Source organism: Salvia hispanica, chromosome 3, assembly GCF_023119035.1.
Source record: "Salvia hispanica cultivar TCC Black 2014 chromosome 3, UniMelb_Shisp_WGS_1.0, whole genome shotgun sequence".
In the NCBI taxonomy this organism is placed as follows: domain Eukaryota; kingdom Viridiplantae; phylum Streptophyta; class Magnoliopsida; order Lamiales; family Lamiaceae; genus Salvia; species Salvia hispanica.
This window is the reverse complement of record NC_062967.1, coordinates 46,500,814-46,572,586: the sequence shown is the minus strand read 5'-3', so window position 1 is coordinate 46,572,586 and position 71,773 is coordinate 46,500,814. Positions and strand designations below refer to the sequence as shown.

Below are 71,773 nucleotides of genomic sequence, written 5' to 3'. Positions count from 1 at the left end.
CACTCGGGATTCGCTAATTACCGGGACCTCTTTATTGCAATTGATCTGAGATGGCTAATCTCAGAGTTACAAGCCAAGATACAAAGTATACAGTCGAACTATACAATCTACTTGAAGCTAACAAGATACAAGGAACCCTAGCACTAATCAGAAACCTTGACCGGTTCTGATTCCATAGCTATCTCTTTGAATCTTGACCTGCACACTAAGTAGAACAGTTAGTATAGAAAGAACTCAGATCCTTTAGGATCTGACACAAGAGTAATCAGAAAAACACAAGTAATAAACCGAGGGACTTTGGCTCAGGTTGCACACGCAACTTCACAAGGGCCAGAGACCTCCACCGTCTACACCACGAGTCACAAAGGAGCACCGTGAGACTGAACAACCCAGAAACCCTAGGGATTAACCGATTACTACTTCACAGAAGCGATTCACCACAGAAATCACAAGGTCTCGTCTCAATCACCAAGAACACAGCCAGAACATCACCAACTGCCTCTCACACACCAAGATCTTCTCAATACTTCACCGAATGCAAAAGATCAGAACTCAACCATTCGATCACCAACAGATCCACCTCATCAACACAACGTTGAAAGGATCTCACTCTTCCTCACACAACAAGAGAAGGAATGATCGGAGAAGATGACCGGAGAAGAATGAGAGAGAGAGCAGTTGCTAGAGAGAAGGCAGAGCAAAGAGAGAGAGGGATATCTAAGAATGAGAAACGGCGGATAGGGATAGAGTGAGTTTAACCACTCACAAAAAACACACCCTAGATCCAACGGCCAACATTCACAATCCGGGTGATAATGCCACGTGGCAGCCATCGGTTAATCCCAGGTAAGTTACGGGCCACAACACATTGGGCCACAAATAATAGAATCTGGACTTCGAATTAATTAAGCCCACAATTAATTCATCCAGCCCAATTCACAATTGGTCCATATATCTCACATTTACCTTTTCTTGTTGGAGATGCTCTTATGTTGGAGATGCTCAAGAGCATCTCCAATGGGACGGACTTCCCATCGCCCTTCCCAAAAACACCTTCTGCCACGTCATAAGGACTCCCCACTGCACAATCCGCTCTTCCCGCGTGGACTTCCCGCAATTAAAAAAATTCACAAATTCACAAATACTCAATTTACGTTACGGAATTAAAATTTCGATATGGAATCGGACGGGGAAAATGCAACGATTTTATTTTATTTTTTTAAAAAGCATACGTATTTAAACTAAAAAAAGTACATGTTATACCTTGAATCTCTATAGTTTGCAACGAGCCGTATATATAGAGTTTCTAAAAAAAATTAAAAATCGCGTCGGGACGTCCATTGGTCTGCCACAATGGCGGACGTCCGCCCGCCGTCACGACGGACATCCCGGGAATGCCGCGGATCTCCGTTGTCCGCTAAGGACGTCCGCGTCCGTCTCCTTCGCGCCTAATGGAGGACGTCCCCGACGGACGTCCGACACGCCCGATCCGACTCCCGCCGGGATGTCTGGCGTTGGAGATGTTCTAATCTAAAAATTTACCTTCTTTTTTGGGATTTACTTTTGTTATCTTTTTTTAGTTTACCCTTTTTTTCATAAATTACTACTCATTAAAGAGATGAATATGAGATTCGCAATGTTTAAAGACTTTAAAATGAAGCTGAAAATCAACTTAGTCGAGTTAACTGTGGTTGATTTGAAGTGGTGGAGATTATGAGTCATGTGTGCAGAATTACGTCTTACAAGTCCGTCGTCTTAGTTTTTTTTGAAACCTTTCCCTATTTTATTTTAAGTGCGAAAAACATACACTATCATATTTGAAATATCTAGACCATTGATAATGCATCGACATGTTGCTGACGTTGATGGTTTTCCTTTATTATTACGGAGTATTATACTATAATAATAATGTTTTGACTAATAAGCAGTAATTTACTAAGCTGACTTGCCACTTGAGATGTGATTTTGTCTTATTTAATTATTTCAAGGCCAACCATCTTATGGCACCAAACCTTAATCATAGCAAATGTGGAATCCTATAATGTTTTGGTCAACAACAATAAATTTATGCCTAGCTCAATTTATACAACTTTGGCAAAAGAATGTCAATTTGGATAAGTGGGGAGATTTATCCCCAGTTTCTAGCCAAGTGCTACATTGGTTTCTCCCTTATTTCTCCCTTATTTCTCCCTAACTCAACATTTCATTTTTACATCATTATTTTTTATATTATTTAATTTTCCCTACAAATGTATTTAATAAATAGACTAATAATGAACAATTCATCGTTGTATTAATCATTGGAAAATATAATACAACGAGAAAAAAAAAACTACAAATAAAAAACGCAAATAAACAAAGATTTAAAAAAAAAAATCTAAGACGGAGGGGCCGGAGGGGCGTCGGGATCGAGCCCCAGCGTACTCTGCGGAGTGTTGGATGCATTTCCAGAGGGCCGCCTTTTCTTCAGTGGGGTCCCGCCGCCGGTGAAGTACAGCGTGTACATCTGGGTCAGATTGGCGACATTGCTCGAATAAGTGGCTTTTTCTAAGTCGATGACGGATTCCGACGCGACTTCCGACGTTGCGCCCTTCCCCTTCCGCCTCCCCTTCGCCTTCTTCACTCCCTCCGGGCGCTCGTGCGGACCATCCCCACTCAAGTCGATGTGGGCCGCGCTCCCCTCGCTCTCCGAAACGCTAAGTCGCGAGCGCACCGATTTCCCGTGCAGCGCGTCGTGCATTCCCGTCCGGAATTTGGGGAGATCCTTCAGCTTATCGTAGATGTTCCAATACTTGAAGCCCCGTCGACAAGTACTGGCTACTATACATCCGGATGGCCTCATCTCGGACCATATGCTCGTTCTGGCCACTCGTCATGTGAGTCATCAAGTTAGAATAAATACCGTTGCGAATTGCCATGATCGTCATGGCGCTCCAGTCACCGACGGATCGCCTGTTGCCGTGATCTTCATTGAAGCGGATCTTGTAGCTCACATGCCAGCGCATGCGGCGATCCGCTCGGGGAGACATTTTATGCCTAGCTCAATTTATACAACTTTGGCAAAAGAATGTCAATTTGGATAAGTGGGGAGATTTTATCTACATTTACTTTTAGAAAATAGTAGTATTATCTGATAATCATTTGTGCTTTAAGTAGATAATGCTATGCATGCAATATCCGTATTTGGTAGTATCATATGCTGTGCTCATACTTTTCAAATTTCTATATAAAAGCATAATATTCTTAGTATTGCTTTATCATTTTATTTCGTCAAAATAAACACGCATTTAACCTTACTTTTTGTGGAACTAGTCATTAATATAGAAATAAAGGTAGGAGTACTAAGAACAGTGGCGGAGCTACGGTGGGGAAGGGGGGTTTGCGTCCCTCACCCATTCGACTTTTTCCTATGTATAATATATGTATAAAAGAATTAACAATTGAGGTAGTAGTTGAGTTGGTTTGATTTTCAGGTGCTGAGGTCCACCAATTCAGAAGCTCCAAGTTCGAATCCCCTTTCTAGTATTTGCGCTGAATTAATTTTTATGCATTTTTGGTAATTTTTCTAATAATTTTTAATGTTATACGTAGCTATTAATTTTGTTCCTTTTTTTTATTGTAATTACAGTTAAATGATTTTCATTATTTAACAATATAAATTACTCTTTATTTCTTTAATTCTATGAATATATAAATATGTCACATAAATTTAGAAATTAGTTTTAATCATATCATTTTTATTTTAAAAATCTAGAATAGAAGAAAATTATTCATTAATTCCATAGATACATAGATATATTATTAGTAATATCAATTTGAATAGCACTCTTTATTATAAAAATCCGTTCTTTAATTTTTTTTATTGTTTTTCGATGTTGTTACTAACTTACTATATTTCTAAATTTTATTACTCGTTCTCTAATTCTCTATCTCATTATCCATTTCTCGTACATACTACCATTTATGCTGGAGCTATTTCTACGTCGTTAGCACAGAAAACACTCAACAAATTTTAGCAGTAATTTGGACCCCTAGGATTAGAATCCTGGCTCCGCCACTGACTTAGAATGATAAAATAAATCCAGCATAGTTTTCTGTAAATCATATAGGGCCATTTGAAGCCCATAATATTGGACCGTACAGGCCCAAATATCTGTTGTGGGTTCACTTAGTTTTGCTCAAGCCCTAAAATTCTTCTGATTAGGTAAGGAATTAGATAATTAATGGAGCAGCTGTGAATGTAAAATATACTTTTCGATTGTTAAAAAATATTTTACTCACAATCAATGATAAATACGAGTTTCTTATAAAACTAGATTTTTTTCTGGTGATATAAATCATTTTAAATTTAAAATAAATAAGTCTGTAAACAACGGTTTAGCACATAAATTGATAAATATGTACTAAATTCAAATTAGTTTCAAATAGTCACAAAAAATACAGCACATGAAAAAGGAAAATGGATAGCAATCGAGACTAGTATGGGCTAGAAAAAATGGACCTGATTAGGTCAAGTTTAGTCCACACCTTGATTATGATTTTTTGAGATCTTAAAATAGATGAAAGTTATTATTCTCCATTCACAAGTGGTAGGTTATAAATGTCTCATCCATATAAATATCCACACTTTATTTTACTCGAATACCATCGCCACATATTTCTTTCATTCGATTTCTCTTATTTTTAATGAAAAATTAACTCGATTTTAGTATCATAGTATGGGAGTACGTACAAATAATCGTATAATAATATGGTATAGTACAATATTAAAATAGTGTACTCCATAAATTAATTACGACAACTCATGAAGTTTAGAAAGGTCTAAACAGTACAACACCAATTTAAAATTAAGGTTAGGGGCTCGATGGGAATCAACATTCCTTCCACTATCTAATAATTTATGGTTACGAGATTACTTGGTGATTAAATTAATGCATTGGAACAAATAATTAGGAATAAAGAACGAAGGAGATTATAAATGAGGCGATCTTTTTCAAATCTAGATATGGTTGAGATAATGTTTATTTAATACGCAATTTGTGGACTTTAGCTATTGGGTTTAGTGCTCCAATTACTTGTATTTTAAAAGTTCACGAAAGTCTTATGTGGGGATGAGGGAACAACATTTTTGGCTTGGAAATTTTCAAAAACATCATTTGATCAATATAAATTTACTAATTTTCATAAACATAAAATTTGATTATAAATATTCGAGCTTTGACTTTATAGTCAATTTCGCATGATATGGGATTTTGAGAATATCACGTGACAAAATTAAAGATGAAGTGGCAAGTTAATCCATCAAAATAACTTAATTTAAATCACAAACTTTGATAAATTACGACATTTCCCACAAGCTTTAAGTTTGCCAAACTAATCACGAACTTTAACCTTGTATCAAAATTTTGAATTTTAAGTATCCCTAAAATTAAAATTGGCATAGCAAGTCCGATTATGAGGTGGCAGACCGAGTCAAAAACGTTGAAAAATAATACTCCATATTAGTACTACTTAAAAAATAAAAACATGAGTCATCTTCTTTTCTCCACTACATCTAAGCTACAGCCTTCGTGCTTCAATCACTTCCCTCTAATAATTTCTTTATTTATACTCTAATTTCATTTGAGCATCTGTGTCTATCTCTGCACCACCAAAATCTTCCATTAGACCATAGCACAGTCACCGAATTCTTAATTGACGACCACCTGCAACGCCGATGCGGATAGCCTCAGCCTCTTTTCCAATTTCTTAAACACATTAATGTCGTTTTGATATATAAATTTGTCACTCTAGCGTCCATCGATTTCAGCACATCAGTTTTGATTTGGCAGGAATACTAACTCAAAATTATGAGGTCAAAGTTCGGTTAACTTTTAAGTTCATGACAAACACTAAAGATTTTGGCCAAAATTTGTGTTTTTAGAGACAATTTTCATTAATCTAAAACGATGTCGTTTTGATACATTTATTTGCCACTTCAGCTTTCCTAGTTTCCATCTCAGTTTCGTTTAAGAAAATAAATCAGAAATTGCCTTTGAGGTCAGTGTTACGATTTTTGCGATCACTTCAAAATTTGTGATTTTGGAGACCAATTGCTTTTATTTTAACTATTTTTATTTTTTGTTAAAATTACATAGGAGTATAATTGCTTTTATTTTAACTATTTTTATTTTTTGTTAAAATTACATAGGAGCATTATATGATAGAGTAAAATATTACTACAATCATTTACGCACGGTGAGAAACATACTACACCACCATATAATGTGGAAAATATGGTAAGAACTAAAAGAACCATAACACCACTCACAAACTAGGCCACTCACTAACACATATATATGGAGACAAAACACATACTACTACATCGTATTAAGACGAGATCGACGTATACCTCTTTCACATAAGAGATTTTGAACTGTTTGATTAGTTGGTTGAACTACTCACTGCAGAGAGTAAGAGTTCAGACGAGTAAATATAGGTGATAAAATTTTGATTTCATTGGCATACTATAAGATTTGTTGGAGAGAATGATGCAACTTTAACTTTATATAAGTGGGAATGGTCCACATGTTATGTGATGTATGAAAGGAAATGAACATGTGTTGTGTCGACTGCACAATCATTTTTATTATTTCACTCACAGAGGCATGGCATGGGATGTAGGAATACCAAAGTTATGGCTCCCCATTCCATTTTGTGGCTCTTCCTTTTTTCATTTTCTTTTTTTACTCTTATCTCTACTTATAGTGTTGTTTACATATGGTACTAAATTACTAAGATAAATTAACATGCATATTTTGGACTTCTGCAGCGTTTGGTATATAGCTAATTATATTTACAAATAAGATAAATTTTTACCACAGCTGAGCACTGCAGTAAACACAATACCATTATGTCTTAATTCTTAAATTGTGGAAACGTGTGGGATAATCATAGAAAGACACTTAAGTTGAAGCGATATACTAAGATATCAACCTCGTATTCAAGACCCAGAAAACGATTCCACAATTTTGATCCTTTAATTATTAGTAGTACTACTATTAAACATATGTTGACCGTTGACGTCGACTTAGTTCATTGTGGAAAGTTGAGAGATCATAAAACGACATACTAGTAGTAGTGTTTTTAAAATTAAATTCATGTATATTGCCACTGGAAGATATTTAATACTACTACAATAATGCATTTTGAATTGACTCTAATTGACTCCATCCAACTAACGCCACATCATATGTTCAAGTTTTCAACTGTTCAAACTTCAAGGAATAAAAATGTCCACATTTTTTTCATTTTAACAATTGCCTTTATTCCGATTATTAAATCTTTTGTACTTAATTAGTAAAAGTAGCATATGATAGTGAAGTGATAATCTCTTAATTATAATTATGCTTATTACTCCCTCCGTCTCAAAGAGTATGAACTCGTCCCCAAAGAGTATGAACTTTCTAATGTTGAAAAATTCAAAAAACATATTACCCCTAAACATCATTTTATTGACAACGTATACCATTGCCATTTACACTTATACCATTATAATAATGTGGACTTCAATCTCCACTAACATTATTTCCACTATCCTTTATCTCTCCCTCTCTCTTACTTTTTTCCTTATTTATTAAAACCGTGCCAAACCCAAAGTTCATACTCTTTGGGGACGGAGGGAGTATTTAATAGAGCATCTTCGCGTAAATCTGTATCCTGATTGTATAATTTAGTAGAGCATTATCGCTGAAATATATACTTCGTGGATAATAATTTATCTTTTAATATAATTTATTTATTTTATTTTTGATATAATAAATTTTATTTCACATACATTAAACTTTGTGCCATACTAATAAATTTTATTGACTAAACCATTTTATATAATTAATTAAGCAATATATATAAGAAATAATTGTTTATATAATCAAGTGTCTTTCTCTCTTTACATAGTATATTATTTCGTTGCAATTTATTAAAGTATATACTCCTAAGTCACAATATATTTAATAATCATAATCAAAATTAATTTCGTATAGTCACTATTTTTGAAGTCTATATTGAGTTGTTATACTTCCTTGAGAATATAGTCATAGGAGTAATATTTAAATTTCTTAAACACTAATAATGGGGGCAGATCTATGGAACCAAAATCATACTAGTGTTGACTACATTTTTAAGAGACTTAATAGACATTGATAAAAATATAATCCAATACATTAAAGTATATCTATATTAATTACACGATGAATTCTTAATTGGAAACTCAATAATGAACACAAAATACAAAGATTACCCATATTCGATTAAATCAATAGTTAGTACGAGGCTCTTTATATTCCACACGATAATTAATAAGAAGAGACTAAAATTTAAAATCTGAATATACTTATCCAACACCGAAAGGAGTACAAGTTGATTCTCAGAGTAAAAATATCACCAATCAAAGTTGTTGTCTTTATATTCTTATTTTTGTTTCTACTTTGAAAGACCAGTACCTATTCGTCTGAACGCCCAATAAAAGCTAAACTCTAATGATGCTTGTTTTAACTTTCAAAAAAGTTTTTTCTATAAAGTATTGTCCACTTCATGCAACCGATCGTTTTATTAGTATAACTTTATTAGCTTTTTTATTGGCGTGCTTAACTTAGTGTTTTATCTTATTTAGTTCACACACACATATAGATTTTGGTGCCAATAATGTAGTAGTACAAGATTGTAAATAATGCAATAATTGATTGTATATGGTTATCAAATTCACGAGTCTGGACAGATTTCCATTTACGAAACAAAATTATTAAATGAGTAGATAATATGTACATGATGTGGACAATGTTATAAACCATGCATCCATTTGGCGAGAATCCAATAGAAATTGAAGTCCCACATGTGACTTTCTTTGTTTTTTATTAAAAAACTAAATAAACATATACTACCATTATCTATGTTATTATGTAGGTGCATATCATCCTGCCCCTTAGCCACCCTATTTCTTTAATATAAGTAGCAGACAATGATTGGATATTACTATGATTTATTAGAATGGGCAATGTCTTTTTCCTATCTCAAAATAATTTATCCCATTTCACATATGAATTTATTAAAAATGGGAATTTATTTAACTTGGTAAGTACAGTAGAAAAATGAGAAGCAGATTGTGAGAATGGTTAATCGTTGGTGGGCGGTGTAAGTGATTGAAAGGATCCTTACAGTATAGAATAGACACTAGTTTCTATGGTGAGTGGGACTCTCTCTCCTGTGTGTGCCTGTCTTTATAGTTATGTACATGAATATGTAATGTCATAATGCAAATGCTTTTTTCATTTGATAGTAGAGGCCAACAAAAAACAGTCCCCCCCTCCCCTGTCTCTGTGTTTAATCTGCTTTTCTCTCTGACTTATCTGACGTCCCACTACCCCTCTCTCTCTCTCCAATGATCTTATCTCCCCATCCAAATTCTTGTGTTCCTCTCCTCAACCTAAACCATTTTTGGTAAAAACTAGAATCTGCACCAAATTCTGTCTTTTCACTTCTGCAAGCTGAGGCCCCCTCTTCTGCTGCTTCAAGGTACCTTCTTCTCTTCTTCTAACTTCAAACAAACCCTCCCTTTTTCCTTTTTCTACCTACTTCTTTTCCATGTTTAACTGTTTTTGTGCTTTTTTTTTATTCCATATATCTCTTCTTCTTATTCTTTGTTGATGAATCTGATTTTGGGCTTTGTTGAGGATGTGTCTAGTTTTGCTTTTTTCTACTTCTATAAGGGAATTCTGATGATGTTGTATGACTTGTGATCTGGGAATTTCTTGTTGATAGCTTCCTTTTTCCCTCTGTGGAACTTCGCATAAATTTGTCATTTAATTCTTGTGTTGATTCCTTTAAAGATGTTTTTTTTTTGTGTGTGAGATGCAGCCTTTGTTTCCAACTAATCCTTTATTGAGTATGAATCTAGTGACTTTGGATTATTTTATCTCTGCACCAAGTAATTTTGGACACTGAATTATGAATCCTTATTTAGAGCAAGAGAAATAAATAGGGTTCTGTTCGAATAAGGAAATCGGATATTATGGTACATAGGCTCAAATTTGTCATGTTTTAAGAATGTTGTACTTGTAAACTATGTTACCTTGTATAACAACATTACCATTTGAAATTCTATTCCAATTTTGGGTCTGTCAGTTACAAGTTCGAATACTATATATCTGCAGATTCTTACTCATTAGATGGTCTCCATTGTTTACTTTCTTGAATGGTCTTCAAAATGCATTATCATTTACTCTTTACTGATTTATCTCTTCCTTGTTCAATTATATTGTAGTCCCAGATTAGTATATATGGTTCCTCATATCCAGCTTCTCTCCTCGAAATGTTTGCAACGGGTACTAAATTCAATTTGCAATATATCAAGTATATTTGCAATATATCATGTAATCCATAAGGTTGTTCGATTTGTTGGATTAGAAATTCATTCTCCTTGTTTAATTGGATGAACTTGAACTTAATCTCGGAAATTTAGTACTCCTAGTATATCAAGTATATATCAGTGTTTGAAGGATTACATGACCAAATGAACTCAAATTGATCAATCCATATATGCTAATATAGGGTGTTAAATGTTAATGATAGAGAACTAACTCTCTTCTCTAACACCTCAACTGATTAGCTTAAGCATTCTTAATTTCAGGTGAGTGAGTAAACAAGGGGTTGGTGGAATCGACTATGATGCCTCCCAATATGAACATGGAATCCGAGGACGAATCCGAGGTGAGCAGCCAGGTCGCCTCCAACGCCTCCGTCTACTCCAAGGAAGAGAGCCGAAACACCTCATCCTGCCTCGACGACAGTTTCATCAAGCCCGTCACACTAGACCTCACCCTCGGCTTCAACGGCTCCCCTGAACCCGACCTCACACACCCCAGTGATGCCATCGCCAACAACCCCCCTCCGCCCTCCTCGCGAGTCTTCTCGTGCAACTACTGCCGCCGCAAGTTCTACAGCTCCCAGGCACTTGGAGGCCACCAGAACGCCCACAAGCGCGAGCGGACGCTCGCCAAGAGGGCCATGCGTATGGAGATGTTCTCCGACAGATACGCCAGCCTCGCCTCGCTCCCCCTCCACGGATCCGCCTTCCGGTCTCTAGGCATCCAGGCTCATGCTTCAATGCACCCGGAGCAGGGGATGATACGAGGCGGTGGTGGTGCGAGGTTTATCGATCAAGGCTACTTCGGATTGCCACTCTGTATGGAGTACGAAGAAGGGGAGCTATCGTGGCCGGGAAGCTTCCGACAAATGGAGGGTCTCCGGGGACATCCGGCCTTCGAAACGGGGCAGGGATCGGATATAGCAGGCGGGGCTGCTCTGCCTCCGAGGACAGAACATTCATCTCTTCCTGACCTAAACCTCAAACTTTGACAATTTTTTTGGCACTGGAGTTTTACATGTGATGCATAAATAATTGTACAAAGATTTGAGTGGTGGAGATGGAGATGGAGATTTAGAGGTTGCAGCTTCAAACAGAGATTCTTGGTAGATGAATTTGGTGTGGAGATGCTATAATTTGCTAGTTGGGATAAGAACACTAATATTGTACCATCACTCTAATGTCGACTATAATACTGCTAAAATTTCCATTTCTATCTTCTGTAATTCACTCAATTTGTACTCTTATTGAAGCATATCAAGATCAGGTTAATGTACTTTCTTGTGGGAATAAGGAAATAATTTATATATTTTGGAGTGAATCTTTTGAGCGGGATCGCGTGGTGTGGGCGTGTGTCCGGTCTGATTGTGTTTGCGGGAGAGAGGTTGCGGTGCCGGGCTCAGAATAGCATCTGTGTATGTAGGGAGAGGCCGAGTGTGGGGTCCGGTCCGGTCCGGTCCGGTCCGACCACAACAACAACTGTGTTAACCAAACACATACTACACATGAAATTCTATTTCATGCTTTATTCTATATACACTTAACTTATTTAACATAATTTTCATCAATCTCGCTCTAAAAAAGGAAATACTTATACAAGAAATAGGAAGTACTACTACTACTGTTTCGCACTATTATCATTACTCCAAACAATTGGAATAATCAGTTGGGCCCAGCGGTAAGTTTAGGGCCTGCTCATTTAAGCCTCATTTATGCATTTTATAGAACTTACCTAGGCCGAATATCCTACGACTTATGCTTATGATATCAAATTTAATATATTTGGTCAACTTGTTCAATCAAGTCATTGACATTATTCACATAAATAATTTTATCTTTGTTATTTATATTTTTATTATCAAGCTATTAATTAATTATAGAGTGAACAGCATCCATTAATTGTCAATGAAGCTTCAAAATGAAGCGCGACATGGATGGAAATAATTTTAAATTTTTAGTATTGTTAAATCTATAATAACATGGCATCAAATTTGTGCATGGTGAATTTAAAGCGAATGCAACCATTCTCAAATAGAATAATAAAAGAATCAATAAAATATAACCAAACTTATCCTAAACCACTCTGTATTAAAATCCATGATGATGAGTTGGAATAAATACTAATTTCACTCTATTGAAAGAAGGCAATTTCATTTAATGAAGAATATAAAAAAGTCGTGAGACACACTCTGGTGAAAGAAAAAAGAAAAGGAGGAGAGAGAGAGTATTATTTAATGAGACATTACATTAATATTATATATAGATGAATAAGTGAGAGTATTTGGCACTCAAGCAAAAGGTCATAAAAGTCATCCAGACAATGAGATATTAGGACCACTCGAAGCGTTAATTTGACTTACTCAAGGGGTACTTTAGGGTTTTCATACCTCCAACAAAGCAAATCATCCGCGTTGAAGACTTGAAAGTGTGAAAAAAGAATTCAGCCGTTGCAACTTGCCAAATATATACAGCGAGGAAGAGAGAGAGCGGTAGAGTCAATGCTCTAAAATTTCAACCAAGCCCTAAGATTCTTTTGAATTTTACGGAAATTTGCTCTGTCTCTGTAAGTTTTCAGCTCTTTCTCTCTTCCAATCATTTTGCTTTTTTTGTTTCTGGTGTTTGAGTTGGAAATGGAGAGAGAGCGAGATCATTCTGATGAGCTGTCAGGGGAGAAAAATAGGGATGGCCCGCATGAAAAAGCTCAGTTTTTTGATAAGGGTATTGATTTTCTTGGAGAAAAATCGGCAGATAAAATCAATTCGATCGGTGGTTTTGATGAAAAGGCTAAACGGGCTGGGAATTTAGGGAGTCAGGAGCTTACTCTTAGCTATCTCTGCGAGAATTCGAAACCGTTATTTGAAAAAGATGCTTCGTTGCTGAATTCTTTTGATAAATTTAGCGGTAGGTATAAGGGGAAAGAGATAGCGGTAGCTGAGGATCAAAATGAAGGGGAAAATAATGTTTGGGTGGAAAGGGATTTTCTTAGGTTGAACGAGAGCAGAGGGAATTCATCTAAGAGGGAGGCTGAGAATGCTGATAATGATGCTGAGAATAGGGAGAAGAAGCCAAAGGTTGAGTCTTTGAACCTATCTTTGGCTCTTCCTGATGTTTCCCTGTCCTTGGCCGGGTCGAATCGTGTTCAGAATGGGGGGGATCTTCCCTCTAGATTGCGGCCTAGTAGGAGTGTTCAGTCATTGGGGCCGTCGTATAACAATAATACGCAGACGACTTACTCAAATGACTTTACAGCAGCCTCGCTTTCCTACTCGTATTCTCATCCCCATTCGCATAATCCTAGCTGCTCGCTCACTAGGAACTCGACTGAGAATTATGAATACTCGGGTGGAAGTCATAGGAGGGACTGTGATCAGATCTGGAATTGTGGGGAGGGAACTAATGGTTCTGTCCACAGCCGTTTTAGGCCGATTGGAGATGGCACTGTTGCATTTTCCAATCATGTGGGTGGTGGAGGAGGGGTTGGGATGGGTAATCGCAATGGATTGAATAAGGATTCTAGTAACAATAGTCTTTATAGGACAGCTAGCTCTGAAAATCTTTCATTCTTCCCGTCTGAGCTGCCTGCTAGACCAGTGACAGATGGTCAGTTGGGTGATTCAAGGAGAAGAAACTTGGAGAACTTGAGAGATTCAGAAGATATAGATGTGGTGAAAGGGCGTAAGCTTTCACGACCTGAGAGAATACTTAGGGAGATTGTTTCGGAGTCTGTTCCTGTCATGGCACAAGTAATGCAGGAGCTCACCGATGAAACAGTTGAATCTGTTAAAGAGTACTTGAAGAATGTCATCGACAGCCCTGAGAGGAAAGATGAATTGGTGGCTTTCCAGAAGAGACTTGAGAGAAGATCCGACCTTAGCACCAATGAGACTCTCTCAAAGTGCCAAAAGAGCCAACTTGAAGTTTTGGTCGCGATTAAAATGGGACTAGGAAGCTTTTTACATAGCAAGAACCGACTCCCAGTATCTGAATTAGTTGATATTTTCTTGCTTGAAAGGTGCCGGAACATAAACTGCAGGCGGTCATTACCTGTTGAGGATTGTGACTGCAAGATTTGCTCAACAAAAAAGGGATTTTGCAGTGAATGCATGTGTCCTGTGTGTTTGAATTTTGATTGTGCCAGCAACACATGCAGTTGGGTTGGTTGTGATGCTTGTTCACACTGGTGTCATGCGGCTTGTGGCCTTCAAAGAAACCTCATAAAGCCCGGCCCCTGCTTGAAAGGGTCTTCGGGGGCAACCGAGATGCAATTTCACTGCCTTGGCTGCGGCCATGCTTCTGAGATGTTTGGGTTCGTTAAGGATGTCTTCATGTCTTGTGCCAAGGATTGGGGTCTAGAAACCCTGATCAAAGAGCTCGACTGTGTTAGGAAGGTCTTTGGAGGAAGCGAAGATCGCAAAGGAAAGGAGTTGCATATCAAGGCTGATGAGATGATCAGCAAACTTCGGAGCAATATCATTACTCCTCCAGAAGTCTGCAGTTCTATCTTCCAATTTTTTAACTGTGAGTTCCCAAACCTCTTCTTTCTGCTTGTCTTTACTCACTAGTTATGCTCATTACAGTCTTGCTATATCTTCTCGAGTGCAATGTATTATGCGGCGGATTGGCCATTCAATGACTTGACTGATAACTGTTCTTTTGTGTCAGAAAAGATTCAATATAGAATTCTTAGTTGGACCAAATTGATATGTGTTCAATTGTTGTATTTTGATCTGTTCGGTAGTTAGGATCGGAAAGCTTGGCAGCTTGCTATGGCCGAATGATAATAGTATTCATGTTTTGTATTGTGTCATGAAATGAATTTTGTTTGGTTGGATATATGATATTGAGATGTTGAACATGATTCACATTCATTGCCATCCATACAAATTGGTTTTTTCAAGTATCGGTTCATTATTCAAATTGATCGTATTCTTTTTTAGCACATGTAAAAGGCTAATATGCCATTGTTAACAAAATGCTTCTATTGATTATTCACAATGCTATTCCAGTTGGAAGAGATGATATGAAGCAATCTGGATCATGAAAGGTTTTTTTTTTTTAAGAATTGCATTGCTTAAAAATTATCTTCTATTCAAAGTTTATAACCATCGTTAATGAAGGTCGAAAATATATTGTGTTCTTATTTATTTGGCGCTTAAGTTTCGTATGAGAATCAATCTCTTTTGAGTCTTCCTAAATCTGACCCGAGAAACAGACGGAGAACGTTCATCCCTTGTCCTAATACTGAATTAGAAATTCTGAAACAAGACTGGCTCTGATCAATTTCTTAGTCTTACCTCTTTGATAGATTTCTTATGTAGCACATAGCATTCCTTTGCCATATTTCATGTCATTTTTTAATGGCAGCTGACTGACTCAACAATGATTCCGATTTTTACTGTTTGCCTTTTTTGCTTGCTTGAATGCAGCTGCAGATTCTCTCTTGGAGATGGGTGCTTCAAACATGCCTTCAAAAGATTTGACCGATCAACCGAGCTTTGCAAAAGATGCTTCGACTCTCCCACCCTCCAACGCTCTTGCTCCCTCACCATCTTTCTACAACATGAACTCCTCGCGCGGGCGGCAGGAGTCATCGCCCTTTGATCCTTACCACAACGACGTAAAAGCTCCTCCCATGAGTGACAAGATTGTTGAGGATGAATGGTCGGTCAAGCCCATAAAGAAGGACGGTTTTGACAGCTTGGCGAGCCTCGTGCGCATCAAGGAAGCCGAAGCCAGAATGTTCCAGAGCCGCGCTGATGAGGCACGCACAGAGATCGAGAATTTCAGGCGGATGGTGAGGCTGAAGACCGAGAAGCTGGAAGAGGAGTATGCCGAGAAGCTAGCAAAGCTGTGTCTGCAGGAGACGGAGGAGAGGCGGAGGAAGAAGCTCGAGGAGCTCAAGATGTTGGAGAATTCGCACTGCGATTACTACAAGATGAAGATCAGAATGCAGTCGGAGATCTCTGGATTGCTCAAGAGAATGGAAGCAACGAAGCAACAGTTAGTTTAATTATTGTTTCCTATATTAGGCTCAGATGCTCTGTTTTGTTTTGGAAGAAACCAAGATTTTTGAATACTCTGTTTCAACTTATGTTTTGCTTGTATGATTTCGAACACCAAATTGTTTAATGATCAAGCAATTGTGACAGAGAAAGCCTACTTTCCTTCCTTTCATCTATGAAACCATTTTATATGAGAAACTACATATTAATACAACTATAATTTTAACAACTCTATGAATATTCATTTCATTTATTTGCACAATAGTGACAATACAATATTTAAACTCCCATATTTAAACTCCCATATAGAACAAATCAATCATTCCTACAACAAACAATCACTCACAAATCACCAATATACATGATACCAAATCATGAAAAAGAATTGAAAAAGAAAAGAGTAAAAATGGTTCATGCATAACGAGCAAGAGAGACAGAAAAATCGACAGAGATGCCGAAAAGCAGAATGCAGAGGGCAAGAAAGTTGATGAGACGCCCCTCGTTCTGGTGTTGCAGCCTCATGAGAGTGGCTTTCTCCGAGAGCCCCGTCAAGGCTGTGGCGATGGCCATGAAGAGGAGAGCTCGGCCACCATTGACATGCCACGGGGCGATCATTGCCTTTGAATGCGAGGGGGAGCTCCGAGGCAAAAAGACAGCGAGTCCAACCAACCACTGCCATAAGGAATATACTAGTTTTACTCTCGTGCGATGCAAGAAGCTAGTAAACAATAAATCTTAGATAGATAGATAGATAGATAGATAGATAGGTAGATACCTGAGCGCAGAAGAGAGTAAAGGTGCCGATTCCAATCCAAGAATGCAAGCTATACATGTCGGTGAGGCCGACTTGATCGTGATATTTGAAGGCAGCATGCAACCCCACAATCCCTAACACCATAGCCACCAAGTGGAAGAAGAGATGAACAAATTTCCTTACTTGCCACTCTGCTTTTACAGTCTTGTACGCCATCATAGCTGAAAATAGACACAATTTATTCATCGAAGTTGTTTCATACAAATAGGTATAGAGAATTTGTTGGTTTGGATTATTTTATTCATACCTTCACCAGCCATGAATATGAACCCAAAGAACATGAGGAAAGGATGAACCTGCACAAACAAACATTAATGGGAATATGTAACTCTGAGAATGAAGAAGAAGAGGGCAAAGGCGTACGTTAAAGACGCGACGGGCATCATCTGAATCGAGGTCGAGTCCCTCGCGATAGTGGAGCAGCCACACCAGCATGAGAATGGTTGCTAGTATGCCAAAGAAGTGAGCCACCACGGTAAGACCCGAGGCTGAACTATGATACCTACCCCTGTCGCGCTCAACGTCCATTTTCAATCAAACAATTTGAGGCTCAGATGAAACAAAAATGCTACACACGAATATCTCTTATTGTGCACAATTTTCTCTGCGCCTAAACTTATATATTTATAGGGACGGAATAGAACTTAATATGCAACAATTAATCAACTTTGGAAAAGTTGCTTGCGTTGCTGGTTTGGCATATTTGCTTAGGGAGAATGACTTTATACTTTAGCAAGGGATAATGAAAAGTTGTCTGAGTAAACTAGGTAACTAAAGCTTTTTCTGTTTGGATTGATAGAGTTTTCTAAATTCCAAGCAAAAACCACTTCTTTTTCTTTGTAAAATATGCATGTGTCTTCGCTCCATTGGAAAGCGATGATGATTCTCTGTTATTATATTATACTCATATATACTGTTGTGTTGAGTTTCAAGAGGATTGAATCATGTTTAATGAGCTAGTGTTTTTGGTGAAAAGTTGAATAATGATACAGCAGCAACATGTGCTGTTGAGCGATGAGTGGATTGGAATAAGAGTTCTGCCAATCAACAAACTGCAGAAATAGATGGCACAATGTGAAGAAAATAGGAGATAGAAACATTACATACTCCTGTTGTCATTTGATATTGAATAACTTTTGTTTCAAAACCAATAAATCCAGACAAATAAAAAGCAACAATTGAGTTAATATACAATGTAAAGATTGCGTGTTTGACAATTATCCTCACTCCAATATATCCCAATTCCCACATAAAAGGAGCACAATGTAAAAGTTACACCTATGTGAAAAGCAACCTGATTCTACAATCTACAACATGAGAGAGAGATAGAGACAGAGACGCAACTATGCATCCTCTGAAAAGCAGCCTATGTGAAAAGCCTGGATGAGACTGAGGTTGCATTTTTCAGTAGTCGAGTTCTTAGACGTACTTGGACCAGAAGTGAAGCAGTAAGGGCGCTTCACGGGAGGCAATACCAACCCTGATTGTTTGTCCATTGCGAGTAGCTTCCCACACTTGCTGCACAGTCATAATCACCAAAAATTCACCACTAGGAAAATACTCTTCAACAAGGAAGAAGGAAAGAGTGTAGGAATATTTACCTGCACACCTTCACAAACAGTGTTTGATAACTGCAAACCCAGTGCTGCAACAAAATGAAAAAAATGTAGTTTTAAACCTTAAACAGCTTCAAGTATTTAGTTGCATATCAAATAAGAGTACCAGCAAAAGCTGCAAGGCCATTTTTGGATGGGCAGAGATAAAAAACTGCAGAGCCATAGAAGCATGTTCCTGCAGGAACAATTTTTCAAGGAGATAATTTCAGTATCCAAATGTACTGGGAATGGGTAGATGTCAGTGCTGAAAGCCCTCTTACCGAGACGTGTCTAAATACATGATGAGTTGAAAAACCTCGTGCATGCAAATGGCTGCCACCCTTCATAAGAAATTTAACAGTAATGCATCAGATCTAAGTTGAAATTCAGACTGGGTACGAAAAAACACTTACATTGAAAACTCAGGAAATAAGAAATATTATTAGCAGGAACACTAACAAAAAACATCTAGCAGTAGGCACTCATTTACCAAAAACATTTCAAGTGAAAGCTGGGCTTTCTCCCATAGTTACTTAAATAAACTACTACTCCCTCCGTCTCACTATAAGTGAAGCATTTCTAATTCGGGACGGGACTTTATGTAGTGTTGTTTGTGAGTAAAAAGTAGAGAGACTGATGTTTCCATATTCAGAAATGTGTCATTTAGAGTGGGACATCCCAAAAAAGGAAAATGTGTCACTTAGAGTGGGACGGAGGGAGTATTAAACTACAGTATCTAGCAGACTATTACAACGAAGCCTTTATCTCATTCCTTATATGTGCACGATAATGAGCCTCTAAGGCACAATACATAACTGCAAAGGCAGTTCACTGAAGCCTTCACTAGAAGCATGGAAAACTGCTTCAAGCAATACAGTCAATGATTAGAGGAATAAGAAAATAAAGCACGTTCAAGCATAGCTTACTAAATCACCTCATCAGGTGAAAAGAAAGCTACTGCATCAGGATCCACAGATCCTGCTGTGTGTAATGATACTACTGCTCTGAAAACTGAGGGGAGAAGTAACTCGATCACAGCAGCTTTATCTGCAGCATGCATTTCTGGACGTTCTCTCCATTTGCTTGTGCTTGGGAAGCTAAGATCTTTTGTTGACTCAGTTGGGCTCTCATTTGCCGAAGAGGGCAATGACGATGCTCTCTTTAACCACTCCATCCGCTGGTAAGTACATGCTTGCAGATTTGGAACTTCTTTCTCCAGATGAGACAGCATATCACTCACTGTTTTTAGATCACCAATCTCTTCATAAGATATCGGCAGAGGACTGCAGTGCTTCTTTGTTGCTGGTTCTAAAACAGAATCGTCGGCAAGGTGCGGGAAAAATTGCCTCTTTTGATCTGTGAACGCCTTAAGTGCCAGCCTATGCAAAACCACAAAAAAAACAAATACTTATGACAAATATATTGAACTTTGTGAGAGAGATATACATTCATATATAAGCATGAATGTTTAGTTTTCAATTAATTGAAAATTTGAAACCCATCCAATCCAGATTAAAACTATACTAAGAGGCAAGAGCAATCTATTTACCCAGCACAATATAACTATGTCATATTTAAGGTTATACTTTTCATGGCATCAATTGAAATTATTTGCATAAATTATTGTGCTAGAAGGGTAACATGAACGAGTGAGCACCAATCTGATTAGAATCAGAAACATGTATTGAAAGAAGAGTGTCACAAGCATCCAACATAAATTTTCAGGATACTGCTCTAGGATAACTGCAGTCCCAATTGTTATCTGCGATCCATTCCTAGTCAGAGTAAATATCCATGGATAACAGCATTTCGAATTGGATAACTAATCTGCCTTGACCTGTAATATGCAGGCCAGATAGTGGAACAGACCAAGATATCAATAGCTAGCCTAGGTTGGGGTTGCTGTATATCCTTTTCTTTAAGCAAGCCCAGCAATAGCCAACTTTTGGCACCTTTAGCTTCAGTATCAAATAAGCATACCTGGTTCGATCAACAGCAGATGCACCAGCCTGGCCAGCAAGTTGCCGCTTCCATGCGTAGGCAACAACAGCTCCATCTGGACAGACCAGAGGCATGTGGAGACCCCAAGAATTACTACGTGAACGGAGAGAGTCATTTAATACACCAGATTCCTCCAGCTGTCTTCCTAACAAACACAAAATCATATCATGTGAAATCACATTTTATGACCACAAACAGTGAGAAATTTTCCCTCCGTGCAGATTGAGATAAAAGAGAAGACCCACAAAGAGAGAAAAATGTTATGAGTTGATTCACAAAATATGTCAAATTTTGCATTTTGAAGTCCATATCAAAATGCACAAAATATGCAGTAATCTAAAAAGAAAGGTGAAAGAGCAACAAACACAAGATAGATACAACAGGTTTGTATGATCCAAGCCCATCCAGAAAATACCCATAAAGTTTTAAAGTTCTTCCATGACTTCATTGACTACCAACATGGATCAAAAAGGTTAGCAAACATTTCAAAAATGGAGTTTGGTGTACAAGAAATTGAAGTATTACTACTATGATTATAAATTGGGCCGCAGCTTTATATCTCAGCTCCTAAGATACAACATCCAGAAACAGCTACTTAAAGTTCCTCAATGGCTCAATCTACAGAGCATAAGAAAAACACACTAACACTAGACAATAAAAACATGTGATATATTAAACCTTCACAGGAAACAATCATAAGAAAAACACAAATGAAAGATTCCTACAATGATCACATCTAATTTCGCTGAGTATGTCCATGTCATACATTACAATCCATCTTTCTTTCAACCAAAATTTAAGCTAACTACCAATTGGCCATTTGGGCATAATTATCATTCGCATTCCTTATGCTAGCGGGTGAAATTACAAGTATCATAGCAAAATGCCCAAAATCACACCCCAACTCAAGCTTTCTACCAAGTTGTGTGAATGAGTAATCAATTCCAATTACACACAATTAATAGTAGGTTCAAATAAAATTCAACAAACTTATACGAATGAAATCATGGATGCACATAGACGTTTGTGTGAGTAATACTGACCAATCGCGCGGAGATTGACGAGGTATTGGCGCATTAGGGATTCTTCTTTGAGGATTAAGTTCAAACACTTGGCAGAATATTGGTGATGAGGCTTCTCGGCCACGAAGAATAAGGCTTCCAGCAACCGGTCCGCCCCGAGCCGCACATCGGCAATAAGCCGTCCAGCTTGGCCGAGCTGCTCCAGCGCTTGCGCCACTTGCTTGGGCGGGGCATTTCCCGCCGGCTGCTGAGCTGGTGGTGGAGCAGCTGGCTGCTGCATTTTGTTCGAATTTTGGGGTTTTGAAATTGAAATTGATTCCTACTTCTCCGATGAGGAAATTGATCCCGTCAAAGATCGCTGCTAATCAAATCAAGGGTTTGGGCTGCATTTTATTGCCACATTTTAAACTTATTAGAAACTATAATACTACCTCCAACAAATAATAATAGAGCATATTCATCTTTTACTTTAACAGTAGTAGTACTAGGAGTGGTTTTAGTTTAATAATTTCATTATAAATGTCTATAAAATTTTCCTTAACTAATGTTTTAACAATAAAATTGGAATACATGATTTTTTAGTCTTATTTAGAGACCAAAGCCGACATTTCATATTTAATCCGAATTTAAAATCTATGATCACCTAATTAAATGGTTCTACAAGCCATCATAGAAATGGGGCCCGTTATATCATATTGGGCGTATTGACGACATCCCGAAGAGATATAATCAAGAATTGTGAATCATTACCAATCCTAATTTAAAAAGGTGATGGAAGAAATATATATGCCTTGTGCAATCAATATATATGATGATTATCAATCCACTGATTAATAATTAAATACGATAATATTACATTTCTATTCCTCCTATGCTACTAGGTGTGATGGGGAACGAAGATCATTAAGATCCACTCATTATAATAAGGATTATGTCCTAACAAAAGTTAGAAATCAACAGAAAAATAAACCTCTCTTCATATACAATATATAAAAAATGGAGTTTTGGAAGATTTTGAATAATCATTTTATGCTAAACGATATAAATGCAATTAATATAAAATTTAGAAATTAATTCTAATAAATATATAATTCTATTTAGTTGGTTTTCCACGTTTCTTATTAGTGAAGATTAGTATACCATATTTCATATATACTTGAGTGAATGGGAGGTTAGAGAGAGAGGAAAGCTATTGTTTGGACTAAAAAACGTCAGCAGCAGGTAGTCTTGGAGGTATGCCTTAGCCTTGGGTCCTTCTTCAGACAGGGATTTCCCTCAGCCGAATAAAGGAAACATGGTCTTTTCAGATATCTCAGCCTCGCAAACAGAGCACTGTGGACACTCATCTGGACCAAGGGAAGAGCTTTTATGGACATTATCGTGGCTATTCTTCTTCCTCCACTCGGTGTTCTTCTCAAATTTGGCTATGGAGTACTTCTATTTCTCTTTCTAATTAATATTCTTTTCTTTATTTGATAGTATACAACTACTACTATATTTATATTTGATTTTGGTGAAGTTAACATGTTGAGTTTTGGATTTGCTTCTTGTTGACACTTCTTTTGGTTATATTCATGGAATCATTATGGTATATATATTCTCACCCTATAAACATATTCACCTCACTTTGATTAATGATAATTTATAGTCATTATAGCTTATCTTCTTGATTTGGATGACTAGGGAAAGACTCCACAAAATTATGTGGGGTGAATTGTTTTTAAACATTAAAATTAATGTGTACAGACATTTCATTAATTAATTAAATTCCTAGCCATTTATTCTTCCACGCATTTATGCCATTAATTTTCTATACCTCTTCCGATTTCTTTCCTCTCTCTATAAATATCCATGGTTTGCACTTTGCATCATCACATAAGTCGTCACAGTTCTCTATTTCTCTTTGTGCTAAAATCCACCTTGATGATTTCGGCAAGCAAACCAGACTGACCTCCAACTCCAGCTTGGGCACCGCCACCTCCAAGACTGTTGGACCACAACCGGAAGATTGAATTTGTAGATACCTTGGTGAAATTGATTGCATTACTATTAGTACATGTCTTTAATTAAATTTTGCAAATGCTACTTTGTAACTATGCAAATAAAATATCGTATAGATTTGAGAAATAATTAAACTGAAAAATCTAAATCTATTGCAAGTTAAATTCACTAACCTAAACTGTTTATTTTAACGATATACCATATTTTCGGTATGGATGATATCACTACCGTTACCATATCAATATTTTGGTAGATTGTATCGAACTTCGGTATACTTTACCGGGATGGTATACCGAACTTCGATACACTATCTCGTTATACCGGTAACTTCGTTAAATTTTTTGGTAATATTCATTATATTCGGTAACATATACCGGTAATATTCATATATATCAGTAATATTCGTTATACCGGTATATACGTATATATCAGTAATATTCGTATATAAGGGGCCTTGGTTGCTGCCGTGATCGGAGGCCAGCCGGTGTCCTCTTCATTCAGAGAGGGGGTCGGAGGGGGCCGGAGGAGGGGGGCAGCGGTGGTGTGGCCATGTGTGAGTGAGACCTTGAGAGTTTGAGTAAGGTGGGTGTTAGTGAAAACCCTAATAGTTTTATATATAAATAGGAAACCCTAGAGAGCTGGTATAAAGTTAGGATTATTCTTTAGTTTATGTTAGGATTGGATTATTCTTTAATTTAAGTTAGGGTTATTCTTTAGTTGAGATTTGATCTCCTGGGCGACGATATGTAGGCGACATATGAGCGACTGGTTATGTGGCAGCCAAGGTGGAGTCAGTATTTATTTTTTATTAATCTTAATGTTTTCTCTAACATGTAAATGTAATTTCATCTCTATCAAGGATCCGCGACTGTAAAGATACCTATCTCTATATTCTTAAGTCTGAACAATACCTTTATCACAAATTTTTTGATTCGTCTTCAAATACTCCCAAAACTTCATCCCTGCGGATTTTATTACTCCTGCATCAAATTTTTTTGATTAATTTCAAGTTTTGGCTGCAGCTAAACAAAAATTAGAATCCCCGACGCCCATAAATCGAAAAAGGGGAAAATGGATATAAGAAATTTGTTGTGAGTTTTACGTTCGCACGCTCTGCAATTTTTCTGAAATTTTAGGAGGAAGAGAGTAGTAGGGGTTTTACATCTCGTGCTCTGCAATCATTCTGAAATTATAGAAGAAACAAAAAGCTGAAATTTACTATGGAATTTCAATTTGGAGAATAAAATCATGAAGATGGAACTTCTGGGTTATGACTTATGCGTAATGTTGATGGAGAGTTAGACATGGATTAAAAAATGAGGAATTAAGCGGAACGGTGGAGAGAGAAGAAGAATTAGATCTGGGAGACGTGAGTAAATGGAAGAGATTGTATGATAGAGAGAGAATATTAAGAGTTAGTATAAATTTTTTTTTAAATTATTCCACCTTGGCTGCCACATAAGCAGTCGCTCATATATTGCCTACAAAACGTCGCGCCCGGGAGATCAAATCTCTTCTTTAGTTTATGGTTAGATGTTTAAGTTATGATTATTATATAGGATGAAGGCATTTATTTTCTACACGAGATTTAAGAAAGTTGTATTTAGTGAGTTAAATAAAGTAAATGAGAAAATAAAGGAAGAGAAAGAAGAGAGAGTATAGGAAAATAAAGAATAAAGTAATGAGTCATCTTGGTTAGGACAAATCAAAAAGGAAAGTGGGTCATCTTTAGTGAGACGGAGAGAGTACTACAACAAAGGGGCTAGGGCAGACACGCGCAACATTTTACTCCATTCTATCTTCATCCAAAGTCCAAAGTCCAAAACCTTCATGGAAACAGGCCACGATTCCGACATGCCCACCCCCGCCGCAACATTCCTGCAGCCGTCGGCAGCTATGGCGCTCCCATCTTGCAAAAACCATTTGGTGATTTGGTGGGGTTAATGATGAAGCTCCATATTCCGAGTTGTTGATGAATAGTTTTAGCTTTAAATCGTCTCATTCCCTCGACCTATACGCCTTTCAACGGGGAATCGAAACTTCATACCTAAAACTCCGCGATGAGAAACTGAAGGAGCCTGTCTCGGAGGATATCGGAACTGAGGCATCAGAGTTATCCCCATGAGCTGCGACCAAGTGGATTCGGCTTCCGGTGATGGTTCCGGCGAATTCGTTGTCGGTGGAAGAGGCTATAGGCGGCTGCATCCCCATCATAAAACTATGCATCACATTTTCCCATTTGTCCTGTTTGATATCAAATATCTAATTCTCTTTTATATAGTACTACAACAAAGGGGCTGAGGGAAGACACACGCAACATTTTACTCTATTCTATCAAAGTCCCAAAGTCCAAAACCTTCATGGAAACGGGCTGCGATTCCGACATACGGTTAGACTAAATCCATTTTGGAGTGCTATGGTAGATGTTACTCGCTCTGTTTCTTCATAGTCGAGACACTTTTTTTGGCACAAAGCTTAAAAAATGGATGTTGAAAAAAGTACGAATACACAAATGAAAAAAAAAACTATATTATAGAAAACTAATTTCATGTTAAAAAAAGATAGTGTTAAAACTCAAATGAAGAACAACCTTAGCCCATTAAATATATACTACTACTACTACTACTTCAACCTAAACTAATTGTTTTATGCGTCTCATTTTCTTCTTCTCTATTTCTATGTTGTTGGTCTTCTTCCTCAGGTAGTAGGTAAGTTTTTTTCACTTCCTTCTACTCTTTAGTATGCAATTTTCAGAAATGAATCTATCATACAAAAAGGAAAACTCATTAGAATCATTCATCTTGCTTTCGTTGATTCAATTTCTCTTCTAACCGGTTTTGATAAGAATGGCTAGAAGGAGAGGAAAACTGTTGTTTCGAACTAAAAAAGTCTGCTGCTGGTGGCCTTGGAGGTATGACTTTGCCTTGGGCTCCTTCTTCAAAGAGGGATTTCCCTCGGCCGAATAAATGAACCATGGTCTTTTTCAGATATCTCGGCCTTGCAAACAGGGCACTGTGGACACTCATCTGGACCAAGGGAAGAGCTTTCATTGACATTATCGTGACTATTCTTTTTCCTCTACTCAGTTGTTTTCTCAAGTTTGGCTATGGGGTACTTCTATTTTTCTTTCTAAATTAATATTCTTTTGTTTAATTTGATAGTATACAACTACTACTATATTTATATTTGATTTTGGTGAAATCAACATGTTGAGTTTTGGATTTGCTTCTTGTTGACGCTTCTTTTGGTTATATTCATGGAATCATTTATGCTATATATATATTCTCACACAATAGACATATTCACCTCACTTTGATTGATGTTAATTTATAGTCACTATATCTTTATCTTCTTGATTTGGATGGCTAGGGAAGCCTCCATTCGATTACTTACTTTCATGGGTCTCATACATGTTATGCTTTGCTCTACGGATGATCGTTTTAATACATATTGATTATTGATTTTGTGCATTGCAAATTGAATTTGTTCTTTACTACCTCCGTCCACCAAAATTTGTCTTATTTTTCCATTTCCGTCCGTCCCCCAAAATTTTGTCCCATTTCACTTTTACCATTTTGGTAGTGGACCACATATTCCACTAACTCATTCCTACTCACATTTTATTATAAAACTAATATATAAAAATAGGACTCAGAATTCACTAACTTTTTCAACTCACTTTCCATTACATTTCTTAAAACTCGTGGCGAGTCAAAGTGAGACAAATTTTGGTGGACGAAGGTAGTATTTTATTGTAGTTTTAGGTGAGACAGACGACTTTACCTACTAGTTCTGTTGAAGAGTGACTAATTGTGATGAATTGAAGGTTTTGGTTTATAATGATGAGATTGATTTTAATTTAATGTTAATGTAGTGTATAAAGAAGTTTTAAAAATGCTGAGTAATTATCCGTTGTATTTAATTCTTTATTGTGATAGATTTTTATCTTCCTACTCCATGATTTATTGTTTAAATATTATATTATGTGATTTGTTTCAAATTTATTATGTTTCAATGTTGATTTATATAGATTTTTTATTCTCATATAACAAAATTGTTATTCATATTGTTCATTGTTGATATTGATTCTAATTTATTTAATTAATTTAAAATTGAAAATTAATTAATTAGTGTGCGTGATACTAGTTAGAAATAATAAATAAGTACAATACTAGTTAGAAATAATAAATAAGTACATATTTCAGATTGAGATAATAATGATAGAGCGGGCAATCCTAAATAAGTCATGTTTAAAATATCTAACCCAATAAACACCAAAAATAGTGATTTCAAATTATATTACACAACCAAGAAAAATTAAATTCATTCAAAATTTCCATGTTGATTCTATTGAGTTATTAAACATTGAATTCTATTGAAACTGGTGGATCCTCGAACTATTTTGTTTGTTTATACATGTAATTAATTATGTTCTAAAAGTTTGCTTTACTTTGATCGAGTTCTTGGGTTCTATTAATCCAGTTGAATCACACAAAAGTTTAAGCACCTTACAATAACTTAAATTTCATAACCTAACCTGTTTATATTCATGAAGTTTGGTCAAATTTCTGATTTTTTTCATATCTTTTAAAATTTAAATGTTATCAAAAACTTACAGTGGCTTTTAATGATATTAGTTCCATGCGTTGTCACACTAATACCCATTTACATCATTTAATTTAATTTCATTCACATCACCAAATTTACACATTCAGCAATTTAGCATCAGATTTGCCCTAAAAATGTTATCGTGGGATTTTTCAAAACTTCATAATTGTATTCAAATTTTGGATGGTATGAGAAAAATTAGAATTTATCAAATTTCGTGATTTGTTGGGTAATTAACCATTTACTATATATTATTAGATACTTTACATGAGGAATGTAATATAATTGAGATTGAAACTTTACTAATTCATCCCTCTCCCATTACTGAAAACAATTAAATATTTGATTATCTTTATTTTTAAAAAAATTGCAAAAAGAGCCTTGTGACATTGATGAACCTTGTAGTATAAAGTTACACGTACGTAGTTGTTAATGAACCAATAAAAATTTCCTCCGTAATTCAGTCAAACAAATATCTATATTAGTAGGTCAAGCTACTAACCTAGTTTTAATTCGAAGAACTATGATTGGTGACCATTTATGTTAGAGTGAAAGGCGATGGACTGATATGAGCACCAACGGTACTCAAAAGAGTGCAATCAAAGAGTTGGTATAGTACTGGAGAAGGGAAAGACTTGGCTTTATTGAATTACTGAAATTGAAGGGAACAAAGAACAAAGAACTCCTCCGCAGAGGTCTATGAGATAACTCGTCCTATTCTGATACTTTTTCCAAGATGCATAATCCTATCAGAGACTTCCTATTTATAACCACGGTAGAAGCTAAAATAAAGGAAAGGAAATAACAAGAATTTGAAATGAGTTTGTTCATAACAGCTGCCATGAATTCAGGGCCTTCCGTAACAACTTCAACTCTCATCCGCAATAACCTCTTCCTCTGGATTTGTTGACTCAGTCGGCCAAACAACTCCCCTAATCTCTCGCTGATACACTCTCCACTCCGTATCAATTTATGAGGAAAATAATCGATTAAAAAACCTATCACTAATAGACAACAAAAACAATTATTTATTGGAAGTGCTTACGTGCTTAATCCATATTAATTCACGTGTTATGTTGTTTATCTAATTTATGCTATGGTAGCAGCCACGTCACACTATACCTGTGTGGCTGTATGTTTTGGCACCTTATCTAATTTATTTATGCTATTTATCTAATTTATGTTTTGGCACCTTAAGGCTTAAACTGTGGTACTAATATGCAAAAACAAAAAAGTAGGGATTGTTTGGACAAAACTTTAGTTAATACTGTATTGATAAAGTAGGTTTGGATATGGCTCCGATTTGATTTTCGATTGCATTTTAACTACTACTCCGTATTTGTTTATTGACTATAATGTATACATGAATCTTAGTCAAACACTTGATGCAGATAATAGGTCAGTAACAATCAAATTTAATACAGAAAAATAACAAAGTGCGTGCTGGGACTACACAGTCTTGGATGTATGATCATCTGTTACGATGGGAGTAGCAAACTTTTCAGTGATGATAAATTTAGAGTTTGTATACTAGAAATCACCTTTCGAGTAATTGAATACTGTTAAAACTCTTATTTTATTTTCTAAAGGAATAAACAGATTATTTTTGTCATAATTTTATTATGTTTTACATTTTATGGATGTTTATTACATGTTTAAATGTATAAGTAACTTAACAAAGTCTAAGTCTTTGTTTTAGTAGACCTGTTGTGGGCGTCGTTCACTTTAAGATAACACGGTCAGTTCTAAACAAAGAAAAAGAAGAATTTCACAACCTAGATAGGCTTAGACTACCTATCGTGAAAGGTTGCAACGTCAGTCCGATTATTTCTAAGCCTTACTGAAATAAGATAACGTTGGTGTGGTATAGCACTGAATGGATCTAACAGCGAGATAGTCTTTATGCTATCTACTGAAAGACGAGATCTTGTAAATTGTTATTTCTTAATCAATGTACGTTAGCATTGGGCATACGGTATTGATTATGCACTACTTTGACTTACCAAATGGTGCGGGTTTTTCGCAACCCAATAAGCCTGGTATATTGGGTAGTGGTGATTAATATCTAGCGGTGCTAGGATTGCTATTATGTTGAATCATGCGCGAGGTGAGTCTTGTTTGATAACTTCCTCAAGAGAAGCTTGAAATAAGGTTTTATTATTAGAAACCTAACTAGTTGGAGTTTAATTACTCTATGAATAATAAATAAGATTTTCTTGTCGAGTCCTCTCTTGGAATGAATAAGATATTAATTAATTAAGTCTATAGCAGACAATAATTAATTAATGGATGTTTCTATCTTAAGCGCGGGAAATAAATATCAAGTAATGGAAACCCGAAGTACTTATAATTTCGGATTTGGATGGGAGTGTAATATTACTTCTGTAGTGGCTGCTCGTAATATTCTAATTATAAGCTTATATTAAATTGAGTTTAATTTAATTAGTAAAAAGCTAATTGGAGGAGCTCATATCCAAAGCATTTCATAAATCTCTGTCTGGGCCCAATATGTGACTTATTCTAAATAGGAGAATAAAGGAGACAAAAAATATAGTACTTATTTTTCTTCTAAAATTTTCGGCCCTCTCTCTCTAAAAAGGGGCGATTTTTTTTCTTCTCCGTGGGAAAGGATTTCTGTGTTCTTTATTTAAGTCCTAGTACACTGGTGAGATCAGCCCACCCTGATATCAGTTTACAGTCCGGGAACCAGACAGAAGATCCGTGGTTTTGTACTAAAGATCTTCACGTGGAGAAGGCACTAGCTATCTTCGATTCTTTGGAGAATCATCAAGGTATAATGGCTAAAACATAGAAAAGCATGTTTTAGGTTTCAATTAATTTAAAGCATATTTTATTTGAATTATGGGCATGATACATGTGATAATTACGCTAATAGAATTTGTCTAAATAATCTGCTAAATAGATCAGAATTATTATGTAATTGATTTATGTGAGCGCTTCCGCTGCCAGTTCCTTCAGATAATATGTTCTAATGATAAAAATATCTGGTAAGTTGATAGCACAGAGCATATACAAATGCAAAAAAATGGTAATGATTCCAATTAAAGTATAAATTGCAGATATGAATATTGAATTTATAAGTATGAAAAAATAACACACGCTTCAAGGTTGATCTTATTCTCTGAAACTATACTATTGCATGATAAATGCCAAATCTTGCGCAGCATACAGAAGATTTCATTATTAATTGAAATGCTTGAAATTACCTTTCATAATCTGCACTACATCTTACCACTCAGAGTTTGAATCCAAAAGATGCTACATGCATAAGCTTTCCACAGATACTTTACAATGCAACACAAAGAAAACTTAACAAAAATTTAATGATTGAAGAATATCACAAGAATCACAAATTGATTAATTGACGCTCCTAACTTCCTTAATCAGCCCTTTATGGTATGACAAACAAGAAATTCATGTTAATAAGTGCGGAGTATTAAATAAAAAACTGACCACTTATCAAATCTCCAAAGAAACAAGGAGTTATCAACAGATACCCAAGCCCGCCGTATTTCTAGAAATATTCCACATAGAGCTGTTCCTTCTCCACCAGCAGTGTTGTACCTTTCAATCAGCACTGGGGGCAACTCCCATGTGTATACAACTTCAACCAAAGGGAGCCACTGCAACATGCATATGAAGGCATAAAATATAGGTTCTAAAGCAAGGAAGTGACAGGTCAAAACAAGAATAGTATAATCTGAAAATGGGAATTAATTAAAATCAGGAGTGTCATCCAGACAGTTCAAGTAATGAACAAAGTTACACCGATAATGAAAATTTATTACATTCCAGCCGGTTGTTTTGTCTTAGTACCATTTACAAACTATTACAGGCATGCATAGTACTGTCAATAATATCAAATCCCGTCCAAGGATGGTTTTGGGATCTATGACATGAAACGCCTTGCAACCTATATTTAATCCTCCCCAATACCTCATCAATGTATTCCTCCAAAATGTCGGAATTCTTCCTCCAATTGTATTCTATCCAAATAGACCAACTTCAGGACAATTGTCCCAGGTTTATGGGTTCTAGTGAAACCTAGGACATCTCCGGCTCTTTAGATACACTAGACCACAACTTTTATTCCGGCGGAGACCCGTGCGTGTCGCACCCCAGGTGCTATTTTAACAACACTGTTAGAGATGAATAAAGGTAGAAAACTTACCCATAATTAACCACAATTAAAAAATGGAGTTCCTCAAATGTAGGAGCTTTCAATAACTTTGGAAGATGTGATAGAAACAAGGACATGATAAATATGCAACAGAAATAAAGGATCATTTGATTTACATTTTCAGATTTTTTTTGAGAATGTGAACAAAAACCTCCATGGTTTGGAAGAAGATCCAGGGTAAAATGTGAAGAAACAAAAGAAATAAAACTTGCATTACAAAGATGAGACTAGGAAAATAAAGGGTACAAATATATGGAGGAACTAACCCCAACCCAAATATACTCCCAAAACCCAACTTCAAATTCAAACCCAACCCTAACCTAACCATATGTCCATATCCTCACTGACTGTGACGGTTTCTAACCATTCCACAATTAAGGGTTACGTCATTTACGAAGACTAACATGTAAAAAGGAGTGAATTTTGTCGTTTCTAGTATCCATGTTAACGGATGGGCGGGCTCTCAGCATATGTGGAAACCTTCTTGTTTTCTATCTCTTTTCTTTTCCAACATATAATCATCTATTTCCCTCATTAAACCCCTTTATTTATCATACGGTAGTATAGAAATTAATAGTTACTTTGAATAACATGGAATATAAAGTGTGTAGAAACAAAGATTCAAAGACATCCAATGTTTCCATATTGCATTGGATTTGGAAGTTCAGTGGTCATTAGAGTTGTTAATAATAACTGCATAAACAATTTCAGACGTAACCTCAAAAGTAAACATGTATTATTAGTTCAGTGGCCACATGCTATTTCAATTAGTCTCTTTTGTTCTATTGTATCTAAATACTTCAAGGGTGACCCCAAAGACAATTTATTCTGCTTTTATTCCTCAATGACAATAGAGGTTTGGTTGTCTGTATCGTTCTTCTTCAAAGGTTCTATCCTTTGCATCCACTTGGGCAAGACGGTCGACAGAAATAAAAGCTGAAGTTACCCATTTTGGGACTTGAGATGAATCCTGTTCATTTGAATGAATCCATAGCAACTTTTACCAGACCACTCTTGGAAGCTAATTCTCGGGCTGATGAGTCTTCATTGAGAATTAAAGCAAGAACATGAAAGAAGGCAGAGAGCATTTTCTGATTCCCACTATCAGAGATGTCGCTTCACTTGTTCAATGGAAGGAAATGACCCTTGGTCTTTCTTGGCCTTCATTTTGTGAGCAAATCATGACAAAGAGATCCCTAATAGGGTAAGCTAAGGTCTCCTTCATTTGCACAAGTATCTTGCATGTCAACAGCAGCTCATCAACTGGTGGGAGTTGCACCAATTCCTCTTCAACATTCTGAGTATCCTCCGTTGGGTCCTCTTCTTTTGTCTCTGTCGTAAAATTTCCAAGAGACAGTGCTAGTGCTCGAGCAAGCTCGTCATCTTCTTGAGGTTCCTCAGGATGCGAAAACAAGCATTCCATGGCAAGCTCCACACTATTTGAACCAACCTGTCACAGAGCCTCTTCTGCCTGAGACCCTGTGAACTCCATCTCCACTATTGTTGAAATAGTTGTTTCAGTTGGGGGTGGACCAGTATGACCCACATTAGCACCAACACTTTTTACTTCCACTCCAGAGAATACATGCTTTAAAATTTTGACAACTGTCGTGATGAACTCATAATTACATTCATGGAACCGAGGGTGCGTCCAAACAGGAAGCACAACCTTCAATACCATGGACTGAAGAACTTTGACAAATGTTTCTGCATCACGAGGAAATGGAATGTCCCCAGGCACTAGAGGCTTTGTAAGTAAATGTTTATTGAAAGGTGATAGTATGTAGGACGAAGTCGCCAAGTGGTACAAAAGCTTTCCATAGCTAGCTGAGGGTCCATTAGTCCACAACTGATCAGTTTTTTCAACATCATTTTGCTTCCTTTCATCAGTGTCCATAGGAGATGCAGGAGCCCTACTAATGGCAAAAGGCAACTGCCTGGTAGCCTCTAATGTAGTCAAGACCGTTTGAATAACTCCATGTCCATATAAACAATTCAATATGACAGGATTGCATGAGTCAGGTTTGTCCAAAAGAATACTATCAATGAACTCAACTACCTTGCCGTAGTACAACATTTAATTGTAACCAAATCCTCAGATCCAGAAGGACTAATATTCCCACCAAAATTCATGTGATCCACAGCTATAGATTCAAAGGAAGATGCCACTGATTTTGAGGGAGGAGATACAGTGAGCATATCATCCCTCCGGCGAGATGGAAGCAGCATGACCTTCCCCAACTCTTGAAACAAATGGGTTATGTGAATGGATAGTGATGATACCATATCACAACACGACTGATGGTATGAACCAGATTCATCTTCCTGATTAGCTGCAACCTGTGAGTAGGGATGTCAATCGGGCCAGCCCACCGGGTTTCGGACCAATCCTATTCGGGTTGCGGGTCAATCGGGTGCGGGCTAATCTGGTTGTGATTTTTTCGGGCTATAAAAATTCAACCCTAACCCTAAAAGCTCGGGTTTCGGGCTAGCCCATCGGATTAATCAGGTTGCTACCGATAAAATTAACATGCGATCAATCCAATAAATAATAGTGAAAATTAGTTGTATTTATAAAATGTAAAATATTTAGTTATGATAAATTTGAGATATATGCTTAAACTCAAACGTAAACATGATCAAATACTAATATTTGAGATTTATGCAAAATAAAACATAAACATCAAGAAATTTTAAAGTATGATTTAGAATTTTAAATATATTTTTTTAGTGAATTTGAAGTTTCTAATTTATTTATCTATTATTATGTTAATAAAAATTTTAAATTTAATTTATATATTTAATAATATAAAATCGAAAGTTATTTTTTTTAGTAATCTTCATTATAAAATAACCAATGAAGTGTCGAATTGAAGTCAAACAAATAGTAACAGGTTGCGGTTAATCGTGTGCGGGCTAATCGGTCTGTAATTTTATCGGGCTTGAAATTTTCAGCCCTAACCCTATGAATTTGGCGGGCTATTCGGGCCGGCCCACGGGTTGCGGACTACATTGACATCCCTACGTGTGAGGAATAAGGTGCATCGACACTCTGTCATTGGTGAAGACTTGAGAAAGAGTAAGGTCTCGATAGAGATTTATGAGGCCAAAAAACTGGGACTCAAAGCTCCAACCAGAAGTCCTCCTTAGTAAAGGATCAAGGAATTGCCTGAATGAGTTCAACCTTGGGTCTTCGGCATCATTCATGCCAACTCAGACTGCCGAGAGGCATTAATGGGAACCAGTGAGTTGGTCCTCCGCTTCGGGTATTGATACAAGTCAATTGTGAATTAAATTTCTTCTTACCATAAATATCAAATAAGAGAGCAAACATCTTTAAACTGAACCGTAGCGAAGGTGATTAGTGTAAATAACAAAGTAGAATTAATTTAGTCAACAATGGCTACGTTCGGTTGCTTGTATAAATTAGTAGTAGTTGGATTGGTTGAAATGGGCTTTCTATGAGACTAATATTGGAAAGAAATAATGGGGAGCAAAAGAGAGAGGCAGTGAGATAGAATAGTCGGAGGGTTAATCTCCCCAACCATACAGATTATATGCACACAACCAATTCAACAACATATCTAGCATTATTGGACAAAAACACAGTAGTAGAAGAAATGGACATAACCAAATACTCCCCCCGTCATATAGAAATAGTTAGATTTCAGACTTGTTCATATTCAATATAAGTGGAAACATGACAAATCCATTGGACATGAAACTTGTTAAAACAAGACATATTCAAAATATCTAACATAGTAGCAGAATTGGAACAATCAAGGCTCCACCTCCATTGGTTGAGCCTGGGCGTCTGGCTTAACCATCCACTGGCGGAGGTCCCAAGGGTCAAGGCCAGGCCGGGGACAGAAGACAATTGCTTGGATAGTGAGAGTCGAAGTAGCACCTTTTTTTTTCACAGCCAGAGTCAAATATGCTAGGGCATGGCACATGTCTGTCGTTACTGCCTTGACAACTTCCACAAGCTTAAAAGCTTTGCTTTTCTGCAATATTTCAATCATAAATATTAAACAAAAATTGTTTGATGAATTGATTAAACATATACATACCATGTCAACATTGATTTCTTTGATAGCAAACTTTGCTAGCTTGTACGCAATCTGACGGAGGCCGGGACGAGACAACTGAAGAGGTTGGAGATAAGGACAGCCATGACGTAGCCAAGCAGGAATAATCACATCCACATCAAAACCCTATTAATTTCAATCAAAATAAAAACCCTATCAATTCAATCAAAATTAGTATTAGAATGATGATGATAATTGGATACTTACACCACTATTGCGAACTTGTCTGAGGTATTTGAGATAACGCTTGCGGTTATAAGGATGTTCTTCAATCTCCTTTATCATGTCGAGGTCTCTGTATTTATGTTCCCTCGTATTTATGAAATACTGTGCCTTTGGATCGAAATCTTTGCTCATCCTATGCGTGAACAAACTCAGTATACCACTGAAATCTGTGAATTCCGAAACCTCCCGCGTTTCCTTAGCCATGCCGGAATCGATTTTGGTTAGACCGGATTCCGAGACCTCCCTTGTTGCCATGGCGGAATTGAATTGCGATTCCTCCCTCGTTGCCTTTGCCTTCTTTGCCATGCCGGAGTCGATTTCCTCAATCTCATTTCGTTTACCACACACACCGAAATCGCATGCTCTTTCCCCATTCGAGAAATTTGGGGATCTAGGGTTTCCCACGAGAGCCATCGAAGATAATACGATTTCACGATACGTCTGTGTTTTACTCCTATATATAACAAAACAATGGGCCGGCCACCGACTCCCTTTAAATCATTAAATACTCATTTTCTCAAATCACATATTTATCCTTTTCTTTATTAATAACTAACTAGTTAAGATATTAGCAATTCGGAAAAATTATTATTGATGTTAGGAGCACTACCTCAATTCCAGCATCATGGAAAGCCTTAACCATTTGTTTGAATTCTTGGGAGGCATTAATTGGTCCTCCACCATTGCTTGCATAACGACTCATAGGTGCAAAGAAATTTATAGTTGAATAGCTCCATGTGTTGATCTTGCAAAACATAAGAGTTAAAGCATTAGATGTTCATTTTTCTGGAAGTACATGCGAACCTTTGACTAGTAGTATCAATACATTACATAGTCTACATACCACAAATTAACAGGGATTAGAGCCATATTATTCAAAATCTGCAGCTTGACTACCTTTTGGCCCACTGCTCAAACAGAAATAAAAGATATGAATTGGTAGCCACAAGTTCAATGGCCCCTTTATGCCATTCTGAATGATATTCTCTCTTCACACCACAAGAACGTTTAATGTAAATCATGATATCTGTCCATAATCAAATATTTCTTCGTAGCACGAAAACCTATTTGCTGGAAAGGCACATCAGGTTCCGTACATATGTTGGATTTATCCCAGGCATACATTGTAGATTTCTAGAAATTAGTAGTTAGAATAGAATGTAATTGCTATACCAATCACAGGATTCCAGTCCTATATTAATACATCATGACAAACTAAGCATGCTGGAGCAGATAGATATTTTGCTATTTTAATAGAACAGCAAAAGTTTGCTCTCGTCAACCCATGTTCTTGGAGAAGTGCCCATAACCCTGCATTCCATTACATGGGAGGAATGATATCCATTGACCAGCTCAAGTGAGATGTTAAAAAATTTCTCAATTTGTACTCTTTGTAGCTCCAATTCTGATTGTCACCAAGTATAGGGAATTTTATCTTTTTTAGGTTCCGGGTTGATAGAGCAAATTTGGAAAAATCAATACTTTCTGTCGTTGATTAATCATCTTGTATTGTTTTATTTAATCAAGAACCCTCATCAACTTCTCTCCTTTAATTCATGAATCTAAATTCCTACTATTGCACAAGGACAGAGAACATGCCATGAAACTCAAGAATTCAAACATATATAGCCTCACAGTTGATATCCTACCAAAAGCATTTAAGTGCAAGCTGACCAAAAATCCAAGATAGAGAGCCTCCACATCCATCACATGAAAGATTTCCAGCACTTAGTAAGGTACACAGATGAAACCTGAGCACATGCAAATTGAAGCCACAGATTTGACTCACATGATCAACAAATTCAGTGTCAAAGTTTATACCAAGTGCTCTCTTGCATTTGGGCGCCTTTGGAGCTCCATTTCATCAAACTCGAACACAGGGAGCAGCTCAACTGCATTGACACCAAGCTCCAAAAGATGTGGTATCTTCACAAAATTAGATACATATTTCTTTAAGTAAAGCATGCATTGATCAAGCAAGTCAGCATAGAGGATACATCATATATGAAAATATGAATGTATGATTTCTGAACTACTACTCTCTGCCCTATTATTGATACTACATTGAATATATCATGCAACAAACATAATTGTGGTAAGGGCATTCTCATATGTGCCAAGAAATATAATTACCCTCGATCAGATGTAGATACACATCGTATCAAACTGGGTAGACGATTCTTGTGTTTATTTCTTTTATGTTCGTGATTGTGTGTTGATTTCCTAACAATTTAGTGAATATCTGTAGATATATTTGGAAAATTGTATGTAAATATTGAATGGTAAGAGGGGGTGAGAGTGGCATATGCCCCACCTAGCCAAAGGCTGGCTCCCTCATATAATAGGAACAAAATGTAAAAGAGCTTTAACACTTTGAAGATAAGTGTTAAATTCTCTAAATTCTGCCCCACATCGACTTGGTGAAGATCCAATCTAATCTATATAAGTGTGGATAACCCTTCCCCTTATAAGGCCTTTTAAGGGGTGAGTAGCCCATTTCTAATATGGTATCAGAACGGGCCCAAGTCACCAACGATTTCAACACCCTCTTCCGTTCCCTCCCGCCCGACAGAAGCTACAAGGCATTTGCAATGCCCGGAGACTTCCACGGCCGCCTTCTTCCACCGTCATCCGTCCACTTTGCGTACTCTTCTTACGCGATCCACTGGCTGACGGAGGTGCCCAAGGCGGCCGCAGGCCTCAAGAGATTGTATGGTGTTGAGAGAGGGGAGGTTTATCAAGCTTATTTGAATCAATATGAGAGGGATTTGGAGGCATTCTTGAAGTGTAGGGCTGTAGAAATGGTGAAAGGTGGGATATGGCTCTTCTCATTCCTGCCTACATGTTGGGACCCACAAAAAGAGTTCACTATTGCTTCGGTGATCGAACTTTTCAGATCTTCCCTAGATGATATGGCTAGGAAGGTCAAACTAATGCTGCTTTTATTAGTCAAAAAGTCAACTTTAATATAGAAATTGACTATTTATATTGACTTATGTAGGGAAAGTTGAGTGAAACAAAGTTAGATGCATTCAACTTTCCATATTACATTCCCACTCCGGAACGGGTTTGGGCCATATTGCAAAAGAGCAATAGCTTCAGCATAGAAAGAATTGAGATTTTGAAGAGTGGGACACTGCTTACTGTTGATGGCCACGTGGCATGTTTTAAGGCAGCTCATCAAAATATGCTCTCACATGAGTTTGGAGCTCAAACCATCGATGAGTTGTTCGACTTGTTTAAGAACAAACTTCAAACTTCACTAGTATATGCAAATCCTTCTAATGATAAAACTCTTGTTGTTGTTGCTATCCTCAAGCTCAAAAATGTTCGTTTGATAAAAAAGATGGGATATGAGAAGATATGTAAAGTTTGATAAAAATGAAAGAAAATAAAGTTTTAAAGAATATGATTTCTGAGATTTTTTATTCCAAGTAATGTGAATTCAATTAAAAATAATTCTAGGGGATTATGATTATTGTGTTTGAAAATACGTCGGGATTATGTAACTATAGCTTTTATTTACTTAAAATAATCAAATATATTGAAAGTTCTACAAAGGACATGATAAAAGATTATTAAAATAACATTGATCGCATTAAAATTAAAAATAGATATAAAATAATGGTACTATAAAATAATTTAGGAATACTCAACGTTAAAAAATTATACATACAACTTAGTTTCAAATACTATATGTCAAAGAATCATGCGAGAGTCTTTAAATTAAACAAAGCTTAATTTCAACAAAATAAATACAATAGCAGACGAAAAACATACAGAAGAAAATATTTAATTGATAAAAATAAAGAAAAAAATTGAAAATTAGCAAAATTTTACTTTCTGCAATATATAGAGAAGAAAAGAGGCGAACATTCTGAAATTCAAGCAGCCAAGAATACTCGCGGCATTATCTATGGTCAATTCAACAAGAAACTTGTAATGAATTATGCATACAATCGATATGAATTTGCATGTTATAACACATATACATTATAGTATATAATTGATTGAGAACTTAATTTAGATTAAATCACTATTAGCTGTTGAAGTGTTGGAGTAATCAAACGACTGACATCAAAGACAAAAATTGCAAAAAAGAATGAATTGAGAAAAAAAGTTTAGTGTGAGTCAGAAGAAGAGAGACTAACATACACGAATAAGATATTATGGCGTTCTTTTTCTTGCAACTTAGCCCCTCTGAAATTAGCTGCACTGTCCAAACTACAAAAAAAATTAATAGTTTAGAATCATACTATTATCACATTTGGTTACTTTCCCATACTACAATCCTTATCAAACAAATGGGCCCTTAATGCTTAAATGTATTCAAAGAAATTCGTATCTAAATAAGGACCTCACCCTACAACAACCGCCACAAGGATGAAGAAATCAGTGAAGGTTTGCGCATACGATGCAAGATAAAAAATAATTTGCATAAAAAATTCTTCTAGTTCATTCAAAAGATTCAGTTGCTAGCGAAGAAATCATCGTAGCTCAACCCCTCCAATATGGCATCGAAGAAGTCCATATCAGTGCCCAATCATGGAAATCTATAGTAGCTCTCAAGCCTACCTGTGCCATTGAGAAAATAGGATGTCGACTCTGAAGTGTTGGAGCAATCAAACGACTGACATCAAAAACAAAAATTGCAAAAAAAATGAATTGAGAAAAAAAATTTAGAGTGAGTCAGAAGAAGAGAGACTAACATAGACGAATAAGATATTAGAGCATTCTTTTTCTTGCAACTTAGCCCCTCTGAAATTAACTGCACTATCCAAAACACAAAAAAATTAATAGTTTAGAATCATACTATTTTCACATTTGTTTACTTTCCCATACTACAATCCTTATCAAACAAATGGGCCCTTGAAGAGTGGGAATTTTGGTTGTTGAAGTTAATGATGGTTTAGCGAAAGCGTGTTCTAAAAATTAATGAAGAAAGTCCTCAGTCCAGGAAATCCGCTAGACACTGCGTCTAGGAACTTAGAGAACCTTGAGTTACCTGTCGTTGGGCACACAATCACTACCTTAACTCCCTCTTCAAAAACCCTCAACCCGCTTTAGTTAAGAAAAACTAGTACATGGAAGTAGGGATCGAATCCACATAGATGAATGCGCAAGTAAACATGTTCGAAGACTCGGGAACTATTTTTTTGTTGGCTGCTGCCACGCAATTTTGGGGTTGAGTTTTAATTCCTAGACTTGGTAATTGAAATATTTTGACTCTAACAGCAAGATCTAGGCAGAAACATAAAAACATGCATATTAAATCGAAATAGAGCAAGACAATTCCCAAATCTAATGAACAATTTCCTAGATTAACCTGGACTCGGGAAAGAAGCTAAACGTGGGGACCATTTTCTGAAAAAGGTAGAGTACGACTAAAAAGCTGCAAAATAACTAACTAAAGGATTAACTAATAGTGACATCATCTTCTCCATTATATTGCACGAAACAACCAGCTAAAACAGAGCAAAGCGAGAATCGAAACAACGTAAAACAAATTAAACCGACAGAAATTAAGAACAGTTAAAACTAAGCAGATCTACGGCTACTAGACGAGGTAAAACGAGAATACAGAACTTAAACAATTGAATGAAACAAAACAAGCAGATCCAACCACGAGACGCTTAATCCACTCCGGATTCAAGCCATCCACAACAACCAAACATCATTCCCACCTCTGATCCTCACTAGTCTACGTAGATTCAACCGACAGACAACAGATTTCTTACAAACCAACTCCAAACTCAGATCAACCAACAATAATCAGCAAATCAAACCCAAAACAACACGATAAGATAAACGGAACATAAACAAACATATTCATTGCAAAATACGAAATATCCAACGATGGAAATAACACCAAAGCCGAGCCTCGAACAGCGAGGACTCGGCGAGTACAAAAAGTAGACAGAAAATTAAAGATAATTGTTTCTTCGTCTCCGTAGAGACGGTGTTGCACCACAAACTTCAGATGAAAATGAGAACCCCCCTCAGATTTCCCCCAAGTGCGTGAGTGTGTAGAGAGAAAGTGGAAAAACTAAGCTAGGAGCTGAAAAGTGATGATCGAGATTTTTTCTCATGTTGATTGCGTGCTCCTTTTATAGTGGATAGAGCTTCTAGACTGTTCTTGTAATTCCTATTTTGCCCTCCAATCGATGCTCCTCAGTCTAGTGGCTCTTCATCCTTCTGCTCAATTTTCCTTGCCAGCTTCCTCCACCAGGTGATCTCTTCCTGGGGTTGGCAATTTTCTCTACACACCTGACTCAAAAAGGTTTGATAGACCTGGGAAATCGCAGAATTTAACCCTATAACCAATGCATGAAATTAGCCTTATCAGCCCTTAATGCTTAAATGTATTCAAAGAAACTCGTATCTAAATAAGGACCTCACCCTACAACAACCGCCACAAGGATGAAGAAATCAGTGAAGGTTTGCGCATACGATGCAAGATAAAAAAATAATTTGCATAAAAAAATCTTCTAGTTCATTCAAAAGATTCAATTGCTAGCGAAGAAATTATCGTAGCTCAACCCCTCCAATATGGCATCGAAGAAGTCCATATCAGTGCCCAATTATGGAAATCTATAGTAGCTTTCAAGCCTACCTGTGCCATTGAGAAAATAGGATGTCGAGTCTGAGAAGAAGCTGGAGTTACGCGGTATCTGTCCAAATGAGCTTGTCTCCTGTTCTAGCATAGGATCACCACTAATGAGAAGTGAAAAACGATGCTTCTCCAATGACATTGTTCCCTGCGCCAAATACAAAGCCATCATTTGACTCTGATTCAATCATGACACCATTAATTCGTTGTCCTGATTGAGGTTGTTTATTAATACTCGTATATTTTTAGGCACGGACGTGTTGACCAAAACTTGCATGTCCGGTTGCAGGGTATACATAGAGTAGCTCTCAAGTCCACATGGAAAAGTAAGTTGTCACCAAAATCATCAGTACTAATGAAAGGCGGAACATGCGTTTCTCCTATTGTGTTTGGAGCTTATACGAGTGCCACGCCGGCCTTTTTAGATTCCGAAACGTCGTGTAATATTCTTGCTTAGATGACCTCGTTAATTAAAGTGTTTTTCATTGTGGTGTTGTGTGAACGCTTTGTGTTGAATGCTTTGTGTTGAATCATATTTTGTTGTGAGTTACGATATCTCAAATGAATTTTGTACATTTATACACTTATTCAAATTTAATTTAATTATATATTCACGTGTCTAGAATAACACCAAGACGCTAATTAAGTTTTACACGAGTTCAAATTATAATATTAAAGTTACAATTTGATAATCTTTATTTTCAAGAATGATTTATTCTGACTCAATTTTGTATTTGTATAAAACAATTTAAATACTTTTACCAGCTGGCCTAAATAAAATACTCCTTTTGTCCATGAAATGTTGTCCAAGTTTGACTTAGCATGGGTAAAAAGAAATGTGAAGAAAAATGAAGAAAAGTGGGTGGAAAATGTGAGTGGAATGTAGAGTGTAATGAGTTAGTTGAAGGTGGAGTACATTTACCAAATATGGTGGAAAAAAAAAAAAAGCAAAGTAGACAATATTTCGGGAACGGACCGAAATGGCAAAACTGGACAACATTTCACAGACGGAGAAAGTAAAATAGAATCCCCACTCACTCTACCTCTTTTGTCCTTATCCTTATCTAAGCATCTCCACCGATTAAAAAAACTAAATTTAGTAATGAGTGAAAGTGATTTTAACTTTTCAATAACATACGACATCATTAGATACCTAAATCAAATTCAATTGTGATTAGGTGACAATCAAATTCAATCATAAGTAGCAAAGATCTCATAATCAATGGAAAATTTCAAGCACCGTGCGAATATCAAGCATTTCAAGGTAACGGGCAAGTCGGTCAATGTTGTCGGCGGTGCCTACATGGAGATCTTCGCCTGCCCAAGCGGGGAAGACGAAGATGCAGATCAAAATGGCCACGATGCCGGCGACCCAGATATCGATGAGGCGCAAGCACTCCCCTTTGAGTGTGGTGTCATTTGGATTCCATGACACCATTATCACGGTAAAACTGGCCATGAATGCTGAAAAGCACTCATCGAACATATCATTGACTTTTGGAAAGAACCGGCAATACGACGCAATTGTAACTGCAAATTAATTAGAGTTTTGTATTAGTGCCTAGTGAATCTATTTGAACTAGCATTAGTGGACACCTGTCATTAACTTGTGGGCCCACTATATTGCATATATCTAATTCTATCTTTTATTTTTGTTAACAGTGAGAAAAAAGATGAGACCGAGCGCGCCTAGGGCTACCCCGACTTTGAATGCGTGTGCTACTCTCCTCGGATCATCATGCCCAGTTTGTAGGCTTCTTCTCCGATCGCTCTCAAGAACCGTTTTGCTCAATTTTCGATTACTCTCTCCATAGCCCCGCCGGAAAAAGAAGCTGAAAGGATGAATTTTTGGAGAGAATGTGGCCCGCCGGAAAAGGTGAATTGAAGCTGCGAGGTTTCAATCCAGAGTGGTTGCCAACAACGACGGACCCAGGTGCGGTCGGGTGGGGTCGGCCGACCCCACCATTAGCCGATGAGTGCCGCCGGAAACCTCTGCGATTGGCTGTCGAGCCACTGCGCAACTCCCCATCCAACTCCACAAAATTAGAGATTTAAGAAGGAAGAGAGAAATAATTAGTATTAGATTAATAAAACATTAAATGTTATTAAAAAAATCTATTACATTCACGATAACGGGCAAGTAGGTCAATGTTGTCGACGGTGCCTACATGGAGATCTTCGCCTGCCCAAGCGAGGAAGACGAAGATGCATATCAAAATGGCCACGATGCCGGCGACCCAGATAGCGATGAGGCGTAGGCACTCCCCTTTGAGTGTGGTGTCATCTGGATTCCATGACACCACTATCACAGTGAAACTCGCCATGAATGTCGAAAAGTACTCATCGAACATATCCTTAAATTTTGGAAAGAACCGGAAAAATGTCGCGATTGTAACTGCAAATTAATTAGAGTTTTGTATTAGCACTCATCGAATTTGGTTCAAACAGAAAGGGTTCGAATTTTACCAAAAAGTGGTCTCGTCGGTTTTATGTAAATGGTTCGAATTTGTTAGAGAGAGAACCCCCCAGCCATTTGAAATATATGTCATACACACAACTTATCTTGAAAAGTTGCACATTTAAAATTGAGGTGAAAATGGTGCCTATTATTTTGGTTTGATGGTTCGACACTAAGAATTAGTTCTGCCTATATCCCAACTCTGAAAAATAAATCCCAAAAAATAGTACATCATCTTTTACGCCCCCTAAACGATGATAGATGGCTTCAAGCACCGTGTGAATTTCAAGCATTTCAAGAACCGTGCGATTTTCAAGTTTATGACACATGATATTCTCAGTCCGTTTTCGGTCATCTTCCTTACACTGTTTACCATTCTAAGGAGGAAAATGACGTAAGTAGCAAAGATCTCAAAATCAATGGCTAATTTCAAGCACCGTGCAAATTTCAAGCATTTCAAGCACCATGCGAAACACATGACATTTTCAGTCCGTTTTCGGTCATCTTCCTAATATTGCTAACCATTCTAAGGACAACAATGATGTAAGTAGCCTTCTTCTTCGATCGCTCTCCAGAATCTTTTGCTCGATCTTCACTTGTTTCTTCCATAGCCCTGAAGGGATGAATTTTTGGAGAGAATGGGATGAATTATTAGATGAGAGAGGGAGTTTATTTTTCCGTCTGTGGCCTGCCGGAAAAAGGTGAACGGAAGAGAGAATGGGATGAATTATTAGAAGAGAGAGAGAGAGTTTATTTTTCCGTCTGTGGCCCGCCGGGAAAAGGTGAATTATTAGAGAGATGAAAAAGGTGAACGGGCCGGAAAAAGGTGAACGGGCCGAAAAAATTATTAGAGAGATGAAAAAGGTGAACGCCTGAACGGGAGAGGGAGTTTATTTTTCCGTTGGTGGGAATGGAACTAACGACCACATGGTTGAAAGCAACAAGCTCTACCAGCCGAGTGGAGTACATCAATTCCTATGTGTAATTTTTTTATAATTTAGTACAGTTTATTAGGTTTCAATTTATCAAAATAATTATTAATAAAAATTTAAAAATCTAAAATTATTTTGATATACACGATTAATTGATAACTTATCAGATTTTTTACATAAAGCTTGACAGCTCTATTTATTTTGGCTTAATAATAGTAAAACTCAACTTAATTAGACTATAATAAAATTTAATAGTACTAGTATTCATTGAAAATTTAAACGTGTATGATTGGTGTAGGTTACCGTGAAACTTGGAAAATTAAATTTAGAACTGACAATTTAGGTTGAATCAATAGGTGTCCGTTATGTTTCCAGCGTAAATACATACATTTTGATCCTCGTTTTCATTGGAAATATATCCTTTTCGTAATTCTGTTCATGCCAGAACTTCCTATCAAGATACTTAATTGCTGTATCATATTCATTAGCAATATTGTTTTCTAATTCTTCATGCTGGAACTGGGAATAGAAATGTAATTCAGTTCATGCCAGAACTTCCTATCAAGATACTTGATTGCTGTATCATATTCATTAGCAATATTGTTTTCTAATTCTTCATGCTGGAATTGGGAATAGAAATGTAATTCTGTTCATGCCAGAACTTCCTATCAAGATACTTGATTGTTGTATCATATTCATTAGCAATATTGTTTTCTAATTCTTCATGCTGGAACTGGGAATAGAAATGTAATTCTGTTCATGCCAGAACTTCCTATCAAGATACTTGATTGTTGTATCATATTCATTAGCAATATTGTTTTCTAATTCTTCATGCTGGAACTGGGAATAGAAATGTAATTCTGTTCATGCCAGAACTTCCTATCAAGATACTTGATTGCTGTATCATATTCATTAGCAATATTATTTTCTAATTCTTCATGCTGGAACTGGGAATAGAAATGTAATTCTGTTCATGCCAGAACTTCCTATCAAGATACTTGATTGTTGTATCATATTCATTAGCAATATTGTTTTCTAATTCTTCATGCTGGAACTGGGAACAAATTTCTAAGCAAGTACTCTCTCCATCCGTGAATAGGAATCCCGTTTTGCCATTTTGGTCTATCCGTGAATAAGAGTCTCAATTCATTATTTCTATAAATGATAAAAGGTCTCACATTCCACCAACTCATTCCACTCACATATCATTTAAAACTAATATAATAAATAAGATAATTGTTTACATTTTTGAATTTATCTTCTTCCATTTTATGTGCCTACAAAACAAAATCTCCGTAAATTTATTTTTATTCAGGGGTAATTATACCATATATAAAAAAAATTTATCAATATTTCAAATTAGTACAAAAAGTTTTAAGTTCATATATATCATACAAAAAGTTTAATTAGTGTTTCAAGTTGATGCATTCCATCTAAATCATTTAACACCGTTACTTTTTTTATTATTTTATATAAGAGTTATGCCTTGCAATAATAAAAATTCCATTACTTTTCTTAATTGCCGTCGAAAACTAAACTGTGCTAAATGAAATTGATCTTTGCCATATGTACTTCCAATTATGTTCTTCTGTTTTCATGTTCTTAGTATTCTTCTTGTTTTCCTAATTTCTTTCTTTGTTGTTTTATTTTATTCAAATTTTACTATTGATGGATGAATTGGCCGTAACATCAGAATACATCGTTAGGTGCTAGAGAAGCAATAGAATTTCCAGTATTTAAATGCAACAAGCAAGCAACAAGCTCACCGTGTGCTATTTTTTTATAGGATTTAATTAATTAAAACAAGTAGGAAGCAAATGATAAACAACATGAACATATTTGTCTAAAACATACTCCTATAGACAAAGGAATTTCTATGAATCCAGATCGATGGAGAAGCTGGTGAAAGTTGCATAAACATAATCGACTAAACCAATTCTGCTAGATAATACAGAGAGAGAATTCAATAAAATAATAATAAAAGTTAACGGTTTAAATGATTTAGACGGAATGTATCAATTTAAAACACTAATTAAACTTTTTGTATGATATATGTGAACTTAAAACTTTTTGTACTAATTTGAATGATATATGGTGTAATTACACCATATATCATTTAAACCGTTAAGTTTTAAGTTGATAAAATTGATAATTACACCATATATCATTTAAACCGTTAAGTTTTAAGTTTTAAGAACTTAAAACTTAACGGTTTAAATGATATATGGTGTAATTATCAATTTTATTCATAGTAGTATGTTTAATGCCCTCATTCCTAGAGAACAGAAAACGCCGCTAATCACTTAATCATGTATATACTACTATTTTTATTTTTGTAAAAGAAGAAAAAAACGTTTTCATCATACTATAATACGCCTAGAAAATAAAATATCATTTAATTAAGCTTAGTTCCTGTACGAATGTACAAATACAGTAACTTTTTTTCAATATCATTTCATCTACAACAATAATACATATACTATACCAAAAGATGGTTATAAAAAGTATAATAAAAAAGGAATAATACTGAAAATATTATTCTTTTTTTATTTTACTCTCTCTCTACTTTATTTTTTTTTTTTTTAAACGAGCACGGAAAATCAAATAACTCATGTACTTATTTTAGCACAGTGCTGTTGCTTGTGAATTGTGATGATGAATTTGATTGCATTCTTTAAGTTAATCATATATGATCGCTTTTAAAAATTATGGTGTACTTTTTTAACACTTGATGCGGTAGAAGAGATGTAATTCGGCATCAGATATAATCCTTTTTTTAAATCTAATTTAATTATTCGTCAAGAAAAAAACAAAAATCTAGAGTCAAGTGCCTCTGTACAACGAAATTCGTCATCTTTATTGTACGTATTTTCTCATCATATAATTTGTAGGCAAGTGAGAGCCAATGCCCATTCATTCTTTCAAAAGTAAAAATAAAGAATACATTGTATTTTAATGTTACTTTTGGATTCCGCGTGACATGTGAGTTTGACAATTGAGCATCATTTTGATTATATTATGAATAATACAAATAACATAAAGTGTCACTAGCTTTTTTATTGAGTAGAGCGAAACCTTGGCCGCCAATTCCTATAATACTCTCCGTCCAACACACATGCTATAATACACAAGTTTTTAAAATATACCTCTCCGTCCCACCTTATTTAATTAATTTCTTTTCTATCATTGTTATAAGAAAATTATATTAAATAGTTAAAATAAAATAAAAATAAAATAAAATAAATAATATAGAAGAATGTTTCCTCAACATTATTTTCTCTCTTACTTTGCATTCTATCCACTTTAACTATTTATTATCATTTTTCTCAAACACATGCCGAAAAGCATTCAATCACTTGAGCTAAGACGGGAGAGAGTATTATTTTATTATAAAACAATTAAAAAAATTATAGTTTTATAGTACATTAATATGAGATATAATTTCGTAAAATGAAAATATGACAATTTTTAAAGAAAAATTAAAATTGAAAATATGACATCTGATTTAATAGCTGGTGATATGAAAATATGACAAATTTTATTCCCTCAACCTTTTCGACTTGATATACTCCATATTCATTGAATAGCTGGTAGTCTGGTACTCATTACTGCAAAGAGTGAAATAATAAAACACATGAAATCTTAAATAATTACCCCAATATTTTGAAATTGAAAGTCGTAGCATTGGAGAAATCTGAGACAGCAACCTTCAAAACTGCCTCACTCAAAAGAGGCACTGGAGTTGAAGAAGCTTCTCCAAATTTCATCTTCATCATTCTTTTTTCTTTCACTCGAAAGACTCTTTGTTGATCAATAGTGGACACATGAAAATAGGTATATGGGATTAAGAACACTATCATAGTTATAATATTTCATTTTTTATTTTAAAATGATATCAAGTTTATCCACATTTTATGCAAGTTATTACTATAATCTAAATTACCTACAAAATTTATTTTGCAATAATTTTTTAATATAGCTCTTATCATTTTTTTGTTGCGTTCTAAAAAAATTACAATGGCTCCATAATCCATACTTATAGATCGTTACCAAGTCGGTGTGTAATAAAATATTAAGAATTTTAAGAGCGGCCACTAACGTTCCAACAGCGCCATAGAAAAATATACGCATTCAACAAAATTAAAATTACGTAAACAATGTCTCTTTTTTTTTATCAAATGCGTCATAAGGTCTTAATAATTATCTGAAAATATAATTTTACCTGTCACATTCACGCTCACACCACTTACCAATTTAAGATGATACTCCGTATTATATTATGATAACCTTATATAGTAGGTGTAGCTAGGGCCATACCCTAAGGATTTTTGGACCAACATCATCATACTTGTTTGGCACAATATGTCATACAGCCAATAAATCATGAGCCCAAGTGGCAAATATTTAAGGCATTTCCTTTTTTTTTCATGTTTTTGCAAATATTTAAGGCATTTACTAAAATTTAATTCCAATGTCTGAATTTTATCGTAATGCCTTAAACAAGAAAAGAGACATTGTTTACGTATGATAATAAAATTTTATTATTATTGATTATATATATAAATTCACTTACAAATAAAATAATTTAAAGTATATTATATTTAACATTAATATTTAAATAACTTATAAATAAAATAAATGTAAACGTTATACAATTATTTTACATACTAATTCAAACTTTTTGAGAAAAGATTGTTCCAATATTACAAGTATAGAAAATATATTCTGATTAGATAAAATATTAAATTGATGATTGGAGATTAATTGAAATCTTGAATGGTTCATAGAAAATTGAGACACAAACTATTGTGCAATTCATAATAAAAATCCATTGAAATCCTCAATAATTCAATCAAATCAAATTAATTAAATTATTAATTGAATATAAGATCAATTAGAAATTCTTTAGTTTTTATATTAAATCTAAAAATTAATATGAATTCTCAGTTGTTCAATTATACTGAATTTGAACACTTAGTTGAAAATCATTTGAGATACTTAATTAACAAATTAAAAAAAGTATCAAAATTCCTCTATATAGAAAACATAAGTAACTATAGCTTGCGTGAATTATTGCTAGTGCACACTCTTAATTTATGTCGGACAACTTTTAAGATAATTGGAAATCAAATTCTTAAGTTCAAAACCATATATAGTAAGTAATATATAAATTGTTATTTAAAACAATTAAAATATATTTGAAATAAATACTCCCTTCGTAGTCCGTCTCGTGCTACTTACACTTTTCAGTCATAAATTAAAAATGGAGTAATTAGTGTAATTAAATTAGTATTTTAAGTATAATAAAAGAAAACTTAATAATAGAATGATTAATTAACTCTAATATAATAATTAAACACCATAATTCTTACTTGAAATATAAATAGTAGTATTAGTAGTTTAGGAAGAGCCAAACAGACATAGTATTAGTAGTTTAGGAAGAGCCAAACAGAAAAGCGTGACTAACATTACACAAGGTAGTAGTCAATTGTATTAAATGAATTGTCATTTAAAGAGAGAATGATACAATAAGCTCCTACAAAACAATAGAATCTTTATTGTCATAAACAAAGTCAATTAATACGATATTATACACAATTGAATCTCCAATATAATATAATGTAAATATATTGAAATTCACAATTACAAATTTTGAATCGAAGATTAATGATATTTCCACATATTTTAACTGATCTTAGATTTATTCCTAAATTCTATTGATCTCTTAGGTTTTTAGGCATGGATTATTTGATATTATTTGATAATATATTATTGAATTATTAAATTTTTAATTATTAGTTATTGAATATTTTGATTCTTACACTAATTAGTCAGTTATCAACCAACAAGTTAGTGTAGGAACAGATCAAAATTTCAATGATAGGGTTAGTCAAAATCTACAACCGATTAATTGGAATCGACAGATAAGCAGACCTCGTTACAATATAAGAGCAAATTTTTATTAATATCTAATTCACAAATATTAAAATTTTTAAATACATTAAAATAACAATAATTTTCAAATGTATAAACAAATTTTGATTAATATCTAATTCACATGTATAACAAAAATTTAAATACATTAAAATAATAATAATAATAATAATAGTAGTAGTAGTAGTAGTAATAATTATACTCAATTGTACTATAATTTTCATACTAATTAGTAGTATACACACGTAAACACTATATAAATACATACTCCTACTAAGTATATCAATCCATAAGATTACTATATTATATTACCTCCGTCCTATTCTACTTCTACTTTACTGTTTCAGCTCGTCCCAAACTATTTGTATTATTTCAATTTTAAGTAAGAATTATACTAGTATTTAATTGTTTCAAAGTGCTCTTCTATTACACTTAAAATATTAATTTAGTTACACAAATTACTCAATCCTAAATTTACAATCTAAAATGAATAGTGCGGATAGCAGGAGACGAATCAAGTATATACTCCCTCCGTCCCACTCTAACTTGAGCATTTCTATTTTGGCACGAAATTTCATACAATGTTGTTTTATGAATTAAGTGGAGGAAATAAAGTAAAAGAACGAGAATTTTTTTTATATATTTTTCGAAATTTGTCATTTAGAGTGAGACCTCCTAAAAAGGGAAATGATTCACTTAGAGTGAGATGAAATGAGTATATTAATACAATTGATAATACTAAACCCTACTAATTTATACAAATATTATAATATAATTTATGAAATATATACAAATTTTATAACATAATTTATAAATTATTTCAATTTTAAACGTTACTATGAAAGTGCCTAAAAATAAATAAATTAGGCTAAATAGATTAAATTTATACCGCCAATCCCCACTCCAACTATTTCTCGGACCCATTCCCCATACACCAATTTCCATTACTCAAACTCCATTGAAAAATTTAATACTCCATTAATTTTATTAGTAAAGGGTTATTTTGTAAAGACACATAAACAATAAATAGACTTATTAATTTATTATTTGTTTGCCGTGTATATTGATCAAAATATCCAATTATGGCCGGCCATATTATGGCCAAGTACCATTTCCCTTTACTAATAACTACACGTCTTTTCGATTTAAAAAATTTACTTACTTAATTATTGTGCCTAGTTATAAAGTCATCACCACTCTTTAATTTTCATAATTACTCCCAATGACCCACTCCAATGTGTACAAATTGTCACCTCAAGTCAAATTTAAGTCAAGCTTATGATTCTAATAATTTAGTAGTACGCTCTTTTTCTTTGCTATCGACCTATCACCTCTGTACAACAAATTCACCAAAATCACAAATCCTTGTATTCCCTGAAATCTCAAATGGAAATTAAAGTGAATTATATAAATAGTTCTTGCATAATCAGGGGATATGTATAAATAGTCAATTTTTATAGTAATAGGGGTTTAGTCACATTGAAAAATTTAGAGTTTTGTTGCAATATATACAAGTGATAAGACTTCATGTACAGAGGAGTCCACCGTCCACGTTAACTGGGCATCAGCATCAAAATTATTGTCAATTTTTATGCCATTTTTGGTTGACATTCTGTATATTCCAAGTTTATTGGCAAAGCGAATTTATGGGATTTTGGTTGTCACTGATGAAAAAAATTGTATGCATTTATGTAAATAAATTTCGTGTGATTGCAATATTTATTCAACAAAAATATCTACAAAATTCATATTTATAAAAATATAACAGAAACGTGGTATGTTTTTTTTTTTTTTTAAAAAAAAAGAGAGAGCATTTGGGTTGGAAGAAAATTGATAATTGATTTCTTCGTCTAATAATATCCAATTTGCACCGCCACTTTGCAGTTTCGAGTTTTTTCTCCAAAAAAATCTCAAAAAATTATCCAGTTTAGGAAATTTACTATAAAAGAATGTTAGTAATATCTCATTTTAACAATATCATAATTATGTATATATTTAATAATTAATATCAAATAAAGTTTAGCAAGTAATAAAAGTAAAACAATCAACTTCAATTTTAATAAATTAAAAAAAAAACACAAATATTAGTGGTGGGGTTTACGTTTGGTTGTGGATAAACCTCATTTTGTTGCGGTGCGGCCGTCCACCTCCATCATCATAATTCCATACAATATCCGTAATGTAATGTGCTTCGACAATTTTGTATGCACTCTCTAATAAGTCCAAACTAAACATTCTAGTATTAAATAATTTTTCCAAAAGGTAAGCAAGATTTTATTAATTGCGATTTGCGAGTTTAATTTTAATCCCTTGTGTGACGAAATATAATACAATAGTTATACTAATAAATTAAATGTCTCACTGTCTCAGTGCTCAAATATTTTTACATTATTATCATTTTCCTACTTATTTGAGAGATTTCCTGATTATTCTATTCATTCTTTTGTATCTTTTATACAACCAATATATGTAAGTGGTCATTATTAAGTTTTTAGTTTTTGCCTCTAAATTTTTATTGTACGAAAAATCAATTCGGACCATATATAATATTTGAGTCAAGTATTTAATGAGCCAATTTTCAATGTAAGTGGAATTATAGCTGGCTACAGTTTATCGTCATAAATGTCAAAACCAAATTTTACCGTTTCAGACTTTAGCATTGAGGTTTTAGGTCAAAAGATACAAATTCCACTGTTAAATAGTGTAACGTTACATTAAGATTAATAAAAATGTAATTTCACACTCGCTTTGCTACTTGTTATTTTCATTCAGAGTTTCAGAGCTGTACTCTTAACTTAGTGGTCACTTTAGTTTTCAATAATTACGTTTGACGTTTTTTCTATAATCACAAAATTATATAACGCGTTTCGTTTAATACTCCTATTTTGACATTGTCATCCTAAAATTAAATAAATTGTCAGCTTCAATATCAATCTAAAATAAATACTTTTATACTCCGTACATATTTTTTTTTCTTATGCTTGAAAGTTAGCATACTTTATTAAAAGTAAATATTTTTATAAATAAAATTGATTGTTCATATAATAAAAGCTTAGCGTATCTGAAAGTAAAAAAAATGTCGACAATTATTTTTTGTGTGACGACTATTGTCTTAATAAAACTACATACCGTTTTAATGTATAAAAGTTAATATTTTAAACACCGCTTTTTCATTCAATAATTTAAATTTAAAATTTTCATCAATCTTAAAATTAATTCGTTCTTTCTTTTTGGAATGAAGATTTAAATACCTTCTCTAGCGAATTTTCAATTTGAATGAGTGTCGCTCAACCAAAAAAAAAAAGGGGAGAAATATTGGATTTAATATAAATTTCGGATTTGTTGAAAGTTTCTAATGTAATTGGAGAATACGGAAGATTTAAGTAAATACATGATTTCCCAACTTAATTATTCTGAATAAGACATGTAATTTCATTTGCTTATACTTTGATTTCTTAACTAATTTAATAGATCGTATTAAAATGAGGCACACTCGTGTATCTTAACATTCTCACTACCCAGGAAAAGAACAATAACATGAATTAATTGGAAATAACAAGGAGTATTGAATTGGGGTCCATTGGAATTTGGGTATTTATTGACTTATAGTCAATCGACATTCCGACAACTTCCTATGCGAATCAAATGGTATGATATTCCCATATTAGTATATAATGAAATCGCAATTATCAACGTGGACCTGGATTCTCTTGAGGTTAGGTTAAGGCAATGGTGGCGGTTGCTTCGTGCATATGATTTAAAAAATATGTTTCGTACAAGTTATTTTATACTCCAACAAATGTTAGGTGTGAATGATGTTGGAAAATTGGGTATTTATAAACAAAACGCTAAATCAAAAATAAAGAGTCGTTAGTGGCCGTTGGGCTATTTAAAAACCTTTTCAAAAATTAGCGGTCTATTTAAAAACCTTTTCAAATATCTAATTTTTGTATTAATAAAATAAATTAATATTGCCACGATGAGTGACATTAGTCGTGCTCATCGTCATTCTTTAATGTTGAGTACATTGTCACATACTCTATCACTCTATTATTAATGTAATTATTTAATAATCCTACCATCTCCTAAGGACGTCAATCAAGTCAACACAAGTTATGGGTCAACCCTACTTGAATTATGGTCTAATAGAATTAAAATTTTATCAGATTACAAATTTTCAACTTATTTCCTCTAAATTTAGCTGATTACTTGGGGCAAATTATAAGTTTCGGCTTGCAATGACATTCTAGCAATCTACAATACAAAATACTCCGTATTCAAAATACATTTACAAAAAATATTACTACTATAACTTTTATTTAAACCTAATATAGGAGTATAATTATTAAGTAATCCTACTATTTCGTGGTTCATTTTAGTCACATGGAGTAATTATTCAATTTACGGTCACTATGTGGATATTTTCGTGGTTGATTTCTAGAACCATCGTGACGGAGTATGTTAGAGTGTCCACTATAGGTGAGCCGCGGCCGGGCCACGGGAGAGCCGCGAGCCGCGGCTCCCTATAGTGGGGGGGGGTGGGCGGCGGGGGGGGGGGGTGGACGTGGGCGCGCCACGATCGTGGCCTGGCCGCGGCGCTTGGGCGCGAGCCGCGGCTCCCCTTTTTCGAATTTTTTTTTTTTTTTTTTTTTTTTTTTTTTTTAATTACTTCTACAAATATACCCATTTTTTCCCCAATTTTTTACACCATTCCAATCTCCACTCTTGTCATTTTATCACCAATTCTACTTTTGAAAAATGAGTTCCGACGATGAGTTCCAACAATTGGTGGATAGGGAGTTCGATGAACTCGTTCAAGAGGTGCAACGGGAAGCAGAAGAGGAGCGGCGGTGGCGGCGTTCGTTCGCCCGTTCTATCATCGGCGGACCATCCGGCGTGACCATGTCGGGGCACACCAGCGGTTGATAGAAGACTACTTTGGCGATAACCCCCGTTACCCAGCAGAGATTTTCCGTCGCCGCTTCAGAATGTCGCAACGGCTATTCATCCATATAGCGAATACATTGGCGCAGCGGTACAGGTGCTTCACATTGCGCAATGATGCTAGCGGCCGACCCGGGTTGTCGACATATCAGAAGTGTACCGCTGCAATTAGGCAGCTTGCCTATGCCGGACCCGGCTGATATGTTCGACGAATACCTACAGTTGGGTGAAACAACTGCTCTGACGGCGCTGAGGCAGTTTTGTTATTGTATCCAGGCCATCTTCGGTCCGGAGTATCTACGGAAGCCAAATGCCGATGAGTGCCAGAGATTGATAGATATGCACGGGCGAGTGCATAATTTTCCGGGGATGATGGGCAGCATCGATTGCATGCACTGGGAGTGGAGGAACTGCCCGGTTGCTTGGAAGGGGCAGTTCACATCTGGATTCAAAGGAAGACACCCAACATTGATACTGGAAGCTGTTGCTGACTACCGACTGCGAATCTGGCATACCTATTTTGGTGTCGCAGGGTCGAACAACGACATCAACGTACTAGATCCGTCCCATCTCTTCAATGATGAGTGTCGGGGTGAGGGTCCGACGGTCAGATTCATGGCCAACGGGACGCAGTACAACATGGCATACTACTTAGCCGATGGGATATACCCTCGTTGGCCCGTGTTTGTCAAGACGATCCGGCAGCCGGTTGGGCCGAAACAATCCTATTTTGCGGCCAAACAAGAGAGTGCTAGGAAGGATGTTGAGCGTGCTTTTGGTGTCCTCCAATTGCGATGGGCCATTCTTCAGTGCCCGGTTCGACAATGGCACGAAAATGATGTTGCCTCCATCATGTATGCATGTATCATATTGCACAATATGATAATAGAGGAAGAAGGATATTCTGCAGAGAACTGGGCACCGGAAGAGGGTGCAAGTACGAGTCACGGTGTTGCAAGCGCCCCACTGCAGATGGGTGTACCGCGTAGTGATGCATACTTGATCCAACGGTTCGCCGATATGCGGAGGGAAACATCACATACGACACTGCAGGCTGATATGGTAGAAGAGGTTTGGAATCGTAGGGGAGGAGGGCGTAGAGCGTGATATGTGTTGGGAAAGTAGTTTATTAGAAGTCGAAAATTTTCGTTGTATAATTTTGCCCCTTTGTATAATACAACGAAGATTTTGTTTTAATTTTAGTTCGTATGCATTTTTTCAATTATTATTGTAGTAGAATTAAAATATAAACAAAATGGAAAAAATAAAATTTTTGGTGGCTTGGCCATTTCCACTATAGTGGGAAACGTAGATATTGGTGGCCCGACCACGATTTTGTGACTTGGCCACACTTTATGGCTTGGTCCGACCATCTATAGGGGAAACTCTTAAGTGCATCCACCGGTTCTAATCAAAATGCACCCTTTGGATTCTCTTACACATGCAGATAAATTATCCAAAACTTTTGACCTAAACTGTGGTCATAGTCCAGTTAATTTCCGCTCACATTAATTTCCTAATGTCTTGTCACTTAAATAAGACAAAAAGGTTGGAGAAAATAAAGGGATTTGACATATATAACGCAGTACTACAATTCAAAAAGTAATTCAATGACTACAATTCAACTTATATTCGTACTGAAAAAAATAACGTAAATACAACCTCCTTCCTTAGTCCCAATTAAAAATTACTCCCTCCGTTCCATTTATGGGACGGTACGAGATTTTAGGAGATTTTGTGCGTTAAATGAAGAAAGAAAATAAAAATTTTATATTAATGTGAGAGGAAACTTTTTATAAAAATGGAAATGTGACATCTTTTGTAGGACAAATTAAAAAGGAAAGTGTGACATCTATTATGGGACGAAGGGAGTACTAAATTTATTCATTTTTATTTGTCCTTAATTAGGAGTCATATTTCATTTTTACTATAAGTGGTGAGTAGGCCCTACATTCCTCTAAATTATTCCAAATCCAATCATATGTTATTATAAAGTTCTCTCTTAGTCCCAACTAAGTTGAGTTATATTTCTTTTTTGGATGTCCCAACTAAGTCCTGTCATTTATTTTTTTAACAAAAAATAAAACATCTAATTATTTTTACATTATTCATCACCTACTTTACTTTCTCTTTATTTTTCCTACTTTATTCTTTTCTCCTCCTTTTCATCGCAATTTCTGAATCTCCGTGCCCAACAGTTTTGACTCAACTTAGTTGGGACGGAAGGAGTATTTATATAAGTGAGAAACATATTTCACTAACTTATTCAACCCACTCTTCTTTACATTTCATAAAACTCATGTCGAAATCAAATAGGACTCTGATAAGGTGACAAAGGGAGTTTTATTTTCGGTATACCATGATTTTCAAAACGGGATAATAATTTTCCAAAATTTTTTGATAAAGTAACCATATGAATTTTCATATATCATGGTATAATACGACATCCGGAAATTTCGGTATATACGGTAAAATATAAATATATTTACAAATTTTAATATCAATTATGAGATATAAATATAATTATGTATATAAAATACACTCCATTTTTAAACCATAAAATCTAAATAATATTATAAAAGCCAAATATCATATTTTAATTAATGTGGAAAGTCTGATATAACAAATTTTGGTATGCGCTATCTGTGATAAAATTTGTCATACCGAAAATAAGATATAATTAAAATTAAATAGTAGGAATAATATAAATATATGATTTTTTCATGCCGGATTTTTTTGTAATAAAGTACACAATATGCTACTCCATTCGTTCCATGTTAATAGAATCATTTTTCTATTTTGAAAAGTTACAAACACAGTTGAGTCATTTTTATTCTTATCAAATGTAATCCTTCCTCTTATTTTATTTTATATTTGTCTCTCTGACTTTATTTCTTTTACTTTATTAATCATTCACATAACATACTATTCTTAAACTATGTTCCAAAAAAGAATTGTCTCCAATGACATAGAACGGAGGGAGTAGCTTCCATAAAGTATACTGTACAATGGACCCAATCCTAGTTGATGTATCAAATCTTTTAAACTTTCATGTAAAGCAAGCTTTTATTTGATAAGATATTATCTCATATTGAAGTTTCCAAATGCAAAACCCATTATTCTACGACTTCAATCTACTCGTATCTTCCTTGCTAGATATGTTTCAAAACTTTCGAATATACAGTGCACATACTACAATTAAATCATACTCCAATTAGTACTCCTAATTACATCTGCCAATCTAATAATCATCATAGATATATTAGTATTTGTTTTATTTTATAAAAGTTGTCATACTTATGAAATAATAAGAGATTTTATAAAGTTTTGTTTTGTGTTTTGAGAGAATTTTTTAAAAAAAATAGAAACATGACATCTTCAATAAGACAAATAAAAAAAAAAGAAATATTTTCGTGTGATAGAAAAAGTTACTATACTACTCCTTCAATCTCATCGAAAATTAATTAAATTTTTACTCCCTATATCGCACACAAATTTCTACTACTGTAGTAGTACTACTATTTTTTATCTTTTTTGTATGGCATTAAAGTTTTATTACTGTGATTCGAAACTTTTCACCGAATAGGGCCCTCAAAGTTAACGCCGTTAAGATGGACGTGAAAATGCCCCTTAGATTTCGGTCCATGTCTGACTTTTACAAACCGACCAGGTCTGGCAGGCGGGGGGGCCCACGTGGCAACGGCTACCCCTTCCTACGTGGAGCTACTCGTTGCTCACTTCAGTTTGGATCGGCAATCCATTTTTATTCTCCGCTCGCCGGCCACGTGGCGGACCACGCGTAACTCTTTAACGAGAGACGTCCCTCACCTTTTACCCTCAGCTCCTACTAGCAGTAGGAATCCACAGGGGCAAATATGTTATTTGGCTGCATTGCCGAGGGTAATTTGGGGATAAGACCAACTTCGATTGAAGCTGCGGCGCCTGGGGCAGTCCGCGGTTTTGTGGTCAGGAATGCAAAAACAACAAATTAATATTCCCTCTGTCGCATAGTAATGGAGATGTTTCTTTTCGGGCACAGAGATAAAGAAAAAATATGTTAGGTGAGTTAAATAAAGGAAGAATCAAGTGGAAAATGAAAAAGAGTAAAGTAGAGTAAGTAGGTGCGGAAAAATGTATTGACTTTTACTAAAAAGAAAAATGACTCGATTACTATGGAATGGAACGTACCAAAATGACAAAATGACTAAGGAATGGAGGGAGTAATAATATTAGTAATATTTCAAGATTTGTCATTATACAATTATTATATTATACTCCCTCCGTTCCCCAAATTTTGACACGGTTTGACCCTGCAAGGGTTTTAAAAAATGTAATGGAAAGTGAGTTGAAAAAGTTGGTGGAACGTGAGTCCTACTTTTAAAGTACTCCATTAGTTTTATAATAAAATGTGAGTATTAATGAATTAGTGGAATATGAGGTCCACTATCAAAAATGGTAAAAAGTGAAGTGTGTCAAAATTTGGGAGACGAACTGAAATAGTAAACTATGTTAAAATTTTGGGGACGGAGGAAGTAATATTTGCTCTGGGTGAGCGTGATATTAGTTCTATTTTTGTTTGTGTCAGAGTGTAATTGCGAAGGATGATTATTTGAAATAAAATCTGCGGAATAAAACAATTAATGTAGGGGAGTAAATATTAGTACTCCCTCCGTTCTATAGTAATGGAGGCATTTTTTTTAGCACGGAGATTAAGAAAAATTGTATTAGGTGAGTTAAGTAAAGGGAGAGTAAAGTAGAAAATGAAAAAAGTAGAGAGATGAAGAGAGAATAAAGTAAGAGAGAGTAAAATAGATATGGAAAAATGTGTTGACTTTTACTTAAAAAATGAAATGACTCTATTACTATAGAACATATCAAAATGGCAAAATGACCATATTACTGTGGAACGAAAAGAAAAGAATAATAAATTAATGTGACGATGTCATATTACAACACTCCCTGGATTTTCTATTACACGGAGTAGTATTCTACTTTGTTTCATTTGAAACCTTATTAAATGTCACGTTTTGGTTTTACTATTTTTAGTAAATTAACTTAATTCCACCAACTCATTTTATTCTTATTTGATTATTAAATTAATATGGAAATAATATCCATTACTTCATTATTAAATTTTTACTCATTATTCTTTATATCTATTATATTTATGACGTATTAAAGTGAGACACACAATCTTAAAATTTATTCTCCACATCTATGACGAATAAAAGGGAAGCACATAATCTCATAAAATTTATGATGAATTAAAGTGACGAGTAATCAAGGATGGAGATTAGAGAAAGTATTATACACGTAATTAAGGCAGTGATGCTTCTTTTTATGGCGATATGTTTCGCATTTATTTATGATAAAATTGGAAAAGGAAAAGTTCTTTTTGGCCCCCAAAGTCGTGATTCATAATTGTCCTGTAGTCCTAATGATTCCTATACTTATTTATTTTAATGTTCAAATCTAATACAAAGATCCTTTTTGAAGGTACGCTTCGAGTTTGCAATAATTTTGTCACCTTATCCATCTACCCTCAAATTGAAACAGATATTGGTAATTTCTCTTGCTTATTCGAACTAACATAAACATTACGAATTAATGAATTAAATAGTACAAAATTGTGTTAATTCAGCCAAATATATCCTAAGATTTATAATTTGATACATAGGCTAAAAATGCAAATAAACACAAATCTCTTAAGATTTTGGTGGTCAATTTAAACAAAAATAGCGACGAGTAACTTTGGTAGGCACAGTACCGCCTATTGTGATTGAAATTAACTGCAGTATATAAAACTAGTCAACAGTTATTTATGATTGATTACGACTTCAACCTTATTTTTACAGCTTAGTTTCTCTACATAATTGCAATTTGCAACTGTATATTTTACTACTAAATATTTTTATTTTGAAATAGAAAAGCATTTATAAGGACATATTTGTAAATATTTGAAGGTACCCTAATCACACTCCACCAACTGAGTTGGCACCCTAAATGCCAACTTCAAAATATTTTTATTGACAATTAGGATGTACAGTTGGCTATTAGTTTTTGCTTATTCATCCATTTAGGGAAAACGAGTAGTAGTAGTAGTAAATTAGTAATTAATCCTCAAAGCATCTCCAGTGAGGTAAATAGAAATAAGAAATAAATTCTAGTAATATAGTAGCAGTATTTTTTTTCAAAATTTTTCTTTCTCCAGTATTAATTTTTATACCTTCTTTGATTTTGAAAAGATAATTTAAAGAGATATTTTATCTCTTCTGTCCACAAAAGTTATTATGGTAACTATTTTTTATGCCTTTTCTAATTTTATAATTTTATAAATCGAATTATGTATATACCTCAAGGAAATAAATACAATTACTTTGAAAAAGTTTTTTAAAAACTAAAATCTAGTAGTAGTAATTACTACACCCTCGACTAAAAAAACTGTGTATATTGTCTAAGCAACAATAAAAGTATAAAACCACGCTGCTGCTGTGTCTTCCTCTCCAACGCCTCTCTCTCTCTCTCTCTCTCTCTCTCTCTCTCTCTGCTGCAGCGATTGAGATTCGAGACCTCCCCCCCGTGCACACACTTACTCAATTTGCTTCTATAATAGGGGCTCTCTTTCAATACCCAACACCACACAAGTACTATAATCCTGAAAATTTAAGGGCTCTGTTTTGGTTATAACAGAGAGCCATGATTTCTCGCAATAAAAATTTCATCTTTGCCTTCGCCTCTGCCTTTCTCGCGCTCTTGGTTAATGGGTTTTCCGGAAACCTTCCAATAGTAGCCTTTGATGAAGGCTACTCGCACCTCTTTGGAGATGGAAATCTCATGGTTCTTAGAGATGGGAAATCTGCTCACATCTCTTTGGACGAAAGAACAGGTGGGTCGTTTAGTCCTTTTCTTTGTTTGCTTTGTGATTTCTGGCATAAATTTTGGCTTGTAGTCGTAAAGATTGGATTTTTAATGGATGGTGTGTGTGTGCAGGTTCTGGGTTTGTGTCACAGGACATTTACCTTCATGGCTATTTCAGTGCTTCAATCAAGCTTCCTGCAGATTATACAGCTGGTGTTGTTGTTGCTTTCTATGTAAGTGGCAGTTGACAACAATTTATAAAAACTTTTTCTGTTTTGAAATAAAAATGGTGTCTTTGATTGTCACAAAGACCAATTTTGAACGGCTTCCCTAAATTTTTGCACCATCAGTTTTTGCCAGTTTCGTTTGAATGGTGTTGAATGGTTAAAATCTATGAGTTTTTGCATGGTAGAATAGATTTTTATGAGTTATTCATGAGAAATTGAATATAGATGATGTTTCAACCGAAGTACAATTGTGACCATCCAATAAAAAATTGATGAAATCACATGCAATTTTGATTCAAGATTCTTGACCTAATTGGATTGTTCGTGGTTGGATTTATTCAAAGATGGTTTTTTTATTTGTTTATCACGACAGATGTCGAACGCTGACACGTATGAGAAGAACCATGATGAAATCGATTTTGAGTTCTTGGGAAACATTAGGGGTAAAGAGTGGAGAATTCAGACAAATATTTATGGAAATGGAAGCACAAACACTGGGAGAGAGGAGAGATATGGCCTCTGGTTTGATCCCTCTGAGGATTTCCACCAATATAGCATCCTCTGGACTGAGAATGAGATTGTGTAAGTATTGAATTTCGTCACGGAATTTAAATTCAAACCTATTATTGTTGCGTATGCATTTGATTTGATGATGTATCATGAAGAGATAGACTTGGCATATATTGATAATGTTGGAATAGGTGATGAAATGTTGTTGTTTGAGCACTGCAAAAACAGCTTGTGGTTTGTTTGATGCTGTGGGTAGTTTTAGATTTACATACATGCTTTGGGTTTTTTTTTCACCCCTTTTAACTGTTTCTGGAGTTGCAGTTGTTGTGTCCCTTTCGATTTCTAAGCAATGGTAGAAAACTTGGTTTCCTTTTTTGGGAGTACATATGTTGTGTGTAGCCTTTGCTGTCTTGTTTGATCCCTTCTTATGCTCTCACTTATTTCTTGGTTGTTGATTGTGCATATATAGTGTCTTTGAAATGAAATTTGAGTTCATGATCAAGTTGGCCTTAATTCATTATGAAATTTGGTGTAGCATAGGATTGCAATGACAGCCTAGCTCTTAACTATTTACTTTTTTATATCATGTCTTAAAAGCTTGGATGATTCTCTTTGTAATGTTATCACTTTGATTTGTGAGATGACAAGTAAAGGGAAACATGTATCTTGATTCTTGTTATCCTCTTTTTCCTTGCTTTTCCAATCTGCTAACTGTGGTAATACTTTTTCTTTGCACTTTTCCCTTTCCTTTATCACTCCCAACATATAACAAGAATTGGTTAGGTGCTCTTGCCTTTATTCTCTGGCCACGAGTGTGCATTTTCATAATCGTATAACCCCGTTCTTGATAGCATCCCGTTTGATTTTATCGCGTGTTTTTGCAGCTTCTACGTCGACAATGTTCCTATAAGAGAGATCAAGAAGACAGAAGCCATGGGTGGGGACTTCCCTTCTAAACCAATGTCATTGTATGCAACAATATGGGATGGATCCGATTGGGCCACAAATGGAGGCAAATACAAAGTTAATTACAAATATGCCCCTTACATCGCCGAGTTCTCCGACTTCGTCCTCCACGGATGCGCTGTTGACCCCACCGAGCCGTCCGAATGCGACACACTTCTGACACCCCCCACCATCGGAAGCCAACAGCGAACGAAGATGGCTAGTTTCAGGAACAAGCACATGCAATACTCGTACTGCTACGACCGTGCTCGATACAAGGCCCCTCTCTCCGAGTGCGTGATCGACTCCAAGGAGGCCGAGCGGCTTCGAGCCTTCAACCCTGTTGTGTTCGGTGGTGCCCGCCGCCAGAAGAAGCACCACCGCGTCCGTGTTAGGCCTGTCCGGGCGGGGGCATCCTCCCTGTGATGAGGCCGTCGGCCTCATGGGGCGCGTGCCACCGTCGTCGTCTTTCCGGATTGATTTAGGGCTGTGGTGGCTGTGGGTTGAGGAATGAATAGAAGCACATAGAGGGTAAGAAGAAGCATATGGTAAAAGATTTATTCCTCTATATGGGGGGCATTGATTATGATATGATGGGGGTATTTGTATAGATTTCATTTCATACCTTTGTTTTCCCATCAAGTTTTCTCCTCATTGGTTTTTTTATTGTTTAATTTATGTTTGGTGAATTTAATTTGTGTACTTGGAACATTTGGAGCACCACCTTGATTGAATAAATATGAAATAATATAACATGTGGAGTTATTAGGGTAGTATTTAAATGAAATATGGTGGGGTTGTTTGGAGGTGATGGGAATAGGATTCCATTTATTTGAAATTGTTGATGCTATCAAAGCATGTTTGTTTGTTATGATTTTTATAACGTTTGAAGGCCTCTTTCAGTCATTGAATTGTCAGACTTGTTCTGTTCACACCCATCTCCCAAAAATGTGGGCCTATTTTTAAAATCTACTATCATGGAGTAGATTCTATGTAGTCTTAATTCTTAAACATGATCCGGAGTTTACATATGGGTTCGAATAGCGTAAATTAAAATTAATTCCATTAACTATTGAATCCTCTTAATTTTGTAATTAATCAATTCAATTTATTGAGTATTACACACTAAAATATAATGAGTGGATTTTAATTTATAGATAGTGTAGATTCTAAATTTTTTTAAAGATTATGTATTATTAAAATTTGTTGACGGAATAAGAAATTTTAGTCAAGAAATAGTTAATATAATTTGGTTTGAATTAATGAAATCAAATGTGGTTAAATATTAATTGGTTTTCTAGAGGAAGTTTAACCGACAAATGTATGGAATATTTGGCCGACCAATCTCTACATTGACAATACTTTCAAATTTGCTTGACTCTAACTTTCATTATCGAATCTGAATTTGAGGATAGCCTAGCTAGTTACTTCTTTTTAAAAGACAAAATGATGAATTTAAATAAAAATTATCATGTTAATCTTATCACATAACTATATTAACTAGTAATTCTTTATTAAATAAGATAGACTAACATTGTATTTTATGTTAACTATAATAATTATAATGTACTACTCCCTTCGTCCCGGGTTAATCGCACGTTTACTATTGGGCACGGAGGTTAAGAAATTATATTAAATAAATAGGAGAGATGAAAAAAGTAGGAAAGATAAGAGAGAGTAAAGTAAATGATAGAATAAAAAAAGAGTGATTAGATGTTTTGTCTTTTGGTAAAAAAGGAAAGAGTGCAAATAACTTGGGACGCCCAAAAAGGAAACTAGTGCAACTTGAGAAATCAGTTGAATTATGTACCGAAATGAAGTAATAAACCTACTACAATAAAGTAAAATGAGTTTCGATGAAGACCGAAATAATACCTACTACAATAAAGTAAAATGAGTTTTTAATGAAGACCGAAATAATACCTACAATACTGAAGTAAAATGAGTTTTTAATGAAGATCGAAATAATTTACACAGCTATTTGGTCTCGACATAGATCACTAACTCTATATTCTTATATTCTTATAAGAAGAAGATATAAGAATTATAGATTTTTGGTTGAAGATTTTTGTGATATGGGAAACCTCAGGAATGAAGATGAAGTTCGGAGATATACATAAATATTTGATTTTTATTCCAAGTACTTGTAAAACGCTAACTTTTTTTATCGACGAGCCATTCTCGGAGCCACACGTCCCGTCATTCTCGACTACTTACATGTCATTCTCGGAAACATTAGTTCGGAGAAATTATTCCTCTTTCAAGAGGGAAGAGAGTAGACTAAAAAGCAATTATTCGGGTGGAGAAACTGTAAAGGAGAATGCAAAAAAAAAAAAAAAAAAAAAAAAATCTTTATTTTAAATTATAATGAAAGACTCCAACATATAGATAACATGCGGAGATAGAGATGTCAATTGGGTTAACCCGCTCGGGTTCGGGCCAATCCACTCGGGTTGTCGGGCTATTTGGGTGCGGGTTGTTCGGACTGTGAATTTTTCGGGTTATAAATTTTTGGCCCTAACCCTAAATCTCCGGGTTTCGAGCTAACCCACGGGCTATTCGGGTCAATAGTAATCTTATATGTTACTTTCTATCCAATCAAATATTCTAAATTATTAAAAAGTAGATTGTCGCAAATAGTAAAGTATTATCAAAGTGATCAAGAGAAAGAAAATAATAGCAATTGAAAATTGAAACAAAATAGATAAACGTATCGTTTAATTAATATCACACATGAATCTGACTACAATTAAATGGAAATCATGCATTTCATATAACCCTAACTTAATTTGAGAGAGAAGACATAATTACCATATATTCTTCATATCAAATGTTGTACAATATTTAATATTGATATTACCAAATGTACTTCGTATAAGTATATAATCCAAAAGTTTAATTATATTTTACATTAAATGCTCAACCCGTGGGCTAACCCGCAACCCACTCGGGCCAGCCTGTATAACCCGCCGACCTGAACGGGTTAGCCCGTGTAGCCCACTTCTGAATATGGGTCGATTTTCCGGTCCTAACCCTATGATTTTACCGGGTAACTCGGGTCGACCTGTGGATTTCGGGCTAGATTGACATCCCTATGCGGAGATATAAAAGATATCATAGGGAAATAAATCAAATAAAATCATATCAAATCCTATCCATCTATAAAAAAACGTATGACTAAATATATTCTAGTAATAATAGACCAAATAATATATTCTAGATTTATGGAGAAAATTAGATGAAGTGGCATAGATATCAGGAGGAATGATATGCTACATACCTTATGCGAGCTCTGTATGTGAGCACCATTTTCGTTTGACGCACGTTTAAGTTGTTCGTTAATTCTAATACTTTTTTTAATGTTATTGAAATTTTAAATTTCAAAGAATTCATAAAACCTAATGGTCGATTTGCTCGTTTTCTCTATAATTTCAAATAAATTAATAAAATAACAAATCAAGCTTTGATTTTTATGAATTTTGTGAAATTAAAAATTTCAGTAAACAACGTTAAACGTGCGTCAAATAAGAGTGGTGCTCACATAAGGTAGGTAACATATCATTCCTTATAAAAATTAGTATCAACTCTCCTGCTATTGGAATATATCTTGTCCTCAAGATGGAAACCCAAAAAGCATCGTCCGTCGATGCTGAATTTTGCTTCAAAATCCCTACTAATTGTTTATCTCATTTGAAATGGACAGATAACATAACATCCTTCATTAAATAGTTTGTATTTGCGGCACTATCAACCTCATCAGTGAACTCCAAATCAGAGACAATGAAATGTTTTGTAGGTGAATCTAAACCCGAGTGTATGGAAAGCTTTGTGGGCTGCTCCAAATCCGAGTTGATCGAAAGCTTTGTGGGTGGCTCTAAATCAGATACAATGGGAAGCTTCGTAGGCGACTCTGATGCATATATAGTTAGAATTAATATCTTGATTTCCTTTCCTTTTATAAATTAGGGGTTTATTCGATTTTCTAGTTAATTAAATTAAGTAGATGGAAAGTTGTTGACCAATATTAATTGACTTTGATATTTTATTTCTTCAATTAATTAGAGTTTTTTTTAGTTTATTTTCTTTAGTTTGATTTTTTTTTTTTATGTTTAGAATTTTTCATTATAAAGGTATTTTGTTGGACTAAAAAATACATCTTTATTTATTAATATTATTATGGGGGTGTGTTATATTGCTAACTTACCCCTAAATTGTCAACTACAACTAAATAATAGGCATTAGATTTTTAAATTAAAGGTGATGATCTTTCAACCCTTCAGTATTAATATCATGCACAAAAAATATCAATAGGGGTATTAATGTCAATTAACTACAAAATTAGTTATAACTAACTTTTAAAAGAAATCCCAAATTTAAAATCATATAACATATATCAAATTAAAGATAATTTTATAAGGATTCCAACGATATCCTACATGCATATGTTCCGACGTCAAAACTTGAAAAAAAATTCGAAATTTTTTAATTTTTTCGTACAAGCAGAAATGTCAACATACTATATAAAATATGTCAATATAATACATGTAGAATGTCAATATAAGCAATAAGTTAAGATTCTTAAAACATTGTGTTGACATTCTCAAAACATTGAGTTGATATTTTCGAAACACTATATTGACATTTTCATCCAAAACCGTAATTTGGAGTTTTTTTTTATCTTTTTCGATTTAATTAATAAAAACAAAAATTACACGTGGCAAATTGTAGACCACACGTTTTCTAAAATCCTATGGCCTTAAATTAGTTGTAGTTAGCAATTAAATGATGAGTTAGCAATTGATCACTCCCCTATTATTCCCTATTATTATGAGTCTTATATTTAGTTCTCTCTTGAATTATCAATTTAATTTTATCAGAATATCAAGATGCCAAAAAAAGTCACTTCTTCTCAACCTCTAAATGGGTTTGAAATTTTGAAAGACAACCTATTGTGGATGTCCCCTATAGACCATGATATAACGTAAAACATGACCGTCCAAATTATTTTTTCAATATCTTTAAAGGGTCACCAGGCCAGGAGAGAAAGATATGCATTTGATTAATTAGGGAGACACATGGAGATGTTCATCGCTCGCAATATGGGTACCATAAGCTGTTGGACTTCGTCCTACAATAATTGTCACTCTTATTGTGGGCACGAATTTTAAAAAATATAAAGATAAGTTAGTTGGAAAAGTTAGTGGAGTGTGAGATCCACTTTTTTATATTGATTTTTTATAAAAAAATGTAAGTGAAGTGAGTTAATGGAATGTGAGACCTACTTACCATTTATGATAAAAATGAAGTGTGACAATTATTGTGGGACTGAGGGAGTATCTTGCAACTAAAAAAAATATGTTCAATAGATTTTAGTTCCTTTTTGTATAGCACATAACTGT

The 71,773-nt window shown here is 35.0% G+C and overlaps 8 protein-coding genes across 9 annotated transcripts; 5 read left to right on the top strand and 3 right to left on the bottom strand.

Annotated features, from left to right (window-relative positions):
• The first annotated feature begins 9,304 nt into the window (after positions 1-9,304).
• LOC125215150 (zinc finger protein 4-like) lies at positions 9,305-11,613 on the top strand. 2 transcript variants are annotated; one of them, XM_048116480.1, is made up of 3 exons: positions 9,305-9,549; positions 10,298-10,358; positions 10,664-11,613. In XM_048116480.1, the coding sequence occupies exon 3, from the start codon at positions 10,699-10,701 to the stop codon at positions 11,389-11,391; it is 693 nt and encodes a 230-aa protein (XP_047972437.1). In that variant the 5' UTR covers positions 9,305-9,549; positions 10,298-10,358; positions 10,664-10,698; the 3' UTR covers positions 11,392-11,613. The 2 variants fall into 2 exon arrangements, with proteins under 2 accessions (XP_047972437.1, XP_047972436.1); XM_048116479.1 differs by lacking the exon at positions 10,298-10,358.
• A 1,235-nt stretch (positions 11,614-12,848) lies between these two features.
• Positions 12,849-16,553, top strand: LOC125213264 (protein OBERON 3). The gene is made up of 2 exons (XM_048113710.1): positions 12,849-14,917; positions 15,826-16,553. Exons 1-2 carry the CDS (start codon positions 13,030-13,032, stop codon positions 16,407-16,409), a joined length of 2,472 nt encoding a protein of 823 aa, XP_047969667.1. The 5' UTR covers positions 12,849-13,029; the 3' UTR covers positions 16,410-16,553.
• A 68-nt stretch (positions 16,554-16,621) lies between these two features.
• Positions 16,622-17,821, bottom strand: LOC125213265 (probable transmembrane ascorbate ferrireductase 3). Its single transcript, XM_048113711.1, has 4 exons — positions 17,579-17,821; positions 17,463-17,511; positions 17,177-17,376; positions 16,622-17,073 (listed from the first exon to the last, which is right to left on the bottom strand). The coding sequence occupies exons 1-4, from the start codon at positions 17,741-17,743 to the stop codon at positions 16,813-16,815; spliced, it is 675 nt and encodes a 224-aa protein (XP_047969668.1). The 5' UTR covers positions 17,744-17,821; the 3' UTR covers positions 16,622-16,812.
• Positions 17,822-18,380: 559 nt separating this feature from the next.
• On the bottom strand, positions 18,381-22,251 carry LOC125208913 (mediator of RNA polymerase II transcription subunit 27). Its single transcript, XM_048108439.1, has 7 exons — positions 21,855-22,251; positions 20,791-20,956; positions 19,745-20,189; positions 19,092-19,151; positions 18,938-19,006; positions 18,817-18,860; positions 18,381-18,733 (listed from the first exon to the last, which is right to left on the bottom strand). The coding sequence occupies exons 1-7, from the start codon at positions 22,111-22,113 to the stop codon at positions 18,559-18,561; spliced, it is 1,218 nt and encodes a 405-aa protein (XP_047964396.1). The 5' UTR covers positions 22,114-22,251; the 3' UTR covers positions 18,381-18,558.
• Positions 22,252-36,270: 14,019 nt separating this feature from the next.
• On the bottom strand, positions 36,271-37,371 carry LOC125216637. The gene is made up of 3 exons (XM_048118394.1): positions 36,939-37,371; positions 36,714-36,857; positions 36,271-36,647 (listed from the first exon to the last, which is right to left on the bottom strand). The coding sequence occupies exons 1-3, from the start codon at positions 37,368-37,370 to the stop codon at positions 36,423-36,425; spliced, it is 801 nt and encodes a 266-aa protein (XP_047974351.1). The 5' UTR covers position 37,371; the 3' UTR covers positions 36,271-36,422.
• A 2,089-nt stretch (positions 37,372-39,460) lies between these two features.
• Positions 39,461-41,590, top strand: LOC125210340 (loganic acid O-methyltransferase-like). The gene is made up of 3 exons (XM_048109898.1): positions 39,461-39,880; positions 39,958-40,284; positions 41,552-41,590. Exons 1-3 carry the CDS (start codon positions 39,461-39,463, stop codon positions 41,588-41,590), a joined length of 786 nt encoding a protein of 261 aa, XP_047965855.1.
• Positions 41,591-57,948: 16,358 nt separating this feature from the next.
• On the top strand, positions 57,949-58,941 carry LOC125210338. The gene has a single exon (XM_048109896.1). It carries the CDS (start codon positions 57,949-57,951, stop codon positions 58,939-58,941), a length of 993 nt encoding a protein of 330 aa, XP_047965853.1.
• Positions 58,942-64,344: 5,403 nt separating this feature from the next.
• On the top strand, positions 64,345-67,127 carry LOC125215608 (probable xyloglucan endotransglucosylase/hydrolase protein 28). The gene is made up of 4 exons (XM_048117070.1): positions 64,345-64,720; positions 64,825-64,925; positions 65,293-65,501; positions 66,314-67,127. Exons 1-4 carry the CDS (start codon positions 64,531-64,533, stop codon positions 66,798-66,800), a joined length of 987 nt encoding a protein of 328 aa, XP_047973027.1. The 5' UTR covers positions 64,345-64,530; the 3' UTR covers positions 66,801-67,127.
• The last annotated feature ends 4,646 nt before the right edge of the window (positions 67,128-71,773 follow it).

Bases quoted from the DNA above. Each gene is read 5' to 3' on its own strand.
- LOC125215150 (XM_048116479.1), top strand. From the start codon at position 10,699: ATGATGCCTCCCAATATGAACATGGAATCCGAGGACGAATCCGAGGTG.
- LOC125213264 (XM_048113710.1), top strand. From the start codon at position 13,030: ATGGAGAGAGAGCGAGATCATTCTGATGAGCTGTCAGGGGAGAAAAAT. The intron at 14,918-15,825 runs GTGAGTTCCCAA...GCTTGAATGCAG, and splicing joins TATCTTCCAATTTTTTAACT to CTGCAGATTCTCTCTTGGAG.
- LOC125213265 (XM_048113711.1), bottom strand. From the start codon at position 17,743: ATGGACGTTGAGCGCGACAGGGGTAGGTATCATAGTTCAGCCTCGGGT. The intron at 17,512-17,578 runs GTACGCCTTTGC...TTGTTTGTGCAG, and splicing joins ATGCCCGTCGCGTCTTTAAC to GTTCATCCTTTCCTCATGTT. The intron at 17,377-17,462 runs GTATGAATAAAA...GTCTATTTTCAG, and splicing joins CATATTCATGGCTGGTGAAG to CTATGATGGCGTACAAGACT.
- LOC125208913 (XM_048108439.1), bottom strand. From the start codon at position 22,113: ATGCAGCAGCCAGCTGCTCCACCACCAGCTCAGCAGCCGGCGGGAAAT. The intron at 19,152-19,744 runs GTGATTTAGTAA...TTTCTTATGAAG, and splicing joins CTTTCTTTTCACCTGATGAG to GGTGGCAGCCATTTGCATGC. The intron at 19,007-19,091 runs GTAAGAGGGCTT...TTGTTCCTGCAG, and splicing joins ATGTATTTAGACACGTCTCG to GAACATGCTTCTATGGCTCT.
- LOC125216637 (XM_048118394.1), bottom strand. From the start codon at position 37,370: ATGGCTCTCGTGGGAAACCCTAGATCCCCAAATTTCTCGAATGGGGAA. The intron at 36,858-36,938 runs GTAAGTATCCAA...TGAAATTAATAG, and splicing joins GACAAGTTCGCAATAGTGGT to GGTTTTGATGTGGATGTGAT. The intron at 36,648-36,713 runs GTATGTATATGT...GAAATATTGCAG, and splicing joins AAGAAATCAATGTTGACATG to AAAAGCAAAGCTTTTAAGCT.
- LOC125210340 (XM_048109898.1), top strand. From the start codon at position 39,461: ATGGTATCAGAACGGGCCCAAGTCACCAACGATTTCAACACCCTCTTC. The intron at 39,881-39,957 runs GTCAAACTAATG...TGACTTATGTAG, and splicing joins TAGATGATATGGCTAGGAAG to GGAAAGTTGAGTGAAACAAA. The intron at 40,285-41,551 runs GTTCGTTTGATA...TTGAGAAAATAG, and splicing joins CTATCCTCAAGCTCAAAAAT to GATGTCGACTCTGAAGTGTT.
- LOC125210338 (XM_048109896.1), top strand. From the start codon at position 57,949: ATGATGCTAGCGGCCGACCCGGGTTGTCGACATATCAGAAGTGTACCG.
- LOC125215608 (XM_048117070.1), top strand. From the start codon at position 64,531: ATGATTTCTCGCAATAAAAATTTCATCTTTGCCTTCGCCTCTGCCTTT. The intron at 64,721-64,824 runs GTGGGTCGTTTA...GTGTGTGTGCAG, and splicing joins CTCTTTGGACGAAAGAACAG to GTTCTGGGTTTGTGTCACAG. The intron at 65,502-66,313 runs GTAAGTATTGAA...GTGTTTTTGCAG, and splicing joins TGGACTGAGAATGAGATTGT to CTTCTACGTCGACAATGTTC.